This window comes from Choristoneura fumiferana, chromosome 20 (genome assembly GCF_025370935.1).
Source record: "Choristoneura fumiferana chromosome 20, NRCan_CFum_1, whole genome shotgun sequence".
Taxonomy (NCBI): Eukaryota; Metazoa; Arthropoda; class Insecta; order Lepidoptera; family Tortricidae; genus Choristoneura; species Choristoneura fumiferana.
This window is the reverse complement of record NC_133491.1, coordinates 12957341-13029429: the sequence shown is the minus strand read 5'-3', so window position 1 is coordinate 13029429 and position 72089 is coordinate 12957341. Positions and strand designations below refer to the sequence as shown.

At 36.6% G+C, this 72089-nt stretch overlaps 1 protein-coding gene across 2 annotated transcripts; it reads right to left on the bottom strand.

The window, feature by feature from the left end:
• Positions 1-37065: 37065 nt before the first annotated feature.
• Positions 37066-42823, bottom strand: LOC141439105 (uncharacterized). 2 transcript variants are annotated; one of them, XM_074103238.1, is made up of 5 exons: positions 42571-42823; positions 41119-41314; positions 39890-39982; positions 38276-38403; positions 37066-37238 (listed from the first exon to the last, which is right to left on the bottom strand). In XM_074103238.1, the coding sequence occupies exons 1-5, from the start codon at positions 42775-42777 to the stop codon at positions 37137-37139; spliced, it is 726 nt and encodes a 241-aa protein (XP_073959339.1). In that variant the 5' UTR covers positions 42778-42823; the 3' UTR covers positions 37066-37136. The 2 variants fall into 2 exon arrangements, with proteins under 2 accessions (XP_073959339.1, XP_073959340.1); XM_074103239.1 differs by lacking the exon at positions 39890-39982.
• Positions 42824-72089: the final 29266 nt, after the last annotated feature.

Below are 72089 nucleotides of genomic sequence, written 5' to 3'. Positions count from 1 at the left end.
TGATTCTGTACCTAAAATTGCAATACTTTTAAATATTTATGACCTATTAGTCCGTCTCATTCTATTTGGCGGAAGAAAACAATGGTCTTAATCCTACAAAACCCACTAAAACTATTTGCTACATTTTCATCGGAGTCGATAAAACACGTTTAGTAAGGGTCTGCTTACAATCACGGTTTCCACCTCACAAAGAAAATTACTGTGATGACATATGGATCCGAGGCGTAGTGTTTCACTATACGAGTAGACCTTCTAAATAGGCTCAGAGATGCTTAGCAAGCTATGGAAAGAGCTATGCTCGGGGTTTTTCTCCGGGACCAAATTAGAAATGAGGAGGTACGTGGAAGAACGAGGGTCACCGACATAGTCAAGCAAATTAGCTCATTGATGCGGCAGGCCATATAGCACTGAGATGATACGGCCATTGGGGCCGAGAAGTTCTCGAATAAAGACCGCGTATCAGCAAACGCAGCAAAGGACGTCCATCAACGAGATAGGCGGATGACCTGCTTAAAGCTGCGGGTTCAAGGTGCATGCAGGCCGGTTCCAACCGAAGCAACTGGAGGTCTATGGGGGAGGGGACGTCTTACAGAAGATATAATGATGAAAAAAATTACTACTGACTCACATATTTTTAATCCATCTGTATTTATAAAAGACTGACTGACTGACTGACTGATACACAACGCACAGTCTAAACCACTGGAGCCAGAGACTTGAACTATCAGGCATCGGTATGCTGTCGTTAGTCTTCGTAAAAAGTATTTTGTGTGACTGTATAGTAAAAAAATCGCTTTCGCTTGTGTACTACTCAAGTTAAGCTATTTTATTTATTTATTCGTATGGCTTGTTATTAATTGCAACCGTTACAATTCACAATAAATATCTAAGTAGATTCTGTATTCAATTGGATTGCGTCGTTACTATTGATACCTTAAAAGACAAGCGATAGCGGGCCTAAAGTGAATCCTAACCCTTGAACGCGCTCTATTAGTTGTCCCGGGTCAGTTGGACATCGATCAATGTCCCAACTAATTCCTTCCCCGGACGATAGGAAAGTTAAACGTTCTCTACGTGATGCTGGCCGAATTGGATGTTTTTCTTCCCCCGGGAATTATTTAGGAGTGGACAAATAGTTGGGAATGTGTCACGGATGATAAGTGAAAGGAGTATTGGATTTAGTTGGGGTTAGTTTTAATTAGTGATAAAGTTGGTTAATTCGGTTGATTAGAAGTTTAGAACATGGTTTAAAATACGGCATTTCACCGAAAAACTAAAGTCATCGACATAGCTCGAAGAATATGCAAGATGAAGTGATAAATGGGCGATTCACGTCACTCAAAGAAGACTTTGGGTGAAAGAAGTCCTCGATTAGCGACCGCGAACCGGAAGACGAAGCGTTGGCAGGCCTCCCACTAAATAGACTGATGATATCGTGCGAGTTGCGGGCAACCGGTGATGCAAGTGGCGAGTTGTGGTTGGTAACTGATATTGAAAAGTTTTGCGGGTCAACTTTGGTCTTCCTCATCAATTCCACTTCCCAAATGGTGATTTCCAAGAGAAAATGCGCGATTTACTTCTAAATATAGCCAAATTACCATAGGTGTCCCTACAATATTTAAAAAAATCCTCAATTTCCCTAAGATCCACTCATCAGATCCTAACTTGATGACAATGGAACCCTATTGGAATTATTCCCAATTTAACATTGTTTCATAAATGACATGACGTGAGCTCAAATGTGAGAAACATAAAAAAAACAACCGAATAAATAACCTCCTCCTTTTTTTTGAACCTGGTTAGAATCACCGTCTAATGACAATCGCAAGCCCCTCCGCATTATCTCGCGATGCAAATCCCATCGACGCGTCGCATCGCATCGCAATTAGTGCAAATGCATAAGCTCTTGATCCGCATCCGGCTTCACGACTGGCAAATCCGATGTGTCGGGATGTATCGTGGCGTTTGAAATACAACGTAAGTAATTTGATTGTTACTGGAAATGCTCAAGTAGGACGTCCTAGTAATGGACAGCGTCAGTGAGACAGTGTTAGCAACTTCATTGTCACGTTGAAGACTTAGTAGTATTATTTCTCTTACAATCGACATTGACTGACGTCGATAATAGTCGATACAATGGCAGATGATGAAATAAAAAATATAGACTGAAAAAGTAAAATAATACAAATTTATGGGGTCTGAGCACCGACAAATGTCGAATTAGAAGCAGATAAAGTAAATTCAATAAAGATCAGTCATCTTGATCTTTTAGATGATAGAGATCATTCTATAGATCATCCCGTAACTAAAAGTTTGATGGATCACGAGCACGCGTCACGACCGATCGCTTCCGATGACGCAACGAATTGAACATGATAATTCGATGATGTATTTGAATGAAAACTGTATATTTCATTGAATGGACACGTGGCCGCTGACTTTACAAATTGCAATTTTGTAGTTATTTTTGGTTGTGGATCGATTTAGTATATATTTTATCATATATTAGTCATTAAAAACTAAATGAAAGAACAATACTCTTTTCATCTCTCCTGTTAGGAAAGTTTAATTTTCATGGTTAGATAGCCGGGTGGAAAATTGCGTTTTCATCTCTAGGGTGGAAAGTATTTTTATTTTTAATTTTTTGATTAGCCACGCAGTCGAAGATAATTGAGTTACGTCAATGACACTTTTTTTTCACGTTTCGGCATGTCCATGTAGATGCACGTCGTGACCAAGGAGCTTATATACAAAACTCTGGAGGTTGAACACCGCACATCCGTTTGAAATAAGAAATTTGATCTTTATTACCTCACGAACATATTCCATCTTTTTCTTTAGTTAGGTTAAGAAAGAGATGGAAGTCATTCGTGAAATGTGAAAGAAAGAGATAGAATATATAAATAAGTAATAAAGGTCAAACTTCTTAGTTCGGCGTTCAACCTCCAGTTTTATATATAAGCTCCTTGGTCTTGACCAACTCGTTTTTTTTTCATAGTTGGCCGTGGCAAATGGCCAGTCGAACAGGTATACCGTTAGAAGTTGTATATAAGTATTTTACTTTCCTCACAGTCGAAATGAAAAGTTGAGTGTCTAAATCGGGTGAAATTACCCATTTCCCCTCAAACTATTGGCGCTCTCACTTATATCTCGGCTGAAATGGGTCACTTTCCACCCTTGGTTATCAATCTACTATTATTGAACACCAACACCTAGTAAGCAATACAGAAATTTATTTGCCAATTCGTCAACTCGTAAAAAGTGCAAGTATTTTGAGTAAAGAACTTTGAAGTTATTTGAATTTTCCTCTTTGGCTGTCAGTGGCTGATTGTCGCAAAATCTTTGCAGCACGCCTTCGCGCGTATAACATAATATACACGTAAAAATAAACACGGCTGTCAGTGGACACATAAAATTTCGCTGTAGGTATGTATATTGTGTATTTAGTGTTGTGTGTGATAAGTATTTGCTCGGCTTTTGTAAATAAATACAAATTGTGATATATAAACAATACGTGCATGTCTTTACTTTACTACTAATGAAATTTCTGATAAAACCCATAAAACTATAATAAACCATAATGAACTATAGTTTAGTCGAAAGCCAACAGCCATAATTTGCCTTCAGAAGGCATAGTTTTCGTGAAAACAAACACTACAAAGGCAACACCGCTATGCTAAACAACATTTTAATTAGTTATACTCCCCAGGAACCATAACCTACAAACTTCTAGAAACAATAATCAACGAACTTAGAAGATTATTATGTTTCATGAGGAGTATAAAGTAACTAGCCATAATCAATAATTGAAAGGGTAAACACTTAGCAGAAACCCATGTTATATCACGCCATAAATCTATCAAACCGATATCCAAAGTCCTCCATAAGATTAAAGCCGCTATTCATCAACGAAACAATAGTTGCTGTCAAATAGTGAACAAGTTGGGACTTGGTAATACGTATGTTAATGTTGGCAGTCCCTTTGCTGGTTTATTGTTATGGTAGCTTGCCCTAAAATGTTACTTGATAGGAGTTGAAGATGTTCGTACAGATGGCTGGGTAGTTGGAAGAGTAATATAATAATAGAGTGCGCGATCAATCCGTATTTACAGGTACAAGCTTTTATTTGATTGACTATAATGTTTGTTTATTATAATGTTTCAAACTTTCGTAAACCACATACATAAGACTTGAGGTTCCTCCGCTGATTGTTCTAGTACCATTGAAAGAAAAATGTTTAATATTTTTAAAATGCGAACGTTTGTAAGTCCGCTGAACCGATTTAGACGAAATTCGGCATACAGATAATTTAAGTCCCAGGCAAGGATATAGAATATTTTTTACCTCGGAAAATTGCATAGATCATGCGGGATGCGATAAACGAATTCTACGCGGACGAAGTCGCGGGCAACAGCTACTATTATGATAATTTTCGTAACAAAACTCCTAGTTCTCCGTCCGCCTCGCTCGTGTGTCCGTAAGAAGCGAACCGTATCTAAGAGCTTTGCGTCCCAATCGTAATGTTTGTGAAATTCAAAACGGGCCGACTGTACGTCGACGCTCGAGCCGATTTATTGAAGTGATTTTAGAGTGAATTTCACATTTATTGCGAATTCAACGAGATGTTGATCGTAACAATTTCAATCAAAGGGAAATAGACGACAATAAAATGACGCGTAAAAGGAAATTTCATTTGCTTTGTTACAAAAACCTAAATGGTCTAAAAATTGCTGTGGGGTTTCCAAAATGTACATAGTGGATTTTCATTATTGTTGCATACAAAGAAACTGCGCTGATTTTCATGTCTCTAATCCTAGTGGTTGTAATTTAATGCGCTAAGATTACATTACAAAACTTTCTATTATAGTTATAACTTATAATCATATAATGCAATCATTATATTTTCTGTAAATTTGACAATTATAATACCTTTTTTTATTCATAAGCATCTTCTATATACCTACTATTAGAAAACTTAAAAAAAACTGATAGAATCGGTAAAGTTTTTCTCAAGTTATGGCAATACTAATGAAAATACGGATTAATAATAAAAATAAGTAAATACAAATTATATTCTTAGATAGTGAAAATTTTAGAAAACTTCAAAAACCAAATAAATACTTATAATGTTTTGAATTAATTAATAATGTTTCATTGAATGTAATTTTCATTTTTACAAGTTAGCTAATTAACTTCGTTAGATTCAATTCGCTTATTTATATATCAGTTGCAATTGTACCTACTTTTAAGAAAGAGCACAGGTATATTTTTACCTAAAAAGAGGCTCCAGCCACTAATCAATGTAATACGCAGTGGTGCTGAACTAATAATAATATTATTATTATAATTATTAAAAATGCCACTTCTGCCACCTTCTGCGAAAAATAAAGATACAGCTTTGTGACAGACGGACAAATCAACACAAAAAACTTCTATTTATATAATCTCGCTACCGACTAGTACACATTGTTCACTATTCCTTCAATAAACTCAGGAACAGATCGATTCAATTTACAACCTCTTAGCGAGCACTATTCAAAGTGGCCCATCAATTCCACCATTGTGACAAATATCAAAACGTTGGGAACAAACTATTCCAGTCTTAGAGCATTGAATCAACTGGAGAGGACAACGATGGGCCTACATGCATACAATATTTAAGTGTCATATGGTAAAATTCTTGACCAGCTGTTTTTTTTTCTTTGTTCGCGTGCATAGTGTGTAACGGAAAAATGAAAGAAGCATGAACGCCATGAAGGAAAGTTTGTGCAACAGTTCCAAAAAATAAGACACAAAAGTTGTCTTAAAAGTAGACGCAGAGGAGTAGAGTTGAGTAACGGTAACGATAAAAACTGTTTACTCTGTGGCAGTAAGTCATCTAATGATACGTTAGTTTTTACCGCAATGGACACCCGTAACACCATATAATTAAGATTGCAGATGCACTGTCAGTGATAATTTGTGTAATAACAATTTAATCATTTAATTGAATTATAATTAAATTCAACGTTAATTCAAAATGAAACAGCAATTTAGGACTTTATCTATAAACACCAATAACCTATTTTTCTAGTCGGAATTATACTGTTTTGCCATTTACCGTTTTTATATTTACCATTACACTAATCAAGAAATAGTGCTTAATTTATTTTCGGACATAGATTTGGACAGGATTTCGGGCTATCAAAATTCGGCTAAATTACATTATATGCTAAACAATATTATGCACAATAAAATTTGGCCATGTTAATTTTATGCTAATATAAAATAACAATCATTCGGCTTATAAAGAATTATGCCGAACTAAATTTCGGCATGTTTAAGATTCGGCGTGAATGAATTATGCGAAACCTGTTATGCATATCTAATAAGTTTCGGACATTACAAAATATACCAAATAGATGTTACCTTTGTATTTCTACCCTGACCCTTGGTGATGGTGATAGGTAACCAGAAATGTATATTTTAACTATAAATAAGTGCGTTTCCGGTAAGTTTGATGCTCCGAGATCAAAACGTTGCGAACAAACTGTTCCATTAGTCAAATTAATTATTTACCATCTCTCAGACTGAAGACATTTGTCCTTTGACCATATTGCTGTAGGGTTTGCAACCGGACTAAGAGTAAAGTTGTCGATGGAATCTGCTCTATGAATTCTAGTATCTTATAATGCTTTTGCGGACGTTTTAGGATTAGTTGGTCATTATTTGTTGTAGTATTAGTCGAAACGATCATATCTTGGTCTATCCTATCATACTAATATTATAAATTACAAAGTTTGTGAAGATGTTTGTTACTTGATTACAAATTTAGATGAAACTTAAAATGCATATTACTCTGTTAATGAATATTTACTAGATAATATTATAGACTAATTATTTATTTATTTATTATTATTATTATTAGTATTAAATGTAAAATTATTACATAACATTAATGCAATATTGATTATAATTTAATTATTTCCTTTTTTATTGTATAATTATTTAAATTCATAAGTAAAAAAATTGTATGCTGAAAGAGGCAAGACATGAAGGACAGGATATAAAACTATTGAACATACATCAATTTGATAATTGTATATAGGAACTCATGTTTGAAAAATAAATTATCTTTATCTTTATCTTGGCGTACGATCTGTTGTATTTACTAGCTACTTAATATCTCGGTAATGTTGTCATTATCATCACCATTGCAGCGCTACTCTCGGAATGAGAGAGCTTTGTGCCTTAGTTTAAAGTCGTTTCTGGGAAGTTGCATACGTTTTTATAATAAAATTCCAAAAAATATTATAAATGAAACAGATACAAAATTCAGATCTATTGTCAAGAAGACATTAATATCTAAGGCGTATTATAAAGTTAATGATTATATCATGGACAGGGATATTTGGAAATAATTCCGATCCGCATTAGCGATCCCTTCAAATAGCGAACCTACTGTGTTAAAAATAAAGTTGTGTTAAATAATTGTGATAGATATCATTTAATATTGTAAATCTGTTTAAAAAAATATACCTCGTTGAGTTTCTTGCCGGATTCTTCTCAACAGAGGTTTTTTCGGAACTGGTGGTAGATTTTTTTTGACATTCATAAGTGCTTGTTATAGCCTAAATAAAGATATTTTGACTTTGACTTTGAGTTCTCGTTGTACTGGTGAGGTAATATTTTAGGGCGCTGCCTCAGAAATTTGAAGTATTAAGATTGGTTTTTTGGAATCTTTTTGTATTTTTTATTTCAATTCCAAATTTTTACTTTTACGGTCATCCCGTAAAACCTAAATTGAAAATACAAACTGAAATAAAGATGCACAGAAAAAACACAGAAAAATAAGACCATCACTGGGAATCGAACCCAGGTCCTCGGTAATCCGTACCGCGTGCTATACCGCTACACCACTGATGGTCAACGGTACCGACACGAATTTCCCCTATGCACCTCATATCTCAGCTTGTTTGTTTCTTACTTAGTCACTTAAGCAGTGACGCTAACGACATCCTAGGCTAGTCTAGCGCTAGGGACCTGGGTTCGATTCCCAGTGATGGTCTTATTTTTCTGTGTGTTTTTTCTGTGCATCTTTATTTCAGTTTGTATTTTCAATTTGAAGTCTCTCAGCTCACAGGATCACGTGTTTACTTTGTCTGCAATCAATAGATGGCGTTGTACGAGCATACGTTGTGTTTTAAAAATGCAACCGTAAATTTTTATCCATCATTTCGTTTTTTTTCGGGGCAAAACCTAAGCCCTTTAATTTCTATGGAAATTATAAATGATTCCAACGTTGATGAAACCGTGAGCTAAAGCTAGTTCTAGGTAAATAGACTAGACAGTAGACAGTAAAAGAAGAATTTCAGCTTCAAAAGTTTTTGAAAGGTTTCCTTCCTTACATAAAAAAAAACCTTCTAGACTATTCTTTTCTACGTTTCCATCGACCAACATCCCAGCCCTTGTTTCACCAGCAATTTGATATTCAGCGCAATCGTAATCTGTCTGTCTGTCGCGAACAATACTCCGGAATACATTAACTCGAAGTCAACGACAAAACCGCGCTCACCAGTTCCAGTTTCCTTTGATACCTTCGCCAGATTACAATTTAGTCGAATGATTTACCGCAATTGTTGTGTCTCAAACAGCTCGAATAGATTTATATCCACGTAAAAATGAAGATTAAAAAAATAAATAAAAATAAAAATGATTAACAATTACAAAATGATCCTTCATTAATATACTGAGCGGCAAAAAATCTGGCCCACAAATGTATGCAGTAATAGGTAATTTTGTATGGAGAGTGGGCCAAATTTTGTGCCGCTGAGTATAATTCAATGGTGCGTGTGAAGTTCCCAATCCGCACTGTGCCCGCGTGGGAACTATGGCCCAAGCCCTCTTGTTCTGATAGGAGGCCTGTGCCCAGCAGTGCGACGTATATAGGCTGGGATGGATGGAGTATAATTAACCTGTACCGTTGTTGAATAAAACTTTCAGAATTGGACATAATTCTTCCCCATATACCTTCAGTTGCTTCGGTTGGAAGTGAAAACTGTGGCTTCAACCAGGTCATCAGTCCATTTCTTTGGTGGACGTCCTATGCTGCGCTTGCCGATCCAAACTTTTCGACCCTAATGGCCATTTATTCTCCGTGCTATACGGCCCGCCTATTGCTACTTTAACGAGCTAATTCTGATTAAATCCCGTAGAAAAACCCCGAGCATAGCCCTCTCTATAGCTCGCTAAGCAACTCTGAACCTATTTATAAGGCCTATAGTGAAGCTCCACATCTCAGATCCAACATAAACCAAATCCAAAATACATTAATGCAAATATTGACTCTTATAAATATAATACAAAAGCTTATCATGACAATAAAGTAAGAATAAATTGAACCTTTCATTATAATCCAAAATTGGTTTCCAAACATCAAACTTTAAAAAAGGAATCTATGATTGAATCAACACGCGGTAAATCGGGGTTCCGTTAAGGGCGCCCTATTATATTCTTAACAAAGAACTACAGAAATGGAAGGACATTTTTTAATCCTTACCCTTCTTTGCTAGTCTTTTATACATAAATGCGAAAGGAACTCATTCTGTCTGTTACCTCTATACGCTTAAATCAATGCACCGATTTAAATAATTTGGTAAAGAAATAGTTTGAGGCCTTGTTTCCTCATCTGTCATCGTCTTACACAACCAGCACTGAATGGGCTAAATTATTTACTAACCTAATTAGGTCCTGGTGCTTTGCTGACTGCTGCCGCGGCGCGCTCGCTTCGCTTACTCGCCTCGCACGTTGTGGCCGCAATTGTACCTGACGACTTCTCGCTTCGCTCGTCGACGTACATAGTTTTCGTTCCTTTTCTAGCTTTCTATTCTTTCCCAGATTCAAATCACACGAGTGACCATTAAACTAAAAGAAGCAAATGACTGAACTAGTTCAGTTGACCGAATATAGGTACTAAATCGGATCGCTCACTTTAATGACCGAGCAGAAACACGCCTACGTGTGGGAATATGACTCGCTCTTGGCCGGTTTTTAACCTCCAATGCAAAAAGAGGGGTGTTATAAGTTTGACGCACATGACTGTCTGTCTGTGGCATCGTAGCTCTCGAGCGGATGGACCTGTTACCATGTGATTTATTTACATAAAAGCGAATTTTCTTGCGGTGATTTTCAGCTATATTTGATAAAAATCGGTTTGGGCATTTTTGAGATATTGGACTTTGAAATGACAATATTGGGGGGTTTCGTCTTTTCTACGTTGGTTTTAAACCCCCGACGCAAAAAGAGGGGTGTTATAAGTTTGACCGCTATCATGTGTGTCTGTGTGTCTGTGACCAATTTGAATGCGGTTTTTCTATTTGCGGTTTTCAAGCAATGGTTTTTAAGATATGTTTTATCAAAATCGGTTCAGCCGTTTTTGAGATATTGAACTTTAAAGTGACAATGTCGGGGTTTTCCAAATTTTAGTTGGTTAGGTTAGGTTATTGTAGTCCGCTTCCAGTATCTCTAGCTCTTCAAACTTTCTATTGTGCTCAAAGCAATATTGAGTGTGAACGTAAGGGCAAGTAATTGTGAAGATGCTGGCTTCGGATTACGAGGACCCGAGGGGCGTTTGAGGGACAAGTGATACATCAGTGTCGGTTACGAACAGTCAAACTGTTCTTGGAGATCACTGTGTGTGCTGTGTTACAGTGGCTTTTGATGGCGTTGATGGTATGAATTTATGTTTGCGACAACCACAGTTAGTGAGTGTGAGGCTCACGACTACTTAATAGTTGTATCACATAGTCATCATCCCCTATGTACGTCCCAGTGCCAGCACTGAGAAATGCAGTCTTGTGCCCAGGCACAGGCCTCCTCTTGGGCCGTAGTTCCCACGCGGGCCCAGTGCGGATTGGTAACTTCACACGCACCATTGAATTCACCGTAAAGCTCATGGTACGAGTAAATTTCTTTACATTAGAAATTGACCATGAGCTCATATTGCACATAAATTCCGAAAAACTCAGAAGTGCGATTCGAGCCTGGGCAACCCACGAGGCAATAAGTCAAACCACTAGGCCACCACGGCTTTATCACACACACACACACATATCTTGCGAACCCTAAACTATGCTGAGCCTGTACTTTGAGGTACTGGACCGCGCATGTGTGCGCAAAGAGACTCATCATCATCAGCCGGAAGACGTCCGCTGCTGAACAACCCCCTCCCCCTTAGAACGCCACAATGAACGACAACTCGCCACTTGCATCCACCGGTTTCCCGCAACTCTCACGATGTCGTCAGTCCACCTGGTGGGAGGCCTGCCAATGCTTCGTCTTCCGGTTCGTGGTTGCCACTCGAGGACTTTTCTCACCCAACGGTTATCTGTTCTTCGAGCGATGTAGCTAGCCCATTGCCACTTCAACTTGTATATTTTGCAAAGAGACTCACACTGATGCATTCAAAAGAAGTGATATTTTAATTAATTGAACTTACAAAAATAACTGTAAAAATAATTTCAGAGGTCCCTTTGTTTACTGAAGAGGAAATAATTAGAGCAGATTCAAATGAGGAAGGAAGCGAAAAAACAATAATTCATCAGGTAAAGGAAGATAATCCAGAAATTTTAACAATAGGAAACAAGAGAATTTTATACGCAAATGGGATATAAGGAAGGGAGGCAAATTAGCAATTATGCTATGAAAAATTCACCCGAGTGCCTTGTTTAAAAAGCGGAGTGGATTTCGTTTTATTTTGTGCAATCTGAGATCTGTTATGGGAACGTATGCCGACTTTATGAATTTACTTGTTATTTTTGTTGGACTTGGTGAAAAATATGCGGTTTACTCGTAATTTCAGAACAGCTTGTAAGTATAAAATGATCGATGCAATGGTAATTTTTTGAGTCTAGGTACGTAAATAAAAATAGTCATTATTTCTTACGACCTCCATATATCAAACTTGTCAATTTTATGACGGAACATGGTTCCAGTTTTGGCGTCATTCAGGATAGATAGTTTTCCTCTGTGGTTTTCCTTGTATTTCAAATTGTAACTTTTTTGCTTGGATGTCTAATTTTAAGTTATCGATTTTCCATTTCTATTCAATGACAGTAAATCTTTCGATTTTATGTTGGTTACCTACTTAACTTATTAAATTCAATTTAGGTTTCATATAAAAGACTGTTGCAATGATGATCAATCATATCACACTACAATAGAGATTTGGTGGCAAATCCCAAAAATTTGCAACAATTTCAGAAATCCTATTACAATATCACCCCAAGTAATCTTATACATATTCAATAGGATCGACCCACTCAAGTGGCGTGCGTGGTGCTCGAAGTTGTCTCCGAATTAAGACAGATGGCGTTGATCAAACCACTTGGACAATAGGGGAATAATATTCCGTCTTTCGTATATTTGTACATTTTTGTTTTTTTTTCTCGGTGACCATACAAATGTCGATATAAGAAAACGTCTACAAAATGTAGTCTAATCATACTAATCAATGACTAAATTCCGAAGAAAAGTTTTAATTCCTTTATTCTATTTTGGCGTCTACTCCTTCAAATTTAAAGCATTATGCTACATAAAAATTTTAGGTAGTACAGTCACCAGCATTAATATCTGCCACAGAGGAGCGTGCAAAAATATCTGACACGTCCTTCCGGCCGTAGAAATAGAGTCGTATCAGATATTTATGCACGCTTGTTGTGTCAGATATTGGTGCTGGTGACTGTACCTATTCAGAACAATAGGACATACATAATATATTATTATAATTTTATAACATTATGTTCATGATATTGGCGTTACCTATTGCTACATTTTGCGGCTGCTTAGCCTAACTCCACTCAGCATCTTAAAATAGAAATCAAAATAGCGTAGCTCGTCAATCAATATTTGAAAGTTTGAATAATAAGAAACAAACATTTTTATCCATGATATTACAAGAACTTTACAAACAAAACGAAGCAATTTAATATTTACCTAGCGCAAAAACGCATGATCGTAGCATACAGGTTGAACTAAAATACATTATACTTGTATTCCGTGACTGCTCTATTTGGAATTGGAAATACATCGTCCTACCAACAGATATCGTCTTTTAATTTTTTTATATCCTTTAGTGTTCAATAAAAAAAAAATCTCCTAAATTCAAATTCATAAAGGAAGTTGAAAACAACTGACTCATAATTCTGCCAAAACTCAACACCAGCCATCCGCGACAAACATTTCAATTTATAGCTTTAAAAGTCACGAAGCATTATCTATGCAGATTTATCTGTCGTCTTAATTTGCATATTGCATGTGAGGACATTTCCGAGCGTGTGTTTCCAAGCGTTACGGGGATTACATTTATTTCCAATCTTCCTTGTTGATTAAAGTCGGCATTATTTGAATACTTTTTGAATAAACAAGTTTTGAAAGTTGAGCGGGAAAAATTGGGGATTGTGGAAGTGACTAGGTACGAGTAACTACCTATCAAAATAATGCGATCTAAATATGAAATGTCAATTTATCAGTTATCACGACTTTTTTGTTTTTTGTGGGTTGAAAGACTATGCGCAAGACCTAAAAGCTCTTATTATCTGGCTTGCTACTTCTGTCACTAAGCAACAGTCATAGGTAGGTACGTAATTAAAAATAAGAGCTAAAATTCCATTAGTTGAATTAAAACTAACGTGAGACACGTATACGTAATTACTAAAGTAAATAAACGGGTCACACACGTATTATTTGAGGTATGCCCGACATGTTTCAAGCCAACCCACGGCTTCTCTTTAAGATGAGATTGAACGGAAAACCAAACAACTGCTCTAGTTGGCTTTCCGTTCGAGCTCACCATAAAAATCAGCCACGGATTGGCTCGAAGCACTTGTGAGTGATCTGTGTATTCATAATCTAAATTGTATTGTAATAAAAATATAGCTCGAAACTAAACAAACAAAAGCATATCCATACTAATATTATAAATGCGAAAGTGTGTGTGTTTGTATGTTTGTGTGTATGTTTGTCCGTCTTTCACGTCGAAACGGAGCGGCGGATGTATACCCGAGAGTGACATAAGCTACTTTTTATCCCGAAAAAATGCACAGTTCCCGAGGGAACAGCGCGCGATAACCGAATTCCACGCGGGCGAAGCCGCGGCAAAAGCTAGTAATTAAATAAAAAAGGTATCTCAGGTTAGTTATTCTTGTCTTCTTGTTCATGTGTATTATTGTTACATGCGAAATAGAATTGAATAAAAGGAAACTAAATAAACAACTTCCTAAACACAATCTTGTCAAATTTGAATATGCACCAATGAACACTGGAGATTTCCGTTTTCAAAGAGAAATATCAAAGCCAATGCATCTTTGATGAAATTGTTTCCAAGACGTAATAACGGACCACTGATTGGATTAATTTTCTAAAGGTTGTATTTTCATTTAAAAGGTCTTCGGTTTCTGGTGAATGTCACCTGCTGTGGATTTTTCATTAGAAATTCTGAGATGAGAAAATGGAACGTAATATTTTACTGGGTTTTATGTAGTCTTTTAGCTGTGGAGAAGATTATGTATATTTTAAAATGTACCAGGAATTAATATAATAAAAACAATTTATTAAATTAATTAGGTAGTTTTCTGAGTAAAAAAAGTATAAAATAGCTGTTGCCCGCTACTACATCCACGTAGAATTCATTTATTGCTGCGAGTACTATTAAATTTTTCGGGATAAAAACTATCCTAATCCCTTCCCCGGGACTCAAACTATCTGCATACCGAATTTCATCTAAATCAACCGATTTCAGGGTTCAATGGTTTAGACGTGATAATGAAACAACTAGTTCATAGTGATAAACAAAACCGCATTAAAATTGGTTCACCCGTTTAAGAGCTACGGTGCCACAGACAGACAGACAAACACACACATAGCGGTCAAACTTATAACACCTCTATTTTTGCGTCAGGGGTTAAAAACTAGCGCGCACAGTCGCGGGCAACAGCTAATATTATTCTTTGTTTGCTGTCATATCCAATCACTTCTTACTTATGCTACGCTTACTGTGAACAATATATAATATACGAGTATATTATTCTACACCCTGTAACTCTAGTTTCATTCAAGTATAAGACTTGCAATTGTCCTGCCATTCTCATTAAACCAGACCAATATCAAGGAACAAATTATCCAGGGCAGGGGGGTCAAGCAAAAAACTGCGGGCCGCAAGATGTCCGGTGCACTTTGTCTTCATTGCGGACAGGTTTATGGGTGGGGTGCGGTAAATAATATCAGCGCCAGAAACGTCATGCAACATTCATGGGAAATATTGGATGTACAGGGTGCTGTTGATTTGGTGAGTTGGTTTTATTTAAGCTTGCGCTCCAGTTGTAGGATTGCCTATTTCGGAGAACTTCGCAAAAATCGTTCATCCCCGTTCCCATGAAAAAGGGGCAGGTTTTAGTGAATCCCATTTCATTGTCATTGTCTCTACATATACACCATGTTTTGTTGATTTTCGTTTACTTCAACAGATGGGTTAGTTTATTGATAGAAAATACCTGGTAATTGATTTTTTGGCCTAATTGAAAAATACATGATGTAAGTTTAAGATAATTTTAAAGGTCAATTCATAAAAATCAAGCTCTTGATATTTTATAAGTAATATTAGACTAGAGAGACACCTATCTGTTTTATACCAGAAAATGAAATAAATGGTATACCTAAAGTTCTATTTTCGTTGTCTAATTTTTTACACAATACACACAAACATTACGCCTGTATTCCTAAATGGGGCAGGCAGAGCACACGAAACGTTACCGTTTCGGAGCCACTTTTAGCAATTTTAGGTTCTAAGTTTGACAAAAACCGTACAATAGTGACAGGTTGCTAGCCTGTCGCCTACGGTATACCTTAACCTATATCCTCAGTCGCCTCTTACGACATCCACGGAAGAAATGGAGAGGTGTTATTCTAACCCGACACCACACAGAAAATTTTATATCCTCAAAATTAGGCTTAGTGAAACTAATAAAGATTTTATTCTGATTTTCTTCACCAGAGCACCCTGTACATCAAGTAGGCCGCAACAACATTCCCTCAAATACCTCAACGGAATTATCTTTGTTTCTATTGAGCCTAACAAGAATTATGTGAGGGCAGCTGGCACCGCTATTGAGGAAGTGAGGCCCATGTGTGACCAGACCAATGCGTTAACTGTACTTGTATGGGCTGTCATGTATGTCGACGGCTTTTTGTTTTTTGTAAATCATCTAAGTCGTTACAGAAGTAGTAAATAGTAGTATGATTGGTTTTTTGGAGTCTTTTTGTATTTTTTATTTCAACTCCAAATTTGTTACTTTTACGGGTATCCCGTGTAAATATAAACTGAGACATGGATGCACAGAAAAACCAGAAAAGGAGACCAGCACTCTCTCTCTCTCTCTCTCTCTCTTTCTGGTTTTTCTGTGCATCCATGTCTCAGTTTATATTTTCGATAGTAAATATAGTAGTCTTTCATAATGCGAACTGCTAAGGAATGGAATTCGCTCCCGTCGTCTGTATTTCTGGATAAATAAAATCTAGGGCTCTTCGAGGCTAGAGTGAATAAGCTGTTACTGAACCGGTGAGATACACCTTTGGCGTCATCTGCACTTAACATCAGGTGGGATAGGGGCAAACACGGTCAGTTTTATGTAAAATAATAATAATAATGTTTTGTCGTCGTATTTTGTTGGAAAAGTTTGTATTTATCTTGCTTTCTCAACTATCTTACTGAAGTTTACTGAAACTAATTGAGATAGCAAGATAAATGCCAACTTTTTTTTTTATTTGACTGAATGGCAAACGAGCAAGTGGGTCTCCTGATGGTAAGAGATCACCACCACCCCACCAGGGGTATTGCAGATGCGTTGCCTACCTAGAGGCCCAAGATGGGATACCTCAAGTGCCAGTTATTTCACCGGCTGTCTTACTCTCCACGCCGAAACACAACAGTGCAAGCACTGCTGCTTCACGGCAGGATTAGCGAGCAAGATGGTGGTAGCAATCCGGGCGGACCTTGCACAAGGGCCAAAATGCATTATTCACTAGATCTGTACACCCTTGATAGAGTGGGCTTGGCGTCAGGTGGGGATCAGTAGTGAACCTTGCAACGATTTTCTTGGGGAAAATGGCGTAATAGCTTCCGATTGCCTTCTATACGCACGCAGTGCTGGAATCTGGAGACAAATAAATGTGAACCGAGCTTTAGTCGCCTTTTAAGACACCCATGGGAAATTCGGGTCCGTCTTATTCTAAAACACGGACACGGACAAATCAAAAAATATTATAATTATACATATATCTCATTTTCTTTAGAAAAAATACGACAAAAATTCGCAAAAGAATGAAAAGTAAAAAATCACAGATTTTATCGAGAAAATTTGGTTTTATGTTTTCATATTAATACTCTCCCTTTTTCTCTCTTCTTCTATTTATGTTTTTACTGTGTTTTTGTTGTGATGTAGTATGTTTTTTTATGTCAATATATGTTGTGAGTTTGAGTATGAGCTCAATTTTATAAATTTTCCTGCGGGTACTTTAAGTTCTTTTTACTGCTATAATCTAAAGCTGTCTATTAATGTTTAAAATTCCTCTCTTAATTTTTAAAGCGCTACTTTTGACGAATAGCTGCCTCGAAAGACACCGGGCGTTCGCTCGGTCGACCTTACATTACAGCAGTACTTATTACTTTAACATTTCAACAGATGTATCTTTAGCACATTTAAGCTCCGATCAAAATGAGATGTGTAACTCCAAATGATATTATGGTAATGAAATTTGTAAATGAAAAAAATATTCACCCCAAAATTTACTAATCCATAGTTTCGCCCCAAAATGCGGTTCGGAGCAACTATTTCTGCTAAATCGAAGTAAAAGGGAGCGTTAATCAAATCACTGGTTACCGGGATACTACGATCGAGGCATAATCGAATATTATGATCCACTTGCGTTTTTTACGCTGTGGGTGTAATGGTAATGAAGATACATTTTCATGGGTGATATTCATGGTCTGTTTTTTATCGAAAAATAATAGCATTACTAACCAGCAAAATTTTTTAATCCATAGTTTCGCCCCAAAAAAAGATTCAAAAAAGCAACTAATTTGATTGCTAAACGAAGTCCGGGGAGCGTTAATCAAATCACTGGTTTCTCGATACTACGATAGAGGCATAATCGAAGTATTAAGAACCAAGCTGAGTTTTGCATACGCTGTGGGTGAATGGTAATGAAGATACATTTTCATGGGTGATATTCATGGTCTCTTTTTTATCGAAAAATAATAGCATTACTAACAGCAATGTGTTTAGAGTTCTGTACCTCGAAAAAACAAAATTGGAACCCTTCGTATACGTCGTCCGTCGTCTGTCAAGACCCTTTTTCTCAAGAAAGCGTGACAGGTATCAAACTGAAATTAATATGAAATACAATTTGTGTTGGGGTTCTTATCATTTCCGTTTACTATGTTTATATTTTTAAAATGATTTTAAGTAGGTAAATGAATACTGGTTAAAATAAAATCACATTATAAAAATAACGTGAACGCAACCGCCCTTTTTCGTATCATGCGACAGCGGCAATTTTAGATTTAATTTAATTTTAAGTTACTTAAAGAAAGAAAGAAAAAAATAAATTTATTTAACGCCTAAAACAGACATATAACAAATACAAGACATACATGACGCTAAATAGGTCCCCACTCAGCATAATGCCACGGCAAGCCGTGGCGCTGATTTTCAGTGAGGACCTTATCATTCTATAAACTAACTTCAAACAAAAATTATAATACTTATTTTTGTTATTTTGTACGATATAAATATTTTTTACAAGAAGTCTAGTATTTTTTTAGATTTGTTTATTGTTGCTCGTAGCACAGACAAAGCCACCCTAATACCATGCCATCTTTTCACCATTACACCAAAACAAAATTCTATTTGCAACTCATAAATCACATATTACCTGGCAAGATTACAGACCGTAAGGGTTGAAGACAATTTGTCATATGGCCGACCAAGCGTGTATGAAGACGATTCCGAGATTCCCTTTCGGGGATTTGGTAACTTGTTATTGTTCCGCTTTTATGGATTTGCTTGTATGTAAAGGTATCGAAAAGAGGGTTACTTTAAGCTACTTTTAAATCGGAAGTACGCTAAATCGAAATTGGCCAGGAGTTAGGAGTTACGGGAGATGCAATTTAGCAAAGGATGGTAATGATACAAAAAAAAAAAACAAGTTTTCATTTACCTTGCAATGTAGTTTGTTTGGGTCGAATGCTTATTGTAAGTCAAATTTCATGCGTTTTTGGTGACTGGATTGTGTTCAAGTTTGGTGCAATGCAAGAACAGTCAACAAAAGTGCATTCAGCAAAAAAGCGTATTTAAAAAAAAATATTTCAAAAATAAATGAAAAAAATATTACTAAATAGAAAAATTCCCAAGAGGATGTTATAGTTACATAACTGCAATGTCTTCAATTTCTTTAAAGCGATGAAACAGAGGGATGAGTAGAGGATGGTTAAAAAAGAGCTAAATATATGAATATTGCTCTAAAATTAATCTAAAGCTCTCAGTTGACCATTAAAATTTCAAACGCTATGGAAATAAACCCCAATTAGCAATAATTGAAGCCATAACAAGCATCCAATACGGGGAGGCAATATTTTCCTAATTAATTAACATTTATTCTTTTAAATCATTCATACGATGCCTCTAATCCCTCATACGGGGTGAAATAACATGCGTGTGGGGTAAAAAGGGGTTAAAAAAGGGGTAAAAATAGGTCATGCGGACATGGGCTTTAATCTGTTTAATTAACATGGTGAAAAAAGGTTCGATTTCCACCCTAGGGCACCATAGTTAATGATGTGTTAATCTTTAACGGATCGAATGGAAAACATTACCGAGCTAACCGTAATACCAGTGACAGAAAGGCAGGATGAAATATGAGAGCGGCTGTCATAGGTTTATTATGATTTATATGCGGAAATACATATTTTATTTGTGATTTCGAAAATCGCAGGTTTCGTTTCGTAAGTTATTATAATATATAAGAATTAAAACTGAGTATAGAAATAGTTTTTCAAAATAGTCAGCACACGAAATTGTATCTATGCTATTTGAAGGTATGGGATGTATGATTATTTTATGTACTTTTCTTCTTGCTCTTTTATACTGTAAATTGCACCACATACTTTTTCTTTCTGTACAGGTAAAATAAAAGTACTGGCGATGTGTAATTTGATTCAATACAATCCAGAACCAGAGGCCTTATTATCTAACACACTTGGAATCACAATCGTTTTCACCAGTTCTTTCCTCCATATGGTATGTTGACATGGTATGGTATGGTATTAAGATGTGTTGATGTGTAAGATCTGTTTAAAAAGTATATATACCTCGTTGAGTTTTTTGTCGGATTCTTCTCAACAGAGGTTTTTCCGAACCGGTGGTAGATTTGTTTGACATTCATAAGTGCTTGTTATAGCCTAAATTGAATAAAGATATTTTGACTTTGACTTTGATGAGGGTAGAAAGAGGTGGTGAATGCAATCGTGACCGTCAGCGCGTTAGACAGTACGGCCTCAGGTTGGTGTAACTTTTTAAATACCTACCGGTCATTCACAGCGCCTGGCAACCTGAGTAATTTGTATCAAAAAAAAACTCCACTCAGAGCGTTTTCTGATTATCCGATCCGATATCGGTATCGGACGCCGATACAATATCGGGGCAAGTAAAATGTCTGAAATATGATCCGATATCGGATCGGATAATATGAATCATAAGTACATATTTTGGTGAACTGATTGTTTTTACTGGTGAAACCTGGTTGAGTTGAAATTTCTGCCTCTAAACGCAAATTGTTTTGTTAATGTAAGTACATGTACCGGATACTTTGTTGTAATGCTGTCGTTATGGCAGCGCACCTACCGTAGTTCTAAGTAGACTATGGTTAAGTTAGTTTTAGTTTGGTTGGAGACTGAAAACCAGCGACCTCGCTGAGTCTCTTTTCCATTTTGCCTCACTTAATAATGTTATCTGTGTATTGTAATTTAAAGTTTGTGATGGTGAATAAAATTTCTGTTTTTATTTATTATTATATTTCATACATTTTACTTGCTCCGATATCTTGGTAACTGTGTCCGATAGAGATATCCGATCGGATAATCTGAAATCGTTCTCAGATCATTTGTAGCTCTCAGCATTCACGCTGGCAAATTTGTCCCATTAGACAGAAGTCATTTAAGTATAAAAAAATATTCAAATACACGGTTAAAAGAAACAGTTTTTTTTTTTGGACATTTGACACCAATTGACCTAGTCCCAAACTAAGCAAAGCTTTACTATGAATATAGGCAACAAATACTTATATAGATATATTAAACATCCAAGACCCGAGAACAAACACGTGTTATTATATCTGGATTTCAAACTTCGTAGTCAAACCACTTAATCCGGTCGTCAAATTTCAAATTATCATCACCAAAATGAATAGTCTACTGCGGGATCCATACGAAATTATGTCCAATTAAAATAGAATGATCGCCACGGTAACGGGGCTTTAAAATTGAAGGCCAGATGAGACCAAATTGTCTCATTTCATTATATCTGAGGACGTTTGTGAGGGCAATCTCAATGCGGATGGCGTATTCCAAAACACCTGAGACTGAGGTAATCAACAGAACTGTGATGCGAGAATTCTTCGGGTAATTTCATTAAAACAGATGACGACAGAAATATTTTTGAGCAGATGAGATGGTATTTAAATGGTGTGTCTTTTGTTTTAGAGTTGTAGGTCTTTGAAGTCAATCAGATTCCATGTTGAAATATTCTCGAAAATAATCACATTATTTTTATTTACAAGCTTTTATTTAGATTGCTCTGTTTGTTGTGTCAAATCTTGGAAGCTAAATTTGACCCACTTCCTGTGGTCGGATTAAATTGAAATTCTACATACTTATGTAAATCTGGTGACAATAGAATAATCTGGCAGTGACATTCTGGTAGTTCAGCCAGGATCGTCTCCGTAAGACAGCGCTCCTCAACGGTTAATGGCTTCGACTTGAGATACGGAAATGTAGTTTGGATGACAATGCAAGTACAGTCAACAAAAAGGACAGTCCGCAGAAAAAGCTTGCATTAAAAATTAATTTCCTAACAGAAGCTTATTTCACATTAGGTGTTGGGGTATATTCTTCGATAGCAAAGAGAGAATATGCAGACACTTACCGAGGCTTGAGAAGAGTACCCTGGTTTTTTGTCGTCCACAGGCGTTATAATATATAATATGGATTTGAGGACGCCCACTGTCTTATTGGTGGTAGGTTTTGAATTTTGAGCATAGCAGTGACGCTGCACGCACACGGTGGTAAAATATTTTTCGAAACAAAATTTGTCGTTGCGTTTGACGTGGAGGCGAGTTGAGAAGAAGGCTGCCTCAATGAGGGCTATCGTTTTTTGTCTCACTAGATGGCGCACTGTTGCGTGAGGTTTTTAAGTATGGCTTTCAAAGTCTGTTATTACGGGCGTGAAAACAAAGTTTAGATTAAAATCATATTTAATACACCTTAAAACCGTACCATAAAAATATCGATCATGCCACAGTGTTGCATAGTCCCCGTTCGTTCGGAAAAAAGGGAGGACAAAGGTTTCCGAAAGACAAAACTGTCTCAAAACACAGACATTCGTTGCCCCGGAACGCATATTTGCCATAATTAATTTCAGATATTGCAAAATATTCACAAAATTATTCTAATTATAAATAAACCCGCGTAGCTCACCCAAAATCTATGAGATTTGACATTTCGGAGACCTCACGCTACACTAGCGCCTCTGGTGGCGAATTCATACGCGATAGCCCTCATTGGTCTCGGCTGGGAAGAGCTGGAAGAAGCCGCGCAAAATCGAGCCAAATGGAAAACTCTTCTATGAGCCCTATTGCGTTTCGTTGTATCTTTTTTGTAAAGCATTTGGTTCGCATTTGCGTTCTATATTTCTATCGACTTAGAAACATGGATTAAAATAAGAGCCAAAAGACGATCTTGTGCTAGCTGGAAGGTAAATTGATAGAAATATGGAATATTAGTTATATTAATTTTGTCGGTAGTTTTAATAGGTAGAAAAAAGTTTCTCGATGAGGGCTACGGCATAGATGTCGCTAGCGTCACTGCTTAAGTGGCTAAATAAGAAACAAACAAGCTGAGATATGAGGTGCATAGGGGAAATTCGTGTCGGTACCGTTGACCATCAGTGGTGTAGCGGTATAGCACGCGGTACGGATTACCGAGGACCTGGGTTCGATTCCCAGTGATGGTCTTATTTTTCTGGTTTTTCTGTGCATCTATATTTCAGTTTGTATTTTCAATTTAGGTTTTACGCTGCATAGTAAGGATATAAATTGACATACCTAAGTCTTTTAATGCTACAAAACTGAAAAAAAAACCTACAGAAAGCTCTGTACTCATAATTAAAATATTACAGTGAGGGCCAATTTTCACCCTCTTTGATGTGGCAGATAAAATTTTAAGAACTTACCAACGATTGGTTAAACCAGCCCTTCATCGTATTATGTTTGAACTTACCCAACCGATATCACCGAGTTTGGTATAAAATACTAAAAATGCATCATTTTTGCAACTCAGCGTACTTTTCAATAAAAACTGGATCATATTCCGTAACAATAAAGTTGAAAATTTACAAATAACGAAGTCCTTAACTGAATTTGTCGTGGACTCGTCAAGAGGTCACTGGCGCGTTCACGAGGAAACTCTCAAATTCCGATTAAATATAAAGGTGGTTACGCAAATTTACCAGTTTTTGGTTAGATCATTTTTGGGTAACATTTGCTTGCAAGATTTAACTCGGACATACAAAGATTGCGAGTTAATAAAAAGCCAGATGTGCCAGACAACAGACGAAAGGAGCTACTTTTACATTTGTAATAGGTATATTGAATGGTATGGTCAACGGAAATTAAAACGAGTCAGATTTATTGCAAAAATTTATAAAATTTGACCTGTTTTCATTAATCTTGAGAAAGTAAAACTAAAAATACTAATTTGAAAATATTTATTACTTATATTTACGTGAAGTACAGTCGAGTACATAAACTTGTGAGCAATGATTTTATCATAAATATCTGAACACGACTATTGTTAACGGCGTAGAAGCGAGTTCAGATATTATTGATCAAATTTTTGCTCACAAGAAAATAATGAACACGACAGTGAGAATATCAAAATTCTGACTTGTGCATTATTTCCTAAGAATCAATAAAACATATGAAATATCATTTACTTTAAATAAAACTACCTATACTAAGCACTCGTCGTTTATCTTCCGCGAAAAAACAAAAACACATCAGAACATTTCATCAAAATTTCATATTCGCAGTCATTTGTCTCGAAAACAAAACGATTCGCTATTCACCGCGTGCCACCCCTATTTCCGTGTAATAAAAGTAAATGATTCCTTGCTCAACTTGAGCGTTAAGGTGCTAGTACATAGACTTAAAGCGTGTTATAATCTTTCTAATGTCGTCTTTTGTTTTTACAATTTAGTGACAGTTGAGTAACATAATAAGTAAACGCCACCAGTAGTTAAAATTACAGCTGGCGTTTCATGTATAAGTATTATATTATTATGTATTCACATCAAAGTTTTCACGTCCTATCATCAAATATTAAATTAAAATATTGCTTAAAGATACCATTTCTTTTGTTAAAAATAGTTAACACGGTAGCTCTGGATAGAATTTTATTGTATCTTTCAAAAATACTAACCAATCAATTTTTTTGTACATTATGTCGACATTTTCCTATTTTTACATCTCCCGGTTGGCTTCAATCAAATCATATATGTCTATCTCTCTATCCTGCTAAGAAAAAAAAATAAGAAAAGAAGTTGTAAATTTCCTAAACGCCGGTCGTTTGTAATAAGCGCCATGTTTTTTTAGTTCATTATAGGTGCGTGTGCGCGGAAGCGGTCGCCGGCGGATCTCTTTGGCGGCAAGAGTGTACGCTGCCAATAAGTCACAGTAGAGTGGAAGATTTGAGGTGTTTTTATACATTTTATAAGTTTATTGAATAAAAAAATTATATTCAAGACAGTTTTGAATGTCGGATTGTCCTTATACTAATTAAAAATCAAGTAAAACAACGCAGTTTAATTTTTCAAGGGGTGCGTATCTAGTCGCATTATTTTTAAAAGTCATAGTAAATGTTTGTCATCATTTCGGTTAGTCATAATTTGCTTCTCATCGATACCGTATTTTTTCTGAATTATTTAAATGGTCACCTGTAGACTATACGATAGTCACCTACGTTTGTTTTGAAACAATTCCGAACAATTAATGTATTCAGAGAAGACAAACAATACATTATGACAGACATTACGTTATGCCAGCCAACATGGATCCTTTTTCAAATTAAAGTACAAAGTACATATAGTTTAATATCAATAAAAAAACGTAAATTACATTTTATTTTTCACTTCTCATGCTCGTAAAGTTGGTATTTATGCTGGATCTAGTCGACAAAAAAGTTATTTTTTATGCTCTAGTGCATAAAGTAGAATCTTCGCCTAAGACGAAGCTAATCAGGTGTCAGCAGCCACAAACAAAAAAAAACTATATATATAATTTTTATTTTATTTTATGTAAAACTAAAAATCAATCAACACAATCAAAATAAATCAATAAAACTAAAAATTTATAATTATATAGCAATGCATGAAAAATAAAAGGTACCTAATAAGTGAACAATTGTTTCTCCTGTTGCTTTTTTATTTCCTCGCCATCGAAGTGAAAAGTGGAGTATAAAACTCGAGCATTGAGCCCATTTTCCCCTCGACGTGTCTATCCACCCTCGCCGTACCAGCTCGGGTACCCATATGAACGCCTTGGGTAAAATGGCCCGTTTTATGCTCTTGTTGTACAATCTACTATTTAACCCTTATTTGTAAAATGCCGTAACAAAATGCACAGACTTGTCCACATTATAGACTAAGCATACCCACCCTACGCCTTTGATGCACCGCACAAACAATACACGGAACCAGCAAGCTTCCCCAAGGTATTGCTTTGTCGCAAAAAGATCAGTCGTTCCCAAAGGGCCAAACCAGGTTTAAAAGTAAAATTAACGAGATGGATTTCTTTGCCGCTTTGAGGTAAACTTTGATGAGCATTTTATTGGAATATCAAAAGATTTTTTGAATGAACGGCTTGATTAAAGATAGAGAATGTCACATTGTTTTCGTAATGCATTTGTGTGTGACTAATAACTTAATGTTTGTTTTGTTTTGTTTGCATTATTCTAGCAAAAACATCCCAGCAGCATGACATTGCGAGGCCGCGATGTTAACAAGACAAGGGATCAAATAAGCACCTTAGTGTCAAGCTACTGGTATGATTTTACTGGAATCATGTAAACAGGGCTTTACTAAAAGCATTAACAAAGCAGTTATTTTCACAAAGATCCTAAAATTGTCATTTGTGAAATTATTAATAAACTAAAGCATTTAATAAACCTCTTTATACTCAATATACATAAATATGATATATCATACCTACAGTATCTACTGAAGAAACCAAAATAAAATCTAATGATCGCTAAAAAAATAAATTCAGAACCAAAAGATTTCGTTATCCTTTCAAACTACAGTTTATTTGGTCGAAAACCCAATTTTCCATCCATTAACCCTTGTGTAGAGCCATATTGCCCCAATTTCCTCTAAGCGCCTCGTCTTATTCAATTTCGTCCCATAAGTTACGGGTCAGTTGGGGAAATATGGACTGATTCAGTTTTCTCAGCAATTTTCGGCAATGCCACTTTCAGGGTTTTTTACACAATTTTTTTTACTGAATGTTTGTTAATTAGAAGTAAAAAAGTGAGTTTAAGAGAAAATAGAGTACACTCTAGTTTTTGCCCGTGACTCCTCCTGCGAATACATTTGTCGCTATACCGCGGGAACGTTTCAATTTTATGGGGTAAAAAATACCTGGCCCTTCCCAGGGTAGACTCTATTATTTGCATACCACATCTAAATCGCACAATTTAAGCGTGACCTCTTGAAACATACAGACAGACAATACTTACTTTCCCATTTAAAATATTAGTATGGATATCGATTTGACAAAGCTGTTTTCTCTTTGAATATTTTTGGAGATACGTTCAAATGGAGTGATAAAAAAATCGAACACTAGAAATGACCGTTCCACGAACACAAACATTAATTAAATCGTTACAATAAAATGTTACTAACCGAGTTAACCCAATAAGTCATTGACCTTAAGATACCCTACTTAATAAATAAATAGCACCTGAAATAAAAGGACAGTAAACGCGGGTAGTCGGAGAATGCAGTTAATCGCATTTCGGCAACGCCCCGTAGCCGAATGGCTTCATTTACGATTTTTATTTCCGGGTTTTCATAGTTACTATGCGAACAGAAGAGCTGGTTTATTGTTTATTGGTTTATTGAACTTGCTGTTTATTTTTATGTTTATCGAAGTCAAATTTAAAGCTGGTAAGGCCCAACGTCCTAAATTTAGGACAGACGTCAAAGCTACTACAGTCAAAAGCGTCAGTCTACTCGTGACCACGGCTGCTGTAATGTGGTCGAAACGTCGAGGTTACTCGTGTGTTTTAGCGTGATAAGTCCCGTTTGTGGTATTTTGACTTTGAGTGAAAATCACGAAAGTTTAAAACGTTATACGTCAAAACTAATGTCAACTTCACTAATTGACATTAAGTTTGAAATCATAATTTTACGTGGGTCTTACGAGGTTAAGGCAGGCTTTTTTACCGAGCGAACGCTAAGTGTGTATGTTTAAGCTTGGGCATAACTAAATGCTTTCGTACATCGGTCTAGCTGTCTGCTTCCCTCTACAGGTGGCTTTTCTCTGCTTTTCTCGAGAAATTTTGTGAGCAGGTTCTATTATTTATAGTAGATTTAGTTTTTTATCTTCATCATATGGGTAAACTTTCATGCAGAACTTGCATGTAATGTTTCTTTTCTGGGGCAATACAAATTGGCCGTGGTGACTACAATACAATACAAATATTATTTATAGCACACCACAAATCAGTACAAAAATCTACATTGGATTGGATTGTGACTACGTTGGATGAAACACGATATCTTATAAAAAATCAGGTTTAATGACATTAGGTTTTGTTGCCATTTCTTTACTGAGCTTTAGCTGTACTGTGAATATAGTGATGTAACATGATCTGGCTTGATTATCGTAAAACGTCAAGAAAATATTTCCGAAGTAGCTTTTAACTTAACTATCTAAGTACACAGTTAAATTTAAATTACTTGCATATTAATTACTAATTGTTACTCGCAACGCTGTCTGTAAAAAATTGTTTGCTGTCCCGCGAGAACTATGAAATTTCCTGACATAAAAACTATCTTATGTTCTTCAGGAATTACATACTAAATTGCTCACTCTAAGCTCAACTATCGCGTGTATTTTCTTAAGGCAATACTTTTATGGGGTAATAATCATCATCATCATCATCATCAGCCGGAAGACGTCCACTGCTGGACAAAGGCCTGCCCCTCAGAACGCCACAATGAACGACAACTCGCCACTTGCATCCACCGGTTTCCCGCTACTCTCACGATGTCGTCAGTCCACCTGGTGGGAGGACTGCCAACGCTTCGTCTTCCGGTTCGTGGTCGCCACTCGAGGACTTTTGGGGACTTATGGGGTGATAATATTAACAAAAAAAAATACTTCAAATTACTTAACTTTGTAGTTTTTATTTTGAAATTTTATGGTGATCCAGAATTTTCAAAATCGGTTCTCAAATGGCGGAGTTCAACAAACGAAAAAACCGAATTAAGAACCTTTCTTTTAAGTCTCTTAAAAAGTCGATATCGATAAATATATCGCGCATCACTTCGGATAATAAGCGCTATCGGTGTATTGAGATTAACTCAGTTTTATAGCACCAGGTTAGTATGCATTAAATTTAACGGTTTGCCTTCATTGGACCATTGCTCTAAATTGCTACGGACAAAGATGTTTAAGTGCCATTTTAACTATTTATTTTATTTCAGCCAACAGTCCAAGCTATAAAAATAACAATATAAAATAGCGAAAAACAAAGGTGTAAAAATAGATGCGTGAGTTTTTGCACAATTTGCAATTTAATTTGAATCGATGTTTTTTTATCACAACTCTTTTATTTCATAACAGAATAGTTTCATTCAGAGTTTTAACGAAAGCATCCACATTTTGGTTAGTGGTAAATCATTAAAAAAAAATAGAATATTTTTATTCCATTTGCATATTTGCTCACTAACTGTCCTGCCCTGACTCTTAATGCTTTGTGTAGGATGTTAACATCAACATAATTATTTTTATAAACACCAGACAGATGATAAGATGTAGAATAGAGTCAAGGAAACTAAATCACAAACGGTCAGCATCAAAAGTAGCTGGTTACTTAAGATTGGTTTTTTGGAATCTTTTTGTATTTTTTGTTTCAATCCCAAATTTTTACTTTTACGGTCCTCCCGTAAAACCTAAATTGAAAATACAAACTGAAATATAGATGCACAGAAAAACCAGAAAAATAAGACCAGCACTGGGAATCGAACCCAGGTCCTCGGTATTCCGTACCGCGTGCTATACCGCTACACCACTGCTGTTTCATCAAAATCGGTTCGCCGGTTTTCAAGATATTGAACTAAGTGAGAAAGTCGGGGTTTTCCGACTTTTTTGGTTAGGTTAGTTTGTTTTAGGTTAGCGTTACTTTATTCCCTGGTAAGCGATTCATTATACCAAAGGTGTGTTTTATCAAATGATTTTATTTTTCTAACCAGGGAAAAGCCGCGGGCATAAGCAAGAACTTGACAATGTAATTAGGGTGTGTTAACTTTAATTACGACACACTATGAACCAAAATGAGCCCTCTATTTGTTTGACACTCTTAAGAACCTACGTTAAAAGAGTATTAATTACATGCATTGCCAATTACAGAGTCCTTTTAAAAGAATACTCGCCCGAGGCATAGACAGTAAATAGAGAATAGACAATTGGGGCACAGTATAATCCAGTAAGTAATCAACAGCGTCAGAAACCCTAGTACAATTGCGCGTTACGATGCGTGGACACAATAGTCAAACTGACTGTTTTGCTATCTCACCGGGGTGATGGGTAAAAACGGCGGAGATCGAGCGAACGCGTTTTTGAAAGTGCATACTTAGTGCTAATTCGGTGAGTTGATTGGTCAATTTTCTTCTCTTTCGTTACAATCTTGCGAGTGTTTGTGGTAGTAAGTTCGATAGGTATTTGTATTCGTTACCTGTTGCTGTTATATCACGACTTTATATGTCTCGGAGGTTTACTTTGATTATAATAATGCATAATATATTTGTTAGTTTAAAAGTCTCTACATTCGGCTTTGTTTTTTGTATGTGCACATGCCAAGAGTACCTAACTATTAAATGTTTATAATGTAACCTATGCATAGGTCAGATGTTTACATATAAAACACTGTCTTTGACTCAAAATTTATTGCCATTTTGGCTATTTCCTTCCTATTTTCGTCTCACCAAACACCCCGAATGTGTTCGATGCATGCGTACAATAGTCATCATGCGCTTGTAGATTACTTACTGGTTTTACTGTGGCCGCAGTCTCCCTATACGCCAAATACCAAAAACAATTATCAATGTAATCAAAAGCACCCTCTCGGCGACTAATTAATCGCACCAACGATTTTCAATAATCGTCCGTGCGGTTGAGTTAATGAAAAATCGGCCGGATCCGGCAACCGGACCGTGCGGCTGACCGTGTTAATTGGCTACGGGTGAGAGGAGGTGAATGGAGAGGAATCTGTTTTGTCTGAAGATGCGATTTTACGTGGACAGGTGGATATTGATTTTGCTCTTCGATGTGACTTTTCTGACATGCCCGTCTTTCCGCCAAGGCTTAGCAATTAAAAAGTGGCATTGAAGCCAAAATCTTAAATTTCTTACAGAATTAACAAATAATAATATGACACAGTATACAGTCGAGTTCATAAACTTGTTAGCAAAAATTTGATCAAAAATATCTGAACACGACTCTATTGTTAACGGCGTAGAGACGTTCAGATATTTTTGATAAAATTTTTGCTCACAAGTTTATGAACTTGACTGAACATTATATTTAAATTTAAAGTGAGTTAAAAGTTTTTTTTTATTCGACTGGATGGAAAACGACCAAGTGGGTCTCCCGATGGTAGAGATCACCACCGCCCATAGACACCTGCGACACCAGGGGGATTGCAGTTAAAGTTAAATAAAACTAACGAATAACTAAACTTTAACTAGAAAAAGATTGTGAAAGTAATCATCAACCCATCATCATCCCAGCCTATATACGTCCACTGCTGGGCACAGGCCTCCTCTCAGAACAAGAGGGCTTGGGCTATAGTTCCCACGCGGGCCCAGTGCGGATTGGGAACTTCACACGCACCATTGAATTGCTTCGCAGGTTTGTGCAGGTTTCCTCACGATGTTTTCCTTCACCGCAAAGCTCGTGGTAAATTTCAAATGTATGTGTGTGAAAGTAATAACAAATTATAAAAATAAAAGAAATTTGAAAAAAAAAATTTATCGTCTTTGTCAAAAAGACGTTGTAAGTTAGTGCAGCTCTTTTTGTGCGAGTTCGATTTGCACTTAGCTAGTTTCATGTTGCAATCTAAATGAACGTAAACCATTTTTAACCGGCAGCCAGGCTTTTTTAAGGGAGGTTAAAGTAACGTATTTCTGTAACTTAACCATGACATTAATTTAATTAATAAACAGTTTAAATAAAAAAAGAAATAATAATTTGAAAACATAAAAACTAAAATAAAATTTAGACTGTTACATTTCTAAAAAAATAATAATAATGCCAGATACTTTATAATGAATAAATAAATAAATATCACGGGACAATTCACACCAATGAGGGTTATCGTTTTTTGTCTCACTAGATGGCGCACTGTTGCGTGAGGTTTTTAAGTATGGCTTTCAAAGTCTGTTATTACGGGCGTGAAAACAAAGTTTAGATTAAAATCATATTTAATACACCTTAAAACCGTACCATAAAAATATCGAGCATGCCACAGTGTTGCATAGTCCCCGTTTTGCTCGGAAAAAAGGGAGGACAAAGGTTTCCGAAAGACAAAACTATCTCAAAACACAGACATTCATTGCCCCGGAACGCATATTTGCCATAATTAATTTCAGATATTGCAAAATATTCACAAAATTATTCTAATTATAAATAAACCCACGTAGCTCACCCAAAAACTATGAGATTTGACATTTCGGGAGACCTCAGTATTCATACGCGATATAGCTTGTAGTTATGGTACTAAGCAACGGATAAATAAAATTATAATTATAGATATAGTTAAATACATACTAAGCACCCAAGACCCGAGAACAAACATTCGTATTTTTCATACAAATATCTGCCCCGACACGGGAATCGAACCCGGGACCTCAAGCTCCGTAGTCGGGTTCTCTAACCACTAGGCCATCTGGTCGTCAACTTTGATTATTACTTGTCATTTTATTTTGCTGTACATTGCTGGCAATTATTATTTTGTTACAAAGGTAACAAAGTCTGAATTTTAGTTTATTAATATACTACCGGTTTAATGGCGGTAACACACTGCACCCATATGAAATCTCTCACTTAAATTATAGAACGATGTTTTGTTTTGCAATACTGAGTCAACTGACTGTGATTTTGCAATAAAATGTCATTTTGAAAATATTTTCTGAAGGTTAACACGCCATTGCAAAACAGCGTCCTAAATGATAAATGAACCGTGTTGTATTTTGTAAATAAAGTGTTCTTTTACTCTTTTAATCTCTTTAAACGGAATCAGGTGTTTTAAATTAAGATTCATAGTGTTTGGATAACGATTCAAGAAAGAAAACACATAAAATTAGAAAATTCCTCCCCCGAGGGTCCCTTATCCCGGTGAAGTCAGGCTTTACGATCCTATTATAAAATGGTCTTTATGAGGAATTTTATTGCTAAAAGACTTTACGTAATTCCGTCATGGAGTGGGGGCAGAGATGAGATTCCAAGAGTTAAGGATCCATTAAAAGTTTAGAGTGGATTGAGAAATTTCGGTCAGCAGTGCCGCAGGTGCGGTTGGCTTCGTTTGATTGGTTTACTATAGGCTCTGTTAATTAAGAATCTACTTTTTACCCGACTGCCCAAAGGAGGGTTATGTTTTTCAAGCGTATAATAATGTATGTATGTATGAATGTTTGTTCATTTCTTTGGTCCTCGCTGCAGCCTGAACGGCTGGACGGATTTTAACATATGAGGTATCATTGGATTCCTCATAACTGTTGGAGCGACATAGGTTATATAATATTTCAATATGGCATCTGCGAAAAAAAAAATATGGCGGAAGAAAGAAAAAAACATATTTTGTATTGTATTGGTATGGTTGTATGGGTATCGAATAGATCAGCTCGAAAATTCCTAGAATTGCGTCCCGACTGTAGAACTTTAAATTAGCTACTTAACAGAGTTCTAGACCACTAGACTTATTTTCTTCCTTTTAGTTTTGAAGGCAGTCGGGTTTTTTGATTTTTTAAATTTCATGTTTTTTCTTCAAGTTGAATTATAAAATATTAGGTATCTTCAAACGGAAATCGTTTAAACATCTTTTGCAACAGAAAAAAAGCTGGTCTAACATGTGGTAGATCGGTGAACAGTTGAGTTGCTCTGAAAATGAACTCTGGTACGTTCGCGCCGCACCAAATAGTTCGAAATGCTTCATTTTTGTGTGGTGATGGTTATATTTAGTTTATGTTCTAAGAGTGGGAAGGTGGAGGAGTTTTAACACCTGATTCAATAGATTAGTAAAAAATGCTGTTGCCCCAACAAAATCGATATAAAATGCTTCTGTATTTTTTTTAAACATTCATCTCCTCTTTCCAAAGGCTTCCCAAGTCCGGCCATAAAACTGAAATCAAACATAACCTTTTGCTCACGTGTGTATATCCATCAATTCAACCCTTGCTCATAAACAATAGATATAAAGCGATCCAAGTGGAACGCCCCTGCAACGCTGCAAGCTCAGCACCCGTCATGCCTGTCAAAGATACAGGGAGGATTAGAAAAAATTATATTTATAAAAGGTAGTTAAATACCTGATAATATGTTTTTTTGTTGTCGATTTTCCCTGTAATCCCAAGAAAAAATGTTATATGATAAATTAGTACATATCTGCGTCTGTGTAGTCTTTGTTTATACCGTTCATTTTCTTTAAAAAAAAATGTGAGTCATTGAACAGTCGTTCACTACAGACTGATTCTCATCAGATGAGCACGACCACTCTGTCAGGAAAAAGTTAACGAGTAAAAGTCGATCAAAACATTATTGAATTATTTAATTTAATTATTGAACTCTACACTGCTGGCCCGACACAAACTTGGCTGGTTTTTATTCACTAAATGTTTTGTACGATGATTTAAAACAATTCAATAATTATTAAAAAGCCGATGATTACAAAACTATTCTGTATTTCCTGATTAATTTTGTCATTTCATTGTGTATTTTTTTTATGATCATCCTGTAAAAATCTTGTACTTTTACACAGCGTTGTCCGTCGCGAAATCAATCACTGACATCTCCTTCCGGCACCTGGTGCCATCTGTCTTTCTGTCCGTGTAACATCCGAACATTCGATGTTGAAAATGTTATTTTGATCACTAAAACATTTGATTCAGGTGGCTTTCTTACAAACACGCCAATAACAGTGCAATATATCTTCATGAAATCAGATGTCATTTTACCAAAATACCTGCGACTGAGCTATGTTCGGACTAGGATTCGAAAACAACGCGTTTATGTAGAGATAAGACCAAGCTAGATTAATTGTTCACCTTTTGAACCCTCACGTTGTTGCAGCATTTTTCGATATCAAAGAAATAAATACTCAAGAATGTTCTGCTTAAAGGCATAGATCCGCTTAGAGAGAGATTTCTCTATTGTGGTATGCAGGATTGATTTAAAATTCTTTCAGAGTTAAATTAGAATAAATATAGATAAAAATCAGACGTCATGGTCAAGTATAGTGATTTGAAACGCGAATTCATTCTCCTGAAACAATTTTATATAAAAAGTTTTGTCCTAGCTAAACGAAATACAACATTAACCTGTGTCCTATCCAAAACAGATTCCCATAAAGTCAATAATAAGTTAGCGTGACCACGAATGGACAGTCCAGCAATACGTTTTAGAACTTAACCATAAGGAAAGCAGTTAATAAGACTATGTCACGACACCAATCGCATCAAAGATTAAAACAAAATGTTAAATAGACAGACAGACACTTAAAATAAAATATTATCTTCGTGTTGACTAATTGATTATTTTTGTATTTTTTGTTCTCAAAAAGGTACACAGTTTTAGTTGCGTGAATAATTTCACCAAACTATGAAGTTTAATGGCGAATAATTTTAATATGTATTTATGTAATATTAAGTGATTTTTAAAGTTGTACAATTATGAGTTTACATACATAAAAAAGAACTAACCTAAGATAACTTAACTAACTGTAACAATGAAAATTATAAAAAGAATACCCCGTTACCCCCCGAATAATTAAAATTTTAAATTAATTATCATGTTGATTATTACTATTTTCTCGTTCCTGTGAAAAAATACAGTACATCCTTATAATTTATGACAATAAAGGCATCATGAGTCCAAATTTATCTTTCCAGATCTAGACTAAGAAGTTCTATTGTGCGTTGATAGACAGTTAAAGTACCTATTTATTGTCGGCGTCAGTGTTTATGTACTTAAATATTGAAAATTTATGGAGCTCCCAATATTTTGACAAATCTACCGAAGTCATGACACGAATGTTTTATAAAAAGTCCAGATTGTCGTTATTCGTTATTATCGGATTGAACGGATGGCTATGTGCAGATATTGAAAAGCGCTGAAATAAGTTAAGAAACCAGCTTCCTGTTCTAAGTCTCTAAAGCAGTGGTTGTATTACATAGTTTTTCGCATCTGCAAACATTGCATATTCTTTGTTATTTTATTCTTTGTAGCTTTTGCTTTATCGTTAATACCACAACGTATCGTGGTAGGAATAGTGGCGTGAGAACAAACAATTTGTTACATCCTGGACTTTACTGTATCGCAAATAACCTGTATGAAGATGCATTAGTTTTTAAATTGCTGTTCATTATGGAACTAGTGTTTAAAACTGTTGCAGTTATAATCTTGTTTCCCGTACATAACCATTTTATGTTACCAACACTGGTAGGTTCAAATTATTTTCTAACTTAATTTGGTACTGGCGCTTCGCTGTCTGCTGACGCGGCGCGCTCGCTTCGCTCGCTCGGTTCGTGCGTTGTCGTCGCAACTGTACTTAATACTCCTCCTTGCTTCGCTTGTCGTCGTGCCAAATTTTTTGGAATCTAAAATGACATTAAAAGTGGCAATTATATTAGGTACTTTTAAGTAGAATATATTTGATTCCTTCCAGTGCTGGTTATAAGATGGTTATGTACGAGGAATATACTTTATATTGTAATAATAGGTATACAAAAGTAGAGCTAGTAAACAAATTGAGGTAGTTTACTGGATAAAAACAATATTATGTTGCCCGTCATTAAAATAAGATTTTATATTTAAAGCTTGAACACACACAGAGAGCGGTGGTGGGGCGGTGCGGCGCGGCGCGGAGGCGGTACTGGTTGTAATATTCGAGCTAACATGAAAGAGGGCACACAGAATACCGCGCGGAAAATAAGCATGGTGCGGTATTCTGTGTGTCCTCTTTCATGTTAGCTCGAATATTACAACGTGCACCACCTCCGCGCCGCGCCGCACCGCTCCGCCTCCGGCGTCAGTGTGTTTCTAGCTTAAGATAAGGCTAATTAGCTTTTTGCTAGGAAACTATGGTAATTATTTTTTTAAGCGAGATTGCTTTCATATTGGTAGTGTATGAAACCGATGGTTATTTTAAAAATAACTGTTTTGTTCTGAAAATTTCCAAATTGTGTGAAATTGATATTCGCAGGCTCTTCGTACAAACATTTTATTCCATAAAAAAAATCTCAATTTTTTCAAATAAACAGCGTATTTTTCGTTTCTTAATCTTTCAATCTCTTGTCACACATCTTCGGGGCTCTTTGAGGTCCACGCAGCTTTACCATGACTTCAGATACAGGTTTCAACTTGTCTGGCGTTGTACTCTGGAAACAAATATTCGTTCATAAATTATTAGTACCTGGGCGACTGAGCTTTGCTCGGGCTAAAGCTCAATAAGCATTTTCCCAAAGATAAGACCAAGCTAGATCGATTTGTCATCCCCGAACACCCCCACATGCCAAATTTCATCGAAATCGTTGGAGCCATTTCAAAGATACTAATTATATACAAGACTTGCTCGTTTAAAGGTAATCGATATCTTGGTAATCTGCAAACATATAGGGGAGATCAAATAAATGGATTATCAACATGGGTATCAAATCATCATGTCAGTTGGTCGTAGCACACCCATTGGACATATGATAGGCCTCCCCCATAGACCTCCAGTTGCTTCAGTTGGAAACGGCTAAATATTATCCACTGTGAACCTGCGAGTTTAACCAGTATGCTTAGTGTATTTTCCCGTTCACAAAATACGTCTCGATCGCGTTCGCGTTAAAATCTCAATTTGTATGGAAACACGGACAGAGCCTCTAGCGAAAAGTTTGCGCAACAACTTTTGTGAGTGTAGGTTTGCTACGTTAACTATTTCGCCGCCGCACCGTTTTACGTCTTCGAATAGTAAACGAATGTTTTGTGAAAACGCCACACTAGAGGCACTGTTCATCTACTATCTTGTTGGTGGGAGTCCTATAGTCCTACGCTGCCTATCCGCGGTCTCTATTTGAGAACTTTTTGGCCCCAACAACCAAAAATTGATTGCCAGTTCAACGAGCTTATCCACTTGGCAATGTCGGTGACCCTCATTCTTCTACGTATCTCTTCAAAGTCAAAGTCAAAATATCTTTATTCAATTAAGGCTATAACAAGCACTTATGAATGTCAAAAAAAAATCTACCCCCTTCATTATTGATTCGATCCCGTAGAGCTCGCTGAGCAACTCTGAGCCTATTTACAAGACCTATTAGGGAAACGCCACGTCAGATTTTTGTCTTAAGGCACTGAGGAATTTTGAGCGAACAGACGTAGCGTTGTTAAACTTGGAATAGTTTTGATAAATTACTTGTTTCATGATGGGTACCTGTTGCTTCTGGTAAATAACTCCAGTGATGAGGTTTCCCCACAGCATTTGCAGCAGGAACGGTCCCGACTCCTTGCCGGTCTCGATCAGGTGAAGCTGCATACGAGCCTCGTGCGACAGTGCTCGCTCTGTAAAATATTTGCATTAGCTTTAGAGTCTTGCACATCATGTTTCTTTGGAAGTAATTTGGTTTTATCAATTATTCTACAGTACTTTCCTACTTATATAATACTTATATTTATGGATAAATATACTTTACTTTCCTATTTCCCACTAATATTATAAATGCGAAAGTGCGGGGCGGAAAACCACGGATAAACGCCAGTAAATTATAAATTCTGTAATTTTCGAGGTCGGAGCGAAAGTGACTCGGAAAAGTTAGGTTCAAAAGCCAATGCGAAAACTGCGAAGAGAAGCTCCCGCATTAACCTTTAAAGTTAGTTATTTTTTATAATCACCTGAAAAGTCTTGCTTTTCTATGAAGAATCATTTAAAAGATTAAAAAAATATATATAAGTATATGATATTAAGTTTTGCGGAATAAACAAATTATGAAATACTATTTAAGTATTCTACAAATTTTGTGATCGGCGATTAATAACTTTATTTAATCGTTCGATGAAATAATTATTCTATGAAATGAAAATATGGGGCACCATAGGCGTGCATTGGGTAAATTCCAGGGTTAGCAGCGTCTTGAAATCCTACCGTGCTAGGGGGGTGCGGCGCGAGCTAGCGTTGCCTATCCTGGAATGAGGGCTATCGCGTATAAATTCGCCGCTAGAGGCGCTAGTGTAGCGAGAGTTCTCTGAAATGTCAAATGTCACTGTTTTTGAATGAGCTACGCTAGTTTATTTATAATTAGAATAATTTTGTGAATATTTTACAGTACCAGTAGTTTGTGTTTTGGACAGTTTTGTCTTTCGGAAACCTTTGTCCGTTTTTTCCTAACAAAAAGGGGCTATACCTTCCGCCGCCTAACTTTGCCTAAAAGTTCATTGCCCCGACTAGTACCACAATAACTATAAAGGTATAATTCCAATAATTGAATAGGCACTATACCGTTAAGCGATTCGAACACAATCCGGGAGTAACGTAAAGTCAAAAATGTATCTCCAAAATGCGTCAAAACTGAGTATTAAATAATTAACTTTTAGGCAGATTTATATGGCGCGTGGTATACGCAATACTGTGGCATGCTCGATATTTTTATGGTTTTAAGGTATTAAAAATGATTTAAATATAAATCTTATTTTCACGCCCGTAGTAACAAACAACTATAATTCAGGCGTGACGTACCCGTGGTCCAACTATAGTTTGTCCAACTGCTTTTCGACGGTATTTTGGTCATTTTTCCCTTCGGACAACTGAAGTTGACCCTACCTATTTTTGTATTAAAATATAATATTTATTATATAAATTATAAATAATATTTCCGGATTGGACAAATTAGTTGGACCACGGGTACGTACCTACTTCAAGCAGGACCTTTGTCTACACTGGCGCCAACTGGTGTGCGCGAGAACGGTAGCCCTCATTGACCCAATGTACGCCACTGTGGGGCAAGGAGATTCTAGGGTAAACCGTGAAAAAGACCCTCAGTATTATACTTACTGACGCTTACAGAAACAGGTACGTTTAGACGTTTCGCCGGTCCATCGTTGGGCCGATGTCGCGGTGGTATACCGAATTCGGAAGGCCGATCAGCTGAAGCAACCAAAGCAGTCATAGTTGAGGAGTGACTTTACAAATGGCGTTATTTTTGATACCAGGGTTAAAATACTTAGTAACGTACCTAAAAGTACATGCTTTGATTTTTGTTGACATTAAAATGGAAGTATACGTAATGTTTATTTGAAAAGACACTCCCCGCATCACAAGCACACACTTCAACTTTGTCGTTTAACTTTAATCCTCACGATGTAATGAGTCCATGATGCAACTGTACAAAAAGTGAGGTGTTATAAGTTTGACCGCTCTGTGTGTCTGTCTGTGGCACCGTAGCTCTTAAACGGGGGATCGAATTGACTGCGGTTTTTTTTTATTTGAAAGCAGGTTTTCTAGCGATGGTTTTTAGACATGTTTCATCAAAATCGGTTCAGCCGTTTATGAGATATTGAACTTTGAAGTGACAAAGTCTGGGGTTTTCTAACTTTTTTGGTAGGTTAGGTTATTCTGCAGTAACAAATAGACCTGGCATCTATTTATGTATTAATCTTTATTATAAAGTATTCCTAGCGTGTGCTCGTGAAATATCAGATTAGTGATGCGTAACTAATAGAAGAGTTTCTACTATTGGCATAACTACAGCAAAGCGATAGTATCTTACTGGTCTGACTGTTCACTATTCCACGTTCACGTTAACTACTGAATAGCATATCTCCATACACTTATAAACTCAGCAGATCTGAATTAGAAATAAAAAAAACTCAGATTTGAACCCATAGAGGCCACAAAGCCACAACTTTTTTTTACTGGAATAAAACGGTCCAAATTGTATTGTATTGTATTGTGCTACTTACCGTTTTTAGTTCACTTAGTTCACTAAAGTTACTAACTACCTACGTTACTATGGCTCAAGCCCTCTCATTCTGAGAGGAGACTTGTGCCCAGCAGTGGGACGTATATGGGCTGGGATGAATAATCAAAAAACACAATCAAAATGGCCTTCGCTGCCTGAGAATTGTAAGGTCACTTTAGAGAATTCTCATAGAATCAATGGAATGGATTTTACTTCAAATGCCAGAACTACTGGTTTACGTAAACGAAGCTGCGGCTAGCTAGTGGTAATAAAATTGAACCTGAAAGACCTTTTCCTTTAGCAGTATATTGTAATTACTCACTTATGTCGCTCAAGTCTGTGTTCAAGGACATCACTTGCTGGAAGCACCCGTTTGCTCCATCCAGAGATTTAGACCATACGTCGAATGGGTGGTCAGATCTGTATCTCTGTCGTATCGTGACTCCTTTGTTTTCCTCGAAAATGTCTTTCGGGTGAGGTGCCGTGTGAGTCTGGTTCATGAGCCAGCGAAGTCCGGACTGGAAACAAGACAATTCTGGAACTATTCTACTAGGTACCATCAGCGAAATATGAGGTCTACCACCCTAAAGTAATTCCAATAGACCTGTATGTCAACTTGAAAGTTCGACTAGCGGCATATTCATTTGATAGGAACTTATTTAAAAATTGATAGACCACTTATTTGGCTGATGGTACCTGATATTACTACGCAAAGCTTGGTGACGGATAAAAATGCATTGTAGGCAATGGACAAACGCTTAGGTGAAACACTAGAATACATTTAGACATCAAAGAATCCAGAACACGCATTCGTATTTATCGTACATATTTAATACAAATCTGCTTTGACCGAGAATCGAACCCGAGACATCAAATTTCGTCGTCGGTTTCGTCGACATTTTGTACTTGTTTTTACAAGATTTTAGGAAAGTTCATTTCGTGTATTTATTTGTTTTTTACTTCAAATCTGGCAAGTTATTTGATCCACTTTCACTGGTCGGATTGACTTAAATTTGGTAAACATAAATATAGGTTAGATAACAAAGCAAGCACAGTTAACAAAAAGTACAGTCAACAAAAAAGTCAGCTGTTTAAAAGAATATTAAGTTGTAATTTTTTGTACTTTAGATCGCGTGCTCTTAGTACCTAACGCATTTCTAAAAAACGGTTCTGATAGGTTAACAGACAGACGGTTAACGAACTTATCTTAAAGGAACCCTTACAAAGTGTCCCTTTTACCTGTAGATTTAGGGTACAAAACCTAAAAAACGGAAAGTTATGAATCCGGTTAACTTCTATCACAATTTTTCTTTTAATGTCCAACGGTCTGCACGGAAGCCAGGGACAGCTGCAGACGATGCCCAAACCGTCAAGTGCCGCAAATACGCCTTTCTTAAGGACAACTACTTTTTTGCGGCATTGCGGTCGAAACCTTTGGGCCTTGGGCGTCCGACACAATAAAAATATGAAAGAAGTGTCGGATTAACTAATCGGCATATCTGGCGACCAAAGAGCAGGCTTTTTCTTCGCCCAAAGACTGAGCCTTGCAGTGCAACGAGGCAACGCCGCTAGCGTCTTAGGCACAATGCCCGCGCTGCGCTGCTTTGGAAGAGGAAGCCCGTTTTAGTTAATTTTATGTGTTTTTTATTTTTATTTTTATGTAAAAATTCATTGTTTAAATAAATAAACAGAATTTAATGTGCTCGGGTCTAAACTGATAATGATTTTGTATCTTAATTACCATTATTTTCATTACCATTTTTTCGTGACTCACCTCCTCGATCTCAGTGAACTCGACTTCATAGCACGGCACCTTCTGCTTATCAGGAAAAATGGCTTCAGGTATTATGGCCACCACGTACCACGTCCCTATGACCCTGGCCAGTTCAAAGTTGGCGTTAAAGCCGTTACACTTCGTCCCATTGCCCGATGCCTCCACGTAGCTGGTGATGACCAGGAAAAGGGCCAGGAGACGATACATCTTAAGGACTGTTGTGACTATTGTGTTGGGCTAGCGGGAGGTAAAGTATGAATGCTTAGAGTAAGTAATGGCTAGAGGGGACACAGAATTTTTACTGATTGTTTTTAAGAAAAATAACGTGTCTAAGTATGTATATTGTTGGATTTCAGGAATAATATTATAGGCCATAATAGAATAGCGCCAAAACTTCATGTTGTACACTCTCGTACAATATTAATAGGGCGTCTTCGGCGATAACGTTGCGCGCTTGCGACGTATTCGCTGCGTGCTCGTCTCGCTTTCAACTCGTTCGCAAATTACCAGGTTGATAAAACTCTAAGCATAGATTTAAAGATAGGCAAGGAGTTTGTGCACTTTAGTCTCTACCGGTAGGGCGTTCCACAATAACAACGACGATAATGATGATGCTGAAGCTAGCTGATGCGGAGATGAACAAATATTGTCCTGTCTATACAATTCTATGGTCAACTCATCCCAGGTCATCAAGTAATCAGCGTAGGCAGTAATTCGAGTAACGAGATAATGATCATGACGCACGCTGTTCACAGGATAACCCAATTTGCACGAGAAGGTGGAATGACCGACATACTTACTAAATTGAGTAACAAACATCACACAAAGTAGTAAAATCTAGGAATGTTGGAATTTTGTTAAAGTTTATACAAAGTCGTCGTCATCCATCATCATATCGGCCGTACTACGTCTAATGTTAGACATAGGTCTCCTTCAAAGACCCTTAGCTGCTCAGGTCGGAAGCGGCCTGCATCCACCGTGAACCCGCGGCTTTAACCAGGTCATCCGACCATCTTGTTGGTGGACGTTCTACGCTTGCCGATTCACGGTCTCCATTCGAGAACTTTTCGGCCCCAACGGCCATCTATTCTCCGTGCAAGGTGTCAATATGTTTTTTATGAAATATTACGAGTATCTATATCGAATATGGGGATAAAAAGAAGCTGTAGCTTAAATATATTATTATGTTATTCCAGATGTCCAGCTATCTACATACCAAACTTTATCCAAATTCGTCCAGCAGTTTTAGCGTGAAGAATTAACAAACATACTCACAAACTTTCGCATTTATAAATATTAGGTAGGAATTAGCAGGATTAGATGACAATTTCCGGCTTTATTTTACGTGTGTACTACCTACCAGGATTATTTTCATTTCAGTACCGAAATGTCGCATCCATCTTTTGTTAAAACTAGAAAGCCGTGAGAAGTCTTAAGAATTATCCGATTTTCTTTGAAAATATACGGTCATTGTTTAAAAAGTCAACCTACATACATTTACTTGAACAAAGGCAGTAAAAACGGTTTATGGACTTGTTATTGCCGTACCAACGGCCAAAAGATTTGGTGCAAGTTACATACTGAACTATGGAAACTAAATATGTTTCAAAAAATCAACATCGAGCTATGCCGCTCGCGTGGTTAGAGTATGCACTCTCTTGTTTGTCGTTAACAACCCTCCTCCTTATTATGTCACATAATGTCATAATCTTAATTTTTGAGGGTCGCGACATCCACGAATCTTTTCTGAACAATCGCTCTCCAATTGACACGGTCTTCGGTTAACGTGTATAGCTAATTATACACGTCTTTCACGATGACGCGTGCCGTGGTCTTATTACGATGTCATTTATGTCAAATTTTGACAAAATCACGCGTCTTCGTGGATGCCACTAGGTATATTATATGACTTCGTGGACGTTGTTAGCACAGGCACTGACACTAAAATGACGTGAAACTATATTGTTGGAATATCATCCGTCAAATACATATTTATATGGTCTTCTACTGATCGTGATGAAAAAAATCGCTGGCAAGAGCCAGCAACTGCAGGTTGCTCAAACATATCAGAAGTGGTTACTTTGTTTTATATATTTGACAATGTAGGTACAATACAAACAATGATTCTTTATTAACACAATAGTAAGCAGTACAGAAAACACAGATATTAAGGTATTAGAGATTTCCGCAAACTATTGACTTATACATTAGTAAATAATTCACATGCTAGTCTCTTATGACTTGTTTCTCACACGACAAACAGAGCTGTGGAAACAGATTTTAATGCATCCTATGAAAATCTTCATTCAGAGCTCCCTTTGAATTTTAATATAAATCTCAAATCGTGAGTTTATTAGCGTCGGACGAATCGGAAATGTAGAAATTATTCCGTACTTTAAAAAGATTTATCTACACCCATATAGTAAATCCTCAATTATGCGTTCAAAAACCATAGGTAATGACCAGCATTACGACATTGGATTCTATTATGAACACGGCTGTATCGTAATAGTCATTACGATACAGAAATCTGTATCGTAATGAGATTTCGTACATCATTACAGCACGGGGGGGGGCCGCAACCACGTGCAGCAGCAGGTCGTCGCGCGCGTAGCGGGCGCAGCTCGTGGGGCAGACATACCTACCTAGTTCTCGTTAATGCAGGTCATTCTCAATGGTTCGCGGAACACATGATAGAGGATTTAATATATGGATATAGATAAAATATTGTATGCAACTGTACGTAATTAGGCCTTAAACACTCATGTGACCCAATTATGAAACGAGACCACACTCGTGTTTTAAGGACCCCTATTACGATACAGTTGCATAAAATACTATTGTTTGAAATAAGTGTAGGGATTGCTGAAAATCGGTCTGTACCCAGTACCTACACCGTAACCGTATCATACCATGAACGTAATAGCAACGTGTCAGACAAATAGTAGATTGTACAACAAGAGCATAAAACGATCCTTTTTTGCCCGAGACGTTCATATAGCCACCCGAGCCATCATAGGTACGGCGAGGGTGGATAGATACCTCGAGGGGAAAATGGGTTTAAATGCTCGAGTTTTACACACTGCTTTTCACTTCAATGGCGAGGAAATTAAATATCAACAATGGAAGCAATTGTTCACTTAGTATGTACTTTTATTGTTCATGCATTATTATATTATAATTATAAATTTTTAGTTTTATTGATCTATTTTGATTGATTTGATTGATTTTTAGTTTTACATAAATTAAAAATTATTAAAAAATATATGTAGAAACTTCTTTGTTTCGGCTGTTTACACCTGATTGCCTTGGTGTTAGACGAAGATTTTACTTTAGGCACTAGAGCATAAAAAGTCATTTTATGTCGCCTAGATCCAGCATAAATACGAACTTTACGAGCATGAGAAGTGAAAAATATATTCTTTGTATTGAAAAGTATGAGACTACCACTAGCACGTTTCCTAACCAACCATCGCCGTCGCGTGTCATGTATTCGCTTGAAATTCCGTTCCTGAAACGTTCCTATTACGGTAATGGCATGATGAAAACGAGCCTATCAATTCCTTAAAGGGTCGGCAACGCACCTGTGATTCCCCTCGTGTTGCGGGTGTCCATGGGCGACGGTGATCGCTCTCCATCAGGTGACCCGTCTGCTCGTTTGCCCCCTCGTTTTATAAAAAAAAAAATGTAGGTATGGTTTGCAGAAAATCGGTTTCTTGTGCTAGAAGGTTCCAAAAACCAAGTATATTATGATAAATTTGTATGAACTGAATGAAATACCAGGCCATCTTTTCATTTCGTTGGTGGACGTCCTATGCTGTGCGGCTGCATTTGCCGATCCGCGGTCTGCATTCGAGAACTTTTCATCCCCAACGGCCATCTGTTCTTCGTTCTATAATATGGCTTGCCCATTGCCACTTCAACGAACTTGAGTAAGTTAAAAAGTTTTTTTTTTTCTAGGGATTCACTTTATAACGTAATCAAACATAGGGTAATGTTAATTTGGAATTTTAAGCTTCGCCTTCAGAAGCATCGTAAATTATTTTTAAATTGGTGTCAAAAACAAAAATGCTGGTGATTAATCTTACCCTTTCACGAGTTGTTAGCTCCTGAAATATTACGTTATCCTTTGATAGGGACGCCTCATTAACTAGAATATTCATAAAGTATTTATAAAGAGTCCGTTCTACCCTTTTGGTTTTTTGAATGTCGGATAAAAAATTAAGAATTGTTTTCCTAAGTAAGTATGCATTGTAAAGGTTGCCTGGAAGAGATCCGTCTGAAGCGATAAGATCACCTATTGCTTACCTTTGAAAATCTCTATAATTTTACTTGTGTTTTCTGTACTGCTTACTATGATGGTGTTCAATAATATAAAGAAGTCATTGTATTGTATTGTATTGTATTGTAAGTATGCTGGAGCTCACTCATGTATTGCATTTACGATCTTTGTATTGGGCCGGCCGTGGTGGCCTAGTGATTAGATTCACGGCCTCTGAGGCAGATAGTGGGTTCAAAACCGAGTTCACGCTGATTTTTTTTGGATGCTTTTGCAAAATTACATTTGAAATTTACCACGAGTTTTACGGTGAAGGAAAACATCTTGAGGAAACCTGCACAAATCTGCGAAGCAATTCAATCGTGTGTGTGAAGTTCCAAATCCGCACTGGTCCCGCGTGGGAACTACGGGTTAAGCTTTCTCAGCTTTGGGCTTAAAACCACTAAATTTCATAATACCCTATTCACTAATACCCCTAAATTTCAAATTACCATGGGCTCATAATACCTAAAATGTTAAATTGTCTTTTGTATTAAAGTGAACGAAACTCATTATGACTTCGTCTTAAAATGTCATATTCTCTAAATACCTAAAGATTGAAATGAACAATTCATTCAAATACCGAATGACAGAAATGACAAAATATTTAAACAACTCAAACCGAAAACACCCAAAAGGCAAAATGCCTAATTTTTTTCACGTTGAGAAAGTTTTTTTCAAGTTGTGTTTGAGAAATTTGATGTTGATTATTGACTTTTAGTAAAGCTCCTGTTCAACGTTCAAATTGAGGTATTTTACTTTTGGTTGTTTTTGTTTTGCCATGAAAGTGATTTTGAAGTTTAGGTATTGTGAGACTAAGGTATTTTGAAATTCAGCCATATTAAGATTCCGGTGTTATAAGAAAGCAAAATTAGGCATTCTGCAATTTAGGTATTTTGTGACCAAGAAGTTTTGAAACCTGGGAATATTGATAAACAGGTAAAATGCAATTTAGAAGTTATAAGCCCAAAGCCTTTCTCAATCTGAAAGGCCTGTGCTGCAGTGGGACGTATATAGGCCAAAATGAGATGAATGTAAATAGGGCAAGTTGTCTTCAAATTTTGCAAGTTGCATTTTATTCATTTTCAGTGAATTAATTGTGGTTGCGCCGTATTGCCGTGTGCAAGGAGGTGGACAAGCCTAGGCAACGCTGGCCGGAAACCTCTGATGCCACGCGGTATTCTTTCATTGTCATCTTGTCGTCTGTCTGTCATATATAAACAAATCATTCCGCTCGACATGCAACTTACTCATAATAAAGAAGTTATCCTCAATAATCTGCTAGGATTGAGAGATAATAAAGACAACGACGTGCACTGCCTTCAAGATCATCATCGCAAACTCGTGGCCAGTCAGAAGGTCGGCGGCGAACTTTGGTAAGTCCACCATTCCTTCGCCAATTTGGCACGGCCGCACCAAAATTTGGTACGAATATGAGATAAATAAATTGACACAGCAGTCAGTAAATAAAAACTTGCTAAGTACATACACTAACTACGAATCATTTACACTTGCTACATAGTACCAATGCTTCCCTGCAAAAATCTTAGCTCCTACCGTCAATATTAAAGATAAAACTAGCAGTTACCGTCTGTATGTCACGATTAACTCAGTTTCATCTCGTCTCTGAGTGCGCAATCAGGGACCGATGCCTCTTATTGAAATCTCAGCCTTTGGGAACAGAGAAGGAAAAATCAGAAGCGTTTAACATACCAGTAAAGCTTTTACTATTATAATGCTTTTGCTTTTTCCTCTTTTGTTTTTTTTTAATTTTTTATTGGTTTAATGCCGCCTTCTGACGTTCGTGCCGTCGCGGCATTAGTCTTTTTTTTGTTAATGAAAACCAGCGCTGCGGCTTGCCGTGGCAACACGCTGAGTACCTATGGCCTTTTTTGCTCCTTCCGGCACAATGTTTCTTTTCTTTCTTCTTATTTAGTATATAAGATTGTCTTATTTTTAATTATATATTTTTTTTGCTTTGCCGAATTTTGCCGAATAAATGCATTCTTTCTCTCTTTCTTTGTTTTCATTATTCTCACTCGTAACTACATATTACCGCACTGGGGACTTATCATGCTAACAAACGAGTAATACTAACCGGCACTTCAGTCTGAAACGTCGAGGTGATGATAAGGTTAAGTCCCAGTTGTTGTAAAAGTTATTTTTCGCTTTTCCTGTTCTCACGAATTTGTTGAATAAATAAACATAAGCGCAAATAATGTAGTTTTTTAACAAAGAAAAATAGTTTGATTTTCAATCTGTAGTATCTGTCCACCATTGTACTCTATCTCCAGATGATAGCACGATAGTTCGAGAGGGCGGTAGTTCGTAAACTTTTACGAGCACATCTCTTCGACGCCCCTCTGTGTGACATACCGTAATCTCAGTAGCTGCTGATTATATATATATATGTCATCAATATCATGGTGGAAATTTGGACTATTTGGAAAGACCGTTTAAACAATCAATAGAGCAATGTAACCATGTAACTCAACTTAATTCACTTAATGTTAAGGTCTATTGCTTACCTTGTAATTTTCTCTCTGTGTACCTGTTTTCTGTATCGCTTACTATTTCTGCTGTACAATAAATAGTCATTGTATTGGATTGTTGTATTAGTATTGTACACATATATATTTTTGTAACTATCGCTTTTTTTGTAGTTGGCTGTACAAGCTTTTCTTAGTTTGAACCTAGGTCAATGGACGTCAATTATTCCATGATATCTATTTATTCACACGGTGTTTATCTAAACCACTAAATCTAATAACAAATTGATTGCATCAAACACTTATCATCAATGATAGGTGGGAGAGAGAGAGAAAGAGAGAGAGAGAGAGAGAGAGTGAGAGAAATATTTATTTACACATATTCGATACACATAAAAATACATTAGATGGAAAGAATAAAAAAATAACATCGAATAGTATAAAATGGGCCCCACTCAGCATAATTTTACGGCAAGCCGCAACGCTGTCTTTCAGTGGGAACTATTTGAAAACTAAATCATAATAAAACATTCAACACACTATGACGACACGAACGCCAGCGGAAAGAAGTTCGCAAATAAACTTTCAATCCGGAAGCATATATGGCAACACTCGATCAGTTTAACCATTTTCGAAACAGTTAAACCGTTAAACCTCAACAAGTCAGGCCAGGATTGTAGTGTACAATAATGTAGTTTACAATAATTTCATTAATAATGATAATATTGTGATGCATTGCAATAACTCTCGATAAACTATAAAAACAGTGCAAAAATAAAAGAAACACTCCTGATTAAAGACTGGGTGGAAACACAGCCCGGCCCATTGCAGGTATTATACAAACTGATACGACTGTAAGATAATAAAGCTATAAGTAAAGAGAAGGCTGGCAAAAGCGATCGGGAGCGAACTGTCAACGGCTATGGCGCGTAAGAGTCGGAACCGGAACGGACGCAGCTTCAGGTACCGGATACTGCCGGACAAAACCGCACGCAACTTTGCATCTGTAAAAAAATAAGTTTTATTATGACGAGATACCCAAAAACTTTCTAATACTACACCTCGTTTATTTTAACATTAGAATGAAGGTAAAACGATCTTGACGTGGCTTTTTATTGAAAACACATTTAAAAAACGTTAAATTTAAAAAAAAAACACAATACTCGACTGCCTTAAAAACTAAAAGGAAGAAAATAAGCCTATGATCTAGAATTTTCTTCGGTCGGGCATTTTGATTCTTTAAATTTAATGTTTTATTCTATACATTTTTGATATAATCTGTGAAAATGGTAAGTACATTAAAATACCATTATCTATTTAGAATAGAATGGACTATTCATTAGCTTTCATTTGATATCCATATTGTTATTACGTTAAAATCCGTCCAGCTGTTTAAGGTGCAGCGAGGACCAAAGAAATGGACGTCCATACCAACATACATACATACATTACATACATACGCTCGAAAAATATAACCCTCCTTCGGGCAGTCGGCTAATAGGTAAGTCACTTCAAGTATCATCAAAGTAACACAACCGTAACGTAGCGGTTGCTCAGATGATGAACTCTGATTGCGTTTACCTTTACTAGCCCGAATTTCATTTCCCGAATTTCTCTTGCCATAGTATTTTCAGGATTTTTTTAAATGTCATTTTATAGAATGCAGTAGGTTAGGTTTGGTTAGTTTAATATCAACTCTAAAGAAATTACTATTTCAGAAATTAATTACTAGAAAAAGATACATTTGGGCATATGAAATTCGGGCAAACGATAGAGAACCCTCTGACTGAAACGGTCTGTGGTGGTGATACCTAGCTGGGTTTGTGTGACGTTTGCGTGTTCTTCCATTGTGTAGGTGGAGGAGTTGCATTAGCACCCATTTGTTGAATAGACGTAGCTGACGTGAGGTTGCGGGTAAGCAAAGTAATTATTGATAGTTCCACTTTTTTAATTAATTACCTGTTGCCCTAAATAATCGTGTACTCAGTTCTAATCTTATATTATCCACTTCATTTGCCGTTAATTCTGTAAAGACAGCTGGCATACAGACCAGCAGGCCTGTGTAAATATTTTCGAACATAAACGTAAGAATGAGATTTGTTGGCACCTGAAAACAAAATGAAGCTGTTACTGAACTAAATTGAGTTACACTTGTGGCCTCTATCTGTACAATCAGTAGTGAAATGAGCTCGGAAAAGTGGTATCAATTTCTCGGCTTGCTGGGTAGTAGTACATTATTGCTGAGGCCGGGAAAAATCAATTCGGGTACCTATGAGTAGAGTTTGACGGACGAAGCGTAGCTGAATCCGTCAATAAATACGAATCCACGAATTGCTATTTCCGCTGAGGCATATAATATAGTGATTTTCTCCAATAATGCCAGAAAATAAAGGAAAACTGTTAAAATATTAAATTAAATGCTTGGGCACGGTTTAAAAATTTAAAGATTTTGCCATTATACTTCCCACGATACTTGTTTTTTTTAAAGTAGGTACACGACACGACTCATAATGCAATTTCATTAGAAATAGTAATTTAATAAATATAAAATCGTATTATACTAATTAAAAATAATAAAAATAAAACAATTTTTAAAGAGAGATTTTCACTTTCTGCCAACAAACTGCTACGCAGTTTAGAAGACCTATTAAATATACGTATTTTGTACTTCCTTTTTAGTTTTTGAGATAGGTAAATAAATTTTAAAAAATGCAACGAAGCTTTTTATATTATAACTAAATTACAGTTTAAAGTGGTACTGAACGTTATTTAGTTAATTCGGCCTTTGCTTTTGCTACCATTTTTTCGGTTTTTTTAATTGTTTGATAAACTGTTTGAGACATTCTTAAACACGCTAAAACAATCGGTAGAAGCAATTTGATCTTTACAAATATTTGGCTGTTTGAATATTGACGTCGTCGCAGTCAAAACGTGCATTTAAAAAAGTAAAAAAAAAACTATGCAGTAATGGATTTTTATACAAATTTCCCGGCCGGGAAATGATTTTTATTTAATTGAATTTGTGGCAGTCGATAAAGAATAACTTCGCGTACTATTTTTGCGACAGTTAGGCGGACATTTCCGAGCATATTGGAGAAAAGGTTAATACAACCTTACGATGAACTACGCTGCGTAATGTTCGAATCATCAAGTTCGAATTTCAAAAACCTTATCCTCTTTAGAGGGGAAAAAGCGCTTACACGCAGATTTCGAAGGAGATAGATAGTTTTTTCGAGCTAGTGAGATGAAAATAATTATTTTTTATTACACTGGTTGTTTATATTATGTTCCTACCTCGACTCCTGAATGACTCCGCATAAACGAGGAAAAGGACATAATTGGCCGAATAAAACATTGGGTAAGCGTTATAATGAACTGAAATAAAGGAACAATACATTGTACTATCGTCAACAACTTTTCAAGCTCCTGTCATGCATTCGGTCTTCCATTTAAAATTTACTTCTTACTGAATGAAAACACATCAAAGCATGACTCACTCAGCGAAAAAGGTACACAACAGGTACGACATCCTTAGAAAAATATTACTTGTTTTTTTTCGTAATGGCTACGGAACCCTATCTTGGACGTGCCCGACACGCTCTTGGCCGGTTTTACTCTTATTATTACTTCTATGGTGATCACTACTATATAATATATAGGGTGATTGGTTATTGCATACATTCCTTTAATAAGCGTATAGTACAACATATTTGCAGCAAAATAAATCATGTGGTAGGTACCCTGTCCGCAAATTATTAGTTTCCAAGGTTTTGGCGATTTTAAGATTTTTCACAAAACTGCCGAATCAGGTGAAGAAAAAATTTGCAAAAAATCAAAATTTGATTATTTAATTATTCTTTTTTTATTTTCCGATGGCTGAAGTATGAACAATTGTATTTCGTGGTAAATAACTATAAAAACAACACAAATTTTTATGTTAATCAGCAAAAACCGCTTGAAAAAGGCCAAATAAAGTAGTCACTTCTTTACAAGCAATTAATTTAATAAAAAAATAGCATGCCACCCAACATACAAATTAGATACTGAAAAACTTCTTTGATTAATATTTAGCTTTCGAATGAGACTAAACATTATTTAAAAAATAAATAGTTTATCAAAGTAATGACACGTTTCTTAAATCTCGTGAGAACATTAATCATAGGAGACTTAATGAATACACTAGAAATCAAATTCATGAGTGTCATACTTTAATTAGCTGCTTGTAAAGAAGTGACTACTTTTTTGGGTCTTTTTCTTCAAGCGGTTTTTGCTGATTAACATAAAAATTAAATTTGTGGTCCTTTTTTAGTTATTTACCATGAAATGCAATTGTTGACATTTCAGACATCTCACTTCCCACATATCCGCATTAGCGATCCCTTCAAATAGCGAACCTACTGTGTTAAAAATAAAGTTGTGTTAAATACTTGTGATGTATACATATCATTTAATAATATTGTAAATCTGTTTAAAAAAAATATAGGTACATACCTCGTTGAGTTTCTTGCCGGATTCTTCTCAGCAGAGGTTTTTCCGAACCGGTGGTAGATTTTTTTTGACATTCATAAGTGCTTGTTGTAGCCTAAATTGAATAAAGATATTTTGACTTTGACTTTGACTTTGATAATAAATGCGAAAGTTTGTAAGTCTGTTTGTTTATTTGTTTGTTACTTCATCACGTCTTCGTCAAATTCGGTATACAGATAGTTTGAGTCCCGAGGCCTTCCTCGTCCTTACATAGGATAGTTTTTACCCCGGAAAATTTCAGTTCCAGCGGGATAGTGAAAACCGAATTCTACACGGACGGAGTCGCGGGTAAAGGCTAGTCCGAAAATAAAAAAAGAATAATGAAATAATGTAGGTATTTTTTTCTTCACCTAATAAGGCAGTTTTGCGAAAAATCTTAAAATCGCCAATATCTCGGAACTAATAATTTTCGGACAGGGTATCACATGACATTTTTTGCTTCAAATAAGTTGTACTACACGCCCTTAAAAGGAATGTATTCAATAACTATTCACCTGTATATTAACACTAGCTTTAGCCCGCGGCTTCGCCCGCGAGGAATCCGGCTATCGTGCGCTGTTCCCTCGGGAACTGTGCATTTTTCCGGTCCCAGGCACACCACAGCCTAACGGGAGAATGCATGCTCCTCTCCCGGCTTTCTAGCAAATGGCTAAAGTGCAACTCTGTGGGTAGATAAGAACCCCCTCCAACCCTTTCCTCCCTGTAGTAAGCTCCAGGGTGAATGTGCAGCCTTGTTTTAGCCGGTGAGAGTACAGCATCGTCTAGGACCTCCGTTCCCGGTCGTCCACAATGGATTATTCCCGACTGCACGCCCCCTTCTCCTATAAAGCACTTCATAAAACTAGCAAACAAAATCAGAACCTAGTTAGTATCTTTGGCCCTTAAGGCAACTCGGTCACAAAAAAATATATAACCGTTATTTGAACTTCCAGATGGACATGCCGCATAGTGTTCAGCAGTTGCTTGTACAGTATCATATTCTTCTTAATCTCTGTAGTATTAAGAGCTGGTACATTTTCAAACATTTGTCGAAGCAATTTCATTCTTTGATACATCATGTCAAATATTATGACTCTAAGTGTATTCTCTAACTCTAATGCAAAACCTACTAAAGACATAAATGTAAGTTGAACACCGATTTCAATTAACGACCAATATGTTATAGTCAAGCATATTCGGCACGAAATAATTATAAAAATATAAATGTAGAAGTTATGACACTCAATTTTCGTGCAACCTATTTTCTGGTCGATATTTGAGATAGCAGCAACGTATTGAAAGAAATAGCGTTCCTCAGTTATAAGTGATGTCATGATATTGACAAGGAAAAATAGCGTATCGAACAGATACACAGGTTTAAAGTTTTCAGAAGTAATGAATGGAATAATCACAAGAAGGCAAACGCAATAAACTCTGGCAATAAAAGACACTACACAAGAGTTCATATAAAAATACTGCCCGAAAATTAAACGAATGATCAAGAAAAATTTTAGTGGAAAAATATGTAAGCATTTTCGGATATCACAAAACTTGTTGGACATGATACAAGTCTAATAGAGGACGGTAACTTTGGACGACTGGATAGTAATTTAGCTTTTGAATTACACAATATGCAGCTTCACTTTATGAAATTTCCTTTCATTACGTTTATACACTGTTATTTGTTTTTGCTATTAATTGGAATTGAAAAGCTCTTAGATAACGCAATTTTTAATTTTATGAAACACGCGAACAGCTAATCAATAAAACCAAAAATAATAAACATAAATTATATGTGTGTCGATCATTAATACTTGAGTAATCCGTGTATCTGTTTTAATAATTACAATACAATACAATAACTCTTTATTGCACACCAACACATAGGAAGCAGTTCAGAAAACACAGATATATACACAGAGACATGTTATGTTATGATATACTCTGTTGTAATAAAATAATACATTTATTGTGTTGTATGTAAGTATTGTATAATACTCTAAAATGCTATGTTTCTATATGGCATATATTGTATGATATATTGTATACAACAAATAGTAGGTACAGTCAGCATCAAAAGTAGCTGGTTACTTTTGTACTTTGTCGTTTTACAGCCACGTACTTAGCGCCATACATGACATGTGTTAATGTGACAGAGTAAAAAAGTAACCAGCTACTTTTGATGCTGACCGTACCTAAGCGGTACAGAAACAGCTACACAGAGAGAAAAAATACAAGGTAAGCAATAGGCGGCCTTATCGCTTAAGTTATTTATTATTATAATAATGTTTATGCGTGTATATATTATGTACTAGCTTTTGCTGGCGTATTCGCCCGCGTGGAATTCGGTTATCACGCGCTATTCCCTCGGGAACTGTGCATTTTCCGGGATAAAAAGTAGCCTATATCACTCTCTGGCCCATAAACTATCTCTGTGCCACAAATCACTGCGATCCGTCGCTCCGTTTCGACGTGAAAGACGGACAAACATACAAACACACACACCATTTGTTGAAAACGCGATAATCGATTAAAATTTTTTTCTTCAAATGGATATTCTGGCAATGATACAAGAGGTTGACCGATTAAAAAATGACCGAGTGTTAGAATTTCCAAATCAGCTGGGTCCGAACTCTGAGAACAAAGCGGCCTGGAGTTCATGCCAGCCTTTGCTTTGGTGAAGAATGTACTCAGCTCTTCGAAGGTGAGTCGTCTTTCCCCGAGTACACGCTGCATATGAGTCTTCGCTGATTTAACGGCCGCTTCAAATAACCCTCCCATGTTAGGGCTGCTGGGAGGGTTAAACAACCAGGTTATATTACCTACTTAGAACATTAGTAAAATTCTGAAGTTTGGATTCAAGCGTCATAATTTAATAGTTTACATGAAAATCCGCTGGTAAATGATAGTGTTTATAAATTAAATTCTATAGGAGTGGCCCGCATTTTGCAAATAGCGTTGCTGACGTCCACTGACGGGTGCAAATGGTTTGCATGCCCGCACCCAGAATTCCTTCAAGGTGTGTTACTTTATATGAAACTACATTATTCTTGTTAATGAAAACTAATGGGCCAGAAAAAGACTTTACTTGTGTTATCGTGGTTGCGATCAAATTATTATTGCTTGCTTTTGACAATTTCTATTGCTTTTTATGTTAGTAGTATATGTATTGTATGTATGTATTTATATATCATTTGTATTAATTTTGATATTAATGTTTTTTTAATTGTTCTTGTTTTTTGTTTCTGCATCCGCCACCTACGATGTTGACATAATCTTAAGATCTATGTACCTAAATGGTTGTCAGGAAGAGATCGTTTTTAAGCGATAAGACCGCCTATTGTCTACGCTGAATGAATGTGTAATATATAGATTTTTTTGTACTGAATTGTGGTGTGCAATAAAGAATATATGTATTGTATTATATTGTATTATATCTTATAGGAGTGAACCATGCTCGGGGTTTCTCTATTATGCATGGGAATGAATAAGAAAATAAGGAGATACGTAGAAGATCGAGGGTCACTGACCTAGCCGAGCAAATAAGCTCGTTGAAGAGGCAATGGGCAGGCCATGTAGCACGGAGAGCAGATGGCCGTTGGGGCCGAAAAGTTCTTGAATGGAAACCGAACCGGCAAGCGCAGTGTATTTAAACCGTTCACCAACGAGATGGACGGATGACCTGGTTAAAGCCGCGGATTTACGAAGAATGCAGGCCGCCGCGGCCGCTTCCAACTGAAGCAACAACAGTGGACGTCCTACGGCTGATATGGTGATGATCATGATGATAAAGTTAATATTTCAGAAATGACTTGACCGATTCTAATTTCTAAAAAATAGTTGAGAACCTTCGCAAGAAAATTTACTTTCATGTTAAAAAAAATCGCATAGAAATTGGTCTACCCGTTTGAGAGCTACGACGCCACAGACATACATTGGTCTATCCAATTGGTGGTTGGAGCTCTCCATCCTCCCGCTCGAGTCTCAAAAGGCTTACAGTTTCAGCTCATTTAGATTCCAAGTGCCTGCCAAGCACCAGCAGATGTTCCTGCGCTCCGACTTCTGGCTGGAGGGTGTGGTGTTCCGTCGTTTAAGGGTAGCGACGAAGACAAGACAAGACATGAGACAAGAGACATGTGTACGTCTTTTTGCGTTTTTAACCCCCGACGCAAAAAGATGTGTGTCTGTCTAGCACCGTAGCTCATAACGGGTCGACCGATTTCAATGTGTTTTTTTTATTTGAAAGCAGGGTTTTTAGACATGTTTTATCAAAGTCGGTTCAGCCGGTTTTGAGATATTGAACTTTGAAGTGACAAAGTTTTGTTAGTTAGGTTATTATGGCGTTTTCAATTTTACATCGCATTATTTTTAACTGTAATGCTGTAATTTTTTAAATGACAAATAAATAAACAATTGGTGACAAATTTATAACAACTTTTTTTTAGACGGGGATTAAGAGAAAATAACAACCCCTTACTCTTACCACTAATTTAATCCACCAGCTTCCTCATTGAAACACTCAAGAAATGACTAACGAAGCGACCCATGTTCAAAGTCAGTTAATTCCCGCCAAATGGTTTCATTAATTCTATAATGAGACCTGGCAAACGCAGATACTTAGCTAATTTCACACCTGGCTGACCCCTTTTAAAGCAAAGGGGTTTAACACTTAGTTACTTAACGCTCTCGCATTTTAAATGAGATTTTTCGGGTAGTTTGTGTGTTTTAATTTCTTTTATATAAGATAGGGGCACGCGAACATTGATTTATTTTGCCTGCCATTAAGTTCACATTCACTAACCAATACAAACGCTTCATTTACGCATCCTCGCGCGTTTCTATTGGATGCATATTTCTCGCAACATATTCTCGCACATCTCTGGTGGAAACGCTGCTTTATGTTACTCTGTTCAAAATGTCCAGATTTGACGCGGACAACATAAATTTGGCGAGGCTCTGTGATGGCAGACTATACATCAGCTCATCTGTCAATCTCTCTGTAACGTGTCATCTGGTAGCATGGTAAACGGTTGTGTTGGTCTGAAGATGAGCTCTGGATAAGTTCGAAATGCGTCAAGGTAGGGGTGGTGGTGATAGTTGGGTTTGTGCGATTTGTGTGTGTTCTTACAGTGTGGAGGAGAAAGAACTGCACGAACACACATTTGTTGCATAAACGTAGTTATCATAAGGTTCCGGGTGAGCAAAGTAATTGTTTTAGTTAATTTATAGAGTAAAGTCAGTGTTTACTCGTGATATGAATTTCTTTCTATCAACTTCAATATCACAATAGCATCTACTTAATTAACCTTGAATCAATTAAGACTGTTAAAATAGATGCATCTACTTTTCTAAAGTTATAAACTGCTTATTAGAGCAGAACCTCCCTATAAATTTCAAATTCCTTTTACAGCAATCCCCATGTCGTCTACGTAGTCGCGCTATTCTAGTCCAAAAATAAAAGCTAGAGTTTTGTTTAGCTTTTACCATAACGAAGCTAAACATCTAATTCGCTAAGTTACGGCAGCCATTCCATGCTACGGAAGAAACGGGGCGGCACCGATGCGATTCCTGAAGGTAGCGGAAATATTGTGAAATAGGAATATTTACTGAACTAAGTTTCCCTTTTTACATTTCCTTTTGTATTCTCTGAGTGTTAAGCTCGGCCATTTTCGTAGAATCGTAAAATCCTCGTCAAAATGCAAAAAATAAATGACAGAAGTTATTAAGTACCTACTAATGTCGTAACCTTAATTAAAAACCACGAATTGGTTGAAAGCAAACCCTGACTGTAAATAGGTGGGTATCTAGAGAAATATTTCGTTACTAGGTATGTCTGTTTCGAATGGTACTTTTTTAACATTTATACATAAAAACGCTGTGCTTGTCTGTCTGCGATGCAGTTCAGAAGCTCTTATTAGAAAGCTGTTATTTGACACGAGTGTTATTTTTAAAAACAACGGCAAATAATGAAAATAACATTTTGGAAAAAAAAATTGTGCAGCAGTCCAGTCCAGCAGTGGACTTGTATAAACTGGGATGAACCTAGCATTAAACTAAGCAAAGATACATCATCAACAAAATTTAAGTTGTAGCTCTATTTAAATTTTAATTGGAAACAAGACGTTCAATTAAACATCTGTCACAGAAGACGTATGCCTCCCCAGAGAGGTGGAGTGAGGTGGAGGTGGTTGATCGAGGTGGAAGCTAACAATAGTAACAATGTAGCGCCTAAGCGGTAACATCTCACGAAAATCTTGAATTGGAAAACGGAGCTACAGTCACCAGCATTAATATCTGCCACAGCGGAGCGTGCAAAAATATCTGACACGTCCTTCCGGCCCTAGAAATAGAGTCGTATCAGATATTTATGCACGTTTGTTGTGTCAGATATTGGTGCTGGTGACTGCATGAATCAGTGAATTATACATTACAGCTGGCTATAGACAGGAACAGATTTAAAGAATTGACTGTCACCTTCAATAATGTAGTGGCACTATCAGGAGTAGACATACAAATCAACGAGAGCAGTTTTTATTGAAATTGAGAAAAAGATAACATGAAAATGATAATAATTTATTGCATAAAAAGCTTACAAAAAAGTCTACGGCTCTGGATCCTGTGCTAGGAGTCCCTGTGTTACAAGATCTAAACATATATATATAAACTGAAAAAAAAATACAAGACAACGTAAATAAACAAGTCTAGTAGTCTCCAAATTTGTTAAGTAATAAGGGATAACTATACTATTGAAATGTTTTATAATAATATACATAAAGAAATAATAAATCGTTAAGCGAAATACCTATAGCAAGTTTTGAGCCAGGTAGGATGGTGTATTTTCTCTGCAGCTGACTTTATTTACCTTGTCGCAAATTCACAATATCATGTTCGCAAATAATGTGCAATTAAATACCTAAATATCTCGGAAAAAATATCTGCAAACTTGTCGTATTGTTGCTTACATCACAAATATTTTAACTACCGCCAAACTTTTATTCGCGGAAAAACATTTGAAATTTTTAATTATCTTCTGTACGTGGACACTGGTTTACTGCGACGGCTAAATATAAAACTTGCTCGCTGAATTGTTAATTTCGCTGAGCATTTTTGATTATATCTAGCACTAGAGCGGGGGCACATTGAGGTTACAATAAATAAACAAATAAGTATTTATTATTTTTTTAAATAAATATCATGCGACGTCCACCAACGAGATGGACGGATGACCTGGTTAAAGTCGCGGGTTCACGGTGGATGCAGGCTGCTTCCAACCGAAGCAACTGGAGGTCTATGGGGGAGGCCTATGTCCAACAGTAGACGTCCTATGGCTGATATGATGATGATAATGATGGTCTTTTAAATTAAGCTTGGAAATACCACTGCTAGGCCAGTTAAAGTTCCGTATAACGTCACCTCGTCCGACAGCTTTTAGCACGGCGTGACGTCACTGGCCTCCACTCCCGAACTTTCATGCGCTTCATCTTTGTTTTTTTTTTTTGATCGACAAAAGAAAAAAGTCGTGCCCAATATTTTCTCATAAGCTAACTGATGGATTAAAAAAAAAACGGCCAAGAGCATGTCGGACACGCCCAAAATAGGGTTCCGTAGCCATTACGAAAAAATTAAGTAATATTTTTCTAAGGATTTCGTATTTTATACGGAATCTTCCAAGTTTAGGTATATTATAGTCAATGGTATATTTTATACCTTAGGCTGCTATTTAAGAGTAAAACTACTAATAATTCTCAAGCAAACATAGCCGTTATAGTTTTCCTTGAAAGTTTGATATACTTAGTATCATCTCGAATTTTTTCAAACTTTTCCACCTACCGGTTTAGATTTTAGAAGGGGGGGAGATGCTCGATTTTAATGAAAATTTGCACTTTAAAATTGAATATTTCGCAAAAATAATCAATGAATCGAAAAATCGTCTGAGCAAAACCCTAATGGTTTTAAAAGACCTATCCAACGATACCCCACACTATAGGGTTGGATAAGAAAAAAAAAACACGCCCACTTTACGTCTATGGGAGGTACCCTAAAAAAATTTTTTTTCGTTTTGTTATTGTACCATTTTGTCGGCATTGTTTACATATATATTCGTACAAAATTACAGCTTTCTAGCATTCATAGTCCCTGAGCAAAGCCGCGGACGGACGGACAGACAGGCAGACATGGCGAAACTATAAGGGTTCCGTTTTTGCCATTTTGGCTTGTTTGTATAGTATTTGTTTGTAGTTTGTATTGTATTGCGTCACGAAATTGTATTTTTTGACATACGCTACGAACGTACGAAATTATGACATAATTAATTGTAACATAATTTCGCTGGCGTTTCAAAAACAGCAACAAATTTAACTCAGAACTCTTCACTCACTTATTGACGGTCACGTTTATGAAAATAAATAGAGCCCTCTCAGAATGAGAGGGCTTGAGCTGTCGTTCCTACACGGGCTCAATGCTGATTAGGAACTTCACACACAATATTGAATGCATTCTCAGTTATGCAGGTTTCAGGATGTTTTCCTTCACCGTAAAACTCGCGGTAAACAAATGTAATTTCGCACAAGAATTTCGAAAAACTCAGAGGTGCAAATCCAGATTTGAACCCACGATCCGCTGCTTGAGAGGCCATAGGTCTAACGACTATGCTACCAGACTTATAATTACTAATTTATAAATTATGGTTATTATTGTGTAGTATAGTATTTAATCCGGACGATCGGATGGCTAAGTGGTTAGAGAACCTGACTACGAAGCCTAAGGCCCCGGGTTCGATCCCCGATGAATAATACGCATGTTTGCTCTCGGGTCTTGGATGTTTTTATGTATTTAAGTATGTATTTATAAAGGTAGGTATGTTTATCCGTTGCCTAGTCATCATCCCAGCCTATAAACGTCCCACTGCTGGGCACAGGCCTCCTCTCAGAACAAGAGGGCTTGGGCCATAGTTCCCACGCGGACCCAGTGCGGATTGGGAACTTCACACACACCATTGCATTGCTTCGCAGATTTGTGCAGGTTTCCTCACGATGTTTTCCTTCACCGCAAAGCTCGTGGTAAATTTCAAATGTAATTCCGCACATGAATTTCGAAAAACTCAGAGGTGCGAGCCGGCGTTTGAACCCACGACCCTCTGCTTGAGAGGCGATAGGTCAAACCACTAGGCCACCACGGCTTTTTGTTGCCTAGTATCCATAGTAAAAGCTTGGCTTAGTTTGGGACTAGGTCGATTGGTGTCCAGTGTCTCATGATATTTATTTATTTATTTTAATTGTTTACCCCACTGTACACCAGCCTAACTCCGGAACTCCTTTAAAACCCGGCTCACATACCCCGTAAAGCAGAGATACACCAGCGCAAAAGTAATATTTTAATTATATTTTATCACTACTAAAGCCGTGTAAATGAAAAACTGTTTTTGCTTTATGGTAATCGTAAAAACTTGTCTCGAATCCCGAAGGAAACTTTTGATGGTCTCGCATTGTTCGAGTTTCATTAGATGAGGTTTATGCTTCGGAGGTGCTCTTTGTTATTCATTATTTTGTGTTTTTATACGACACGTTGAGGGTAGAAGCAAAATTGTTTACGAGCGCAATGGCGCCAAGTCACTGTAGCCATATTCAAATTATAATATCACAGTTACCTATATGACTATTTACGTGTATAAAATAGAGTGTCAACAAGGGAATGAATGTTCTACTGCCAACATTCCAAAATAGAAATACTATCGGTTATTTACTTAATTTTTTGACGACCTGATAGCCAGGTGGTTAGAGAACCTGACTACGAAGCTTGAGGTCCTGGGTTCGATTCCCGGCCGGGGCAGATATTTGTATCAATAATACGAATGTTTGTTTTCGGGTCTTGGATGTTTATTATGTATTTAAGTATGTATTTATCTATATAAGTATGTTTATCCGTTGCCTAGAGTACCCATAGTACAAGCTTTGCTTAGTTTGGGACTAGATCAATTTTGGTGTGAAGTGTGCCATGACATTATTATTATTATTATTTTAGGGTTCCCTACCTAAGAAGGAATAACCTTACCAACAAAAAGTTGGAAAACCCATGAAACATGTCTAAAAACCATCGCTTTAACCTGATTTCAAATGAAAATAACCGCATTCAAATCGATCGACCCGTTTAAGAGCTACGGTGCCACAGACAGACACACACACAGTCACACAGACATACAGACACACATAGCGGTCAAACTTATAACACCCTCTTTTTGCGTCGGGGGTTAAAAAACAGAACCTTTACAAGATCATTTTATTGTTTGTCTATCTGTTCACCTGTCAAGGCCCTTTTGTTTTATTTATATACTAGGTGGAAAACGAGCTGGTGGATACTGATGGAAAGCAATCACCACCGCCCATGAACATTGATAACATAAGATGAGTGCTATTTTCCGGTTTTATAAAATTAATCATCATCATCATCATCAGCCGGAAGACGTCCACTGCTGGACAAAGGCCTCCCCCTTAGAACGCCACAATGAACGACAACTCGCCACTTGCATCCACCGGTTTCCCGCTACTCTCACGATGTCGTCAGTCCACCTGGTGGGAGGCCTGCCAACGCTTCGTCTTCCGGTTCGTGGTCGCCACTCGAGGACTTTTTTCCCCCAACGGTTATCTGCATAAAATTAATAAAGTACCTGAATTCAGTTGTTTTTTATAAGTTCACTTGTTAGAACATTTTCACAATAAATAATTCAGCTTCAGTAAGTACTTATAATCCCTTGAGATGTCTCAAAGAAAAGTAATTATACTCGCTCTTTGAAGCTCAGTGTAATTAAAACAGAAGGTTTATTATTAACTAGTGACCTGCCCCGGCCGTAGTCAAGTAGGTATACCTACTTATTAAAAAAAAATGGTTCCAAGACATTGTTTTAATTACATAAAGAAATACTTTATACATGTTTGAAGCTGATTTATACTATCTTTACGACTAATTGTTCATTGGTCCATTGACTAAATTAGTTAAAGGAAAAGAATCGACGAAAGCAAAGAGTAATGGCCCTGAACTATTCCAATGCATGTTTTATTTCAGCAGTATCTGTATAGAGTGGTTATTCAGATAATTTACTTTATTTCACGCCATTTTTAGTGAGATCTAAAATATTGAAAGTCAATTTTAACTTAGTTCCAATTGCTCTGATGGGCTACATTCCTAAAAAAATTGTTAGTCAGTTTTTAAAAAATTATCGGACATTTTCTGTTGTCAATTAATCAAAATAATTGATTGAAAAAAAATATGGGAATACATAATAGCCGGTTAAAGTTCCGTGTGAAGAAGTGACGTCACGAGCCCTCTCTCTCATATTTTGACACGCTACAAAGCAGAACCCAAAGGTTTTTTACTGGTATTTTTGACTAATATTTTCACTGGTAGGATACCTTACCTTCAACAAAAACGACAAACGACAATGGTCATTCTCAACAAGAATACTTATACAATCGCATTACCACCAATACTTGTAGTTTTTACCGCCTACTCGAGGGGCGGTAATAAAAATAAAAACTTTATTTCAGACCGGCAAGATCCAAAGTACGTTAGTAACCGTTGACTTATAACTAAATTAGTAACACTTACGGACTAACAAAGAAAACATGTTTTTTAATAACAAATTGGGCAACGCCCTTGATCTGTCCAACCCAGAAATATTGAATCGGACACTCATATCTACACGCTCTATTGCCTTTAGAATGCTGTTGGTAATAACAGCTCCATGCCACTCTATTCCCCTGTCGTCATAGATCCGACCTCATGACTCCTGATAAGACACAGACAGGATTGGACAACTTTTTCTCTTTATTTATTGGACTGACGGACTGACAGATGCGGGCTGCAAATAAAGGCCCACTTTACAAAAGGACCTAGTTCCTTCTCCGCAACGTTCAAATTGGGAATTTAATGAACAGCACGTAGAGTCTAAATTAAGTGGTTAAGAGATGGAAGTACGCTGTTTACAAAATGCGGCGCTGTTTTTTCGTGACGTCATTACGCGTTAGTATTGAGATGGTTCGTCAGTGTTTTCTTTGTATTGGTTCGAGGCTATTTAAATGAAAAAAAAACTCGACTGCTTAAGAGAAAACTTTAAATAAGAATTCAAAACGAAAAACAAGTCTAGTTGCTTAGAACTCTTCTAATATATAAAATTCTCGAGTCACATTGTTTGTGACCATACTCCTCCGAAACGGCTTGACGGATTTTTATGAAATATTTTGTGTATACATATTCGGTAGGTCTGAGAATAGGACGTAAACTATTTTTCATACTTCTACGCGGACGGAGTCGCTGGCAATAACTTATAAAATTTAACAGGTAGGACTCATTACTGGGATTTTTTAAATGCCCTTTTTAGTATCTGTTTTGAAGTTATATTAGACAATATTGAAATGACATAATAGCTTTTTCAAAGTTTTTTATTAATGTTCTGAATGTGTGACTTCCAGTTAAGCTTTTGAATATCATAAGGTTGCTCTTCCTGAGATCTAAGTATCTCCACAACAAATTTCATTTACATCGGCTCAACAGTTTAATTGCGAAGAGGTAACAGTGACACAGGATGCCGACGTATTCGCTGACAGCTGGCATGCATTGCTGATTAAAATAAATAGCTTATGCAATATGTTTACTTAAGTTACCGTTATTAATTAACATTGTAAGCGCTTTGGTATAAATAAATAAATAAATAAAACAGACAGACAGACAGAAAAATAGAGTTAGGTACTATCGCATTTATAATATTAGTAAGGAAAGTGGAGACAAGTTTTATTTAACAGTATAATACAACACTGTACCACTGTTAAACCACTGTTATCCTACCTATAAATTTTGACCAAGCTGTAGAGGATGTTATAAGGGCCATTGAAGGGCCCGCTCGGCTGCATATTGAGTTTAGTGAGTCGCTGTCTTGGACGTTTTTACCCGCTTTATTTTAACGCTAGTGTGTGTTAGAAGTAGGGCTTGGAGTAAGTTTTATTATCTTTCGTAACGTGGTGTTAGCGTGCGTATCTTTCTAGTTGCATAATTTTTGGAAGTCATACTTGTAATGTTTGTCATAATTTTTGGTACTTAGTCATTTTTTTCCTGCTGAAACCGTAATTCAGAAATTTTTAAGTGGCTATATTAGGTTTGGTTTACAACAATTCCGAAAAATGGATTTAGAGAAAATAGAGTTACGACAAACAATTCATTATCCTACTAATATTATAAATTCGAAAGTTTGTAAGTCTGTTTTTTTGTTTGTTACTTCATCACGTCTAAACCGCTCAACTGATTTAGATCAAATTTCGTTATACAGATAGTTTGAGTCCCGGGGAAGGTATTACTATACAAAAATACACGCATCAAATGCATTTTAACAAATAAAATAAAAAAAATATTTTATTGATTGGTGGTATCAAATAGTCTATTTCGATATACATAGATCCACTTGCCCCAATTTTATATTCAAATTCTTAATTTTCGTGAGAAAACTCCTTCTTTCCAAAACAATAGCCAATTTATTCATGCATTGTCCATCAAACTCAAGTATAACATATCCACAGCTATAAAACCTTTATAGCTATTGCCCGCGTCCTCCCGTATGCTAAAGTTTAGTGCATCTATCAAACGTCATGTATATTGGTAGAGTTTGTCACGTAACAAAATGCATGCTGCGTTGAAAATATTGGCTTGGTATGTGAAAAATGTTGAAGGTAGAATTTTAAGATAACCTGGATATTAACTACTATGAACTATTTTTTTCAAATCACGAGCCAGAAAGGTTGTTAATTCTGTTTTTTTCTACAGAAGCGAAGCCGCAGTATATACCTAAACTATGAAATACACTTTTTTATGTAACTATGCCGCACTTCGTGCTTTATGTGTCTTTCGTAACGCCATCTATTAGCGGATACAACCTCACTGTGGCTCACGTAGCGCCATCTCTTAGCACGCGTATGCACCACCAACTCAAACTATAGAACTCATCTTTACGAGCCATGTGCATACTAGATCGTTTATTCAAAATAGGTGATTCCGCTTGGAGATCCTTTATGAGTTTCCGTTCGATAGCGTTGTGTAAAGCGAGGGAATGGTCCCGTGAAACTGCGTCGTAAATTGAAAATCATGAAAATGGATCGCCAGGTCAGATTATGTCGCGTATGATACGATATAAGGGGTACAAAATAAATGTAATGTTTAAAATTTGACCTATAATTATACTGAGCAGCAAAAAATCTGGCCCTCAATAGCATACAGAAATAGGTAATTTTGCATGTAGAGTCGGCCAGGCTTTCTGCCACTGAGTGGTAATGATTTATTTATTTATTTATTATGATAATGATATTATCGAGTTTTAGGCTGAGCAAAGCTCGGTCGCCCCGGTACTAATAGGTAAATAGCGTATCGGTACCTCGTGTAGATTACAGGGATGGTTTTTGCTTAAAATTCAACTCTGAAAATCATCAGACGGAAGACGTCCACTGCTGAACAAAATGCTCCCCTTAGAAGCCACAATGAACGACAACTTTTAATTTAATCCAGGGTTTTAAGTTACTTCGAAGATGTCGTGACTTGAAATAAAAAATATATATTACTTATATAGCCTTATATTGTAGTAGGTATAAGTTGAGATTGAATTACTCTAAATGTGTTTATTTATATTTGTTTAGTCAAGGTGTTTCAAGAATAATAAATTATTTAAAAACCGATGTGACTTCTTTCCGGCAATCAATTTTTGGCAATAAACATTTTTATTCAATATCAACCCAGCCTATACGCCCCAAATCTACATCTAACCTAAGCACCAAAAAGTTGGAAAACCCCCGACTTTGTCACTTCAAAGTTCAATATCCCAAAAACGGCCGAACCGCTTTTGATGAAACATGTCTAAGAACCATCGCTAGAAAAACTTCTTTCAAATAAAAAAAACCCAAATCGGTCCACCCGTTTAAGAGCTACGGTGCCACAGAAAGACACACAGTCAAATAAGACTAGCTGTCAAACTTATAACACCCCTCTTTTTGCATCGGGGGTTAAAAACGAACTGTCCCTAACGCATTAACGTAAACAATAAGGGCAATTTGTAACCCCCTCCTCCCTCCTCGAGCCTGCTTGAGTCAAGCTTTTTATTTCCTCAATCAGACGTCAAGAGGACCGACCGGCCTAATGAATTCCACAATTCACGGGGCGTCTTGTGAGATACAAGTCGAGAGGTTTTTCTATCGAGCATGTTAGCAATAGAGTGGAAATCTTGGTTACTCCATACTTCCATACTATCCGTACTAATATTATAAATGTGAAGGTGTGTTTGTGTATTTGTATGTATGTTTTTCCGTCTTTCACGTTGCAACGGAGCGACGGATCGACGTGATTTTTGGCATAGAGATAGTTTATGGGCCAGAGAGTGACATAGGCTACTTTTTATCCCGGAAAAATGCACAGTTCCCGAGGGAGGAGCGCGCGATAACCGAATTTCTCGCGGGCGAAGTGGCGGACAAAAGCTTGTTTATTTATAAAAATCTGCCACATCGCTGTGTAGATTGCTCCATTTTGATGGGTGTGTCGTGCCCAGTTTAATAATAAGACGGATCCTTCTCTTTAATGTTGCAAAAAACGGCTAAGGGCAATTTGCTGTCCGTTTGTCTGTCTGTCATAGGACTGCATTTCGAGAACCATAATAAATAGACAGCGGAAATTTATATATAATGTGTTTTTTATGCCACTACTGCTGTAGTACAAAGAATAAAAATATAATAAAATTAAGAATTAATATCAAAAGCAAAAAAAAGTTTTTTTTTATTACAAAGTTTAAATGTTTTCCATAAGACCGACTCACACTTGACTGGTTTTTTTTTATTGTCTGTTGGTATACAGCATATTTTCTTCTACTATTATTTTGAGCTTGAGGTCAAAAAAATAAGGGGTTCCCTTACGAGAACCGTATTGTTTACCTAGCTAGACCATTTTTATAAATGTACGGACCTCCCTGAAACTTTTTTAGAATTTTATCTTGGCATTGTTATGAACTACAGTTTACGACTCTATTAATTAATTCCTCGATGCAAGTTTTGTACTCGAGATTGGGGAATAGAAACATGAGTTCCATCTTGAGTTCTGGGGACGACATAATGATACGATACGAGACACTTCGTCGTTCATGTTCAGTGGTTGAATGACTAATTGTGCCTTTGTCTTTTGAAGATTTTGATTGAAAGAGCGGTAAGTTGGTACTTCAAAAAAACTTTTACATTTATTTACTTAAATACGTAGCCTTTGGTTCATTGACACGAAACGATTACTGGTAATTCTCATTAAATATCCTATTTTTTGCTTCTTCGCTTCTAATAATAATAATATAATGGTTAGCAAATACTGAGTTTGCCATATCTTGATATTATAATGAAAATATAGATAAGCAGTCAATGTGTTTCTCTGTTTATTTGTCGGCGGGCGATCGTAAAATCCGCCAGATCGCGAAATTTCTAGGCATTATCAGGATACCTAAAAGTTGGCCAGGCATATCACGATGTGCCTGAGAAACAATACTGCACATCGATTAGAGCAACGCATTCGTCGATATTCCTAGCTCTATACCAGGCACATCGTGATATGCCGAAAAAAATGAAAAAATATTTATATTAATTATGTGTGTCGATTGTGTGTGCTTACGTGTATTTTTTTTATTTGTATAGTCCTGTCTTTCCATTTTGTCTTTGTGCATCATAACTACACTTTTAAGAGAAAAAAATATCAAGTGTCAACCATTTTGTGTATAAATAGGTATATTCCTGTTGCAATATTCTCAGGCCGTCATGCTCCCCATTTGCCTCAATAAAGGCACTTGGGGCACTTATCGTGTTCTTACACAATTATCCGGGTCTCATTCTCTGGACCCCAGCGGAATCCGAAAAGTGCGGAGGCATAACTATAAACATGATTGTAAAGAGGGCATTGTTACTGGAGTAAACTTATCTTATTAAATAAGGTTAATATTAAATAGGTTTTAGATGTAATTTCGTACTGATATCTTATCTTATCTTCTCTGATATATAAAATTCTCGTGTCCTAGTGTTTGTAACCAAACTCCTCCTTAACGGCTTAAGCGATTTTTATGTTTTTTTTTGTGTATATTCAGTAGGTCTGAGAATAGGACGTAAACTATTTTTCATCACTTAAGCTCTGAAAGTAGGTTGCATTTAACTTGAAATCCGTGTTGTGAATTCGATTTACATCTTTAGGGATAATGTAAGTAAATTTAAAAATCGAATGGTGCTCCTTTGTATTCACGAACTGGTAAACAAGGAGATTTTAATGCGTAATACTTACCTCCAAACCTCCATGCTGGCATAATGCTGCTGGCCAGTGCTGGCTGAATGTCCCAAAGCCAAAGAGCGCGAGGCCATTAAAAAAAACAAAAGACGGTTTGGCGCGATAAATATTCTTCCGCTCTGTTACAAATTGCGTAGATACACATTTATAACGGTTTTTCTTTATTTCCTCGCATTTGTGATGAAAAGTAGTGTTCAACTCGAGTGTAAATGATCAATTGCAACCCTTGTTTATTAATTTACTATTTCATACTTCTACGCGGATGGAGTCGCGGGCAACAGCTAGTCGTTGTATAATATTTTTTTTTTATATTGTTTCCATTATTACTATTATTATTATTTGCCATTATTGTGCGGACCGGCAAGCGCAGCGAAGGACATCCACCGGGTTAAAGCCGTGAGTTCACGTTGAATGCAAGCCACTTCCAACCAAAGCAACTGGAGGTCTATGGGGGAGGCCTATGTCGAACAGTGGACTTCCTAGGGCTGATATAATGAAGATGATTATTATTAATTATTATTTTCCAATTTTTTCTGTCCAGCCCAATTCCATTTCAGCTCAGCAGTCTCTTTCCCAACGTCCGCTATGCGTGTTTTTGAATGCAGCGTGGTGTTCCAGATTAAGTTAGTTACTTATTACGCTTGAATAAAATTGCTAAAATTAACGCAAAGTTTTTACTACATTCCAACGGATTTTATGTTCTCTTGGCCACACTATTCCAAATTAATATAAAACAAACAAAATAAATATCACATTTTACCTCGGGAACGTCAAAAGAAGCGACACATTATAAACATGGCTTGATGCCAATAACCAAAAAAAATCAAGTATAATAAATAATATCATTTATAATGTATATTTAAACGTAGCACAGACAT

Coding starts and splice junctions, on each gene's coding strand:
- LOC141439105 (XM_074103238.1), bottom strand. CDS start 42,777: ATGTATCGTCTCCTGGCCCTTTTCCTGGTCATCACCAGCTACGTGGAG. Junction 41,315..42,570: donor AGTTCACTGAGATCGAGGAG/GTGAGTCACGAA, acceptor TCTTGTTTCCAG/TCCGGACTTCGCTGGCTCAT. Junction 38,404..39,889: donor ACCTGTTTCTGTAAGCGTCA/GTAAGTATAATA, acceptor AATATTTTACAG/AGCGAGCACTGTCGCACGAG.